The 72,089-nt window shown below is 37.5% G+C and overlaps 1 protein-coding gene and 1 pseudogene across 1 annotated transcript; both read left to right on the plus strand.

The window, feature by feature from the left end:
* Positions 1-12,089: 12,089 nt before the first annotated feature.
* LOC147915101 (olfactory receptor 5K1-like) lies at positions 12,090-13,060 on the plus strand (annotated as a pseudogene).
* An 11,207-nt stretch (positions 13,061-24,267) lies between these two features.
* Positions 24,268-59,881, plus strand: LOC101404133 (olfactory receptor 5K1). The gene is made up of 3 exons (XM_087439483.1): positions 24,268-24,639; positions 51,849-51,983; positions 56,676-59,881. The coding sequence occupies exons 2-3, from the start codon at positions 51,929-51,931 to the stop codon at positions 57,653-57,655; spliced, it is 1,035 nt and encodes a 344-aa protein (XP_087295609.1). The 5' UTR covers positions 24,268-24,639; positions 51,849-51,928; the 3' UTR covers positions 57,656-59,881.
* The last annotated feature ends 12,208 nt before the right edge of the window (positions 59,882-72,089 follow it).

The following is a 72,089-nucleotide window of genomic DNA, read 5'->3' on the forward strand; positions in this document are numbered from 1 at the left end:
GCTTGCCCAAGTTCATTCAGGTCATCCGGAATGAGCTAGGATTTGAATCAATATGGCCTTTTCCCCACATGCTTGGGAGGTCAGAAAATGGAGATCCTTGCAGCCTGTGCTATTTAGTTCTGAAGTAGCACCAGAAATAAACTGTGTCTTAAAAAATGGGGAAAAAATTGGTTTTTGGATAAAAACAGGAATGAGTATGACCAGAGTCAATTTTTATGAAATGCTTGTGGCATTGGGAATGGGGGATGAGGGAGGTGAACCATGGGACAGAGTCAGAAAGCTGACAAAACCGTTAGTGAGCTGTTGCTGAGTGTGGGAAACAAGGGAGAAAGTGGATCAGGTTACTGAGAATCTTAAATGCCACACTCAGGAATCTGAATTTATCTTAGAGGCATCAGACACTGAAATCTTCCTGGACCAGAGTAATATGATTGTAACTTTCACAACTCTGATCTTGAAATTGATTGCCAAAAGGCTTGAAGCAAGGAGACTAAGTTCAACAATTCACATATTAGATGAAGAGAACTAAAACTGGAAAATAGCCTAAAAAGAGAGCAATGTACAGATACAAGCAACATTTTAAAGAAAATAATAGTAAATTGTAACTCTTGGATAATAAAATGAAGGCCTATCTTCTTCCTTTGAGTATCATCCATGTCATAACTGATTTCCTATCACCAATAGTGAATAAGGCGCCTGACACATTTGGTTGTTTAATAAACATTTCCTTCAATATGTTTTTAATATCATTATGTAAGTTAATATGTAATATGTTTATTATTTTTGAATGTATTAGTAAATAATTTTTAATTTCTCATTTTTTTATAATTTCTAATATCATAAATACTGATAGATATAACCCAAATCAACAAAGCTCTTTAGGGTCCTAAACAGTTTTTATTTTTATTTATTTTTAACCTGTGTTGGGACTGATTTTAAAGGAAATCTATATCAACTACTCATTTGATCTTTGTGCTATTATTTCTCTTCTAAAAAATTCCTACCAAAGTTTATGTTTGAACATCTATAATAATAAGGATGCTGTATTTCCCAAGAAAGGCTATTTTATAGCTGAAAGGCTATTATAAATAATTTCATAAATGTATTGATATGAAATCTTTTATTTTTTTATTGAGATAACATTGGTTTATAACATTATATAAATTTCAAGTGTACATTATTATATTTGTACTTCTGTATAGACTATAACGTGCTCACCGCCAAAAGTCTAGTTGCCAAGAATAAAAGTCTAAGCACTTTTTAGGAGAGGAAAGGAATCCAGATACCAAATATGTTGAGAAGCTCTGAATTAGATGGATGCTGTGTCTCCTGGATCCACCCTCTATTTGAGTGGATATTTTTAGCTGTCAGACTTGCAGGCATTCATTCCCTTTCCCTTTTCTAAGGGGACCACAATTCTTGATATGTATTTCTGCACCACCCACCCCCAACACTTAGCAACACTGAATCCCAGATGTCTGTTAAGGCAAGAGTATGTGACTTATTTGGGGCCAATGAAACAGAAGAGGTGATTTTCTGGAAGTTTCTGGGAAATATTTTTCCATTATTTCAAAAGAGATCCACCAAAAGGGTAGTGCTTCTCTCTCTGAATGTCATGGGGTGTGGCTGTGAAATCTGCCACAGTCTACGGCCATTCTGCCATCCAGAGAGAAACCAGCCTGGAGATGAAATCAGCCCACAGGGGTGAGCACAGCTGAGGCAATCACAGAGGAACAGACCCAAAGTCTCTGGAATAAACCACCCTTTCTTGTTGTGTAATCCAACAGATCTCACTCTTTACGCTTGTTTGGAAAAGATGCTTTATTTGCAACTGAATAAATATTAACTGGTACATTCATGTCTCTTGCCTATGTCTCATTTTATACTCTATTTTAAATTAATCCTCAGATGTTCTTTTAGCTTACAAATACTCTTTAGCAGTATCCATCTAACTATTCAGCACATCTATCGTCTTCTAATTTCTTTACTATATTTTAATTTCCTATAACCTCCCTGAAAAAAAATGAGGGACAGAGAGGCTGCATAATTTGTCCACAGAAATACTAAGGTGGAGCTCAGGGAGCAAACCAGACTATCTGGCTGCAGAACCACGTTCATAACCACCAAGTCACACTATACACAGCACAAGGAATTAAAGGTAGCATGAGAGGGACACCTTCAAGAAGCCCAGCTGTCAAGTGGGCAGAGAAATAGGGCCGAGATTCAAGGAAGATGTGGATCAGTGACATGTTCCTCTAAATTTATTTTGAAAAATGTCAAACCTACAGAAAAGTTGAGAGAATGCCCATGGATTTTTTTAAACCAAGTTTAAACAATTGTTAACATTTTACCACATTTGCCTGGTAATCTATCTCCACATGTGTATATGCATACATTTAATTCACGTATATACCTACATATGCATATGATGACATTATGCCAGCTTACCCAGAAATACTTCAACATACATCTCAAAAGAACAGACATTTCCTACATCATCATGATACAATTATTGTTGCCAAGAAACTTAACATCACCTAATGTGAAGTTTACATTCAAATTTTTCCCAAAATTGTCCTCTATAGCAATTTATTTTTTCAGCAGGATTCAATTAAAGGTCAATATATGCATGCATTCTTATCCCTCTTTCTCTCATTCTTTATTCTCCTTTAATCTAGATGAATTCTTGCCTTTTTTTGTCCTGTCATGACTTTTAGATTTTCAAATATTTTGGTCAGATGTCATGCCAAATATCCCACAATCTCTATTTTTGTGATGTTTTCTCATGCTTAGATTCAAATTAGACCTTTCACAAATAGTAGGCATGATAAGTTTTCTTTAGGCGGAAAGGAAATCTCCTTAGGACCCATAACTTCATAAGACCCATAATGTCAGTTTGTCTTGTTACTGGTGATACAGACTTGTATAATTTGGTTACGGCAGTATGCATCAGATCCTTCTATGGTAAAGATAACTTGTTTCCTCGCTAATTAAAATCTCATCTGTAGGGTGATACATTGACAACTTGTGAATTTCCTGTTCCCTAATAATTTTTCATCAATGGTTTTACCATCCAATGACAATCTTTGCTTGAATCAATTATTAAATTTGGAGGTATAAAAATGGTGATGGTTTTCCCCAAGTCTTATCTGGCTTCATTCTAAAAAAAAAAGAGCTTTACTTCAAAGCCTTCTGCTTTAAATAAATTTTTTAAATTTTAGAACAGTTTTAAATTCATACAAAATAACAAAGACAGTATAGGAGTTCCTATATATCACATACTCATTTCCCATATTATTAACATCTTACATTAGTATGGTACCTTCACTATAGTTAACGAGCCAATATTGATATATTATGATGAAATGAAGTCCATACGATATGCAGATTTCCATAGTTTAACCTAATGTCCTTCTTCTACTCCAGAATCTCATCCAGATATCACATTACATGTAGTCACCATGTCTCCTTAGGCCTCTCCCAGCTGTGACAGTTTCTCAGACATTCCTTGTTATTGATATCCTTGCAAGTTTTGAGGAGTACTAAGCACACATTTTGTAGAATGTCCCTCAACTGAGATTTCTCTTGTGTTTTTCTCATGATTAGATGGGGTGACAGGTTTTTGGAAAGAAGACCACAGAGATAATTGTCATTTTTCATCACATCATATCATTGGTAAATATGATCATCTTGACTTATAAGCCTTGATATTGACCTGACCACAAGGCTGAGGTTGTGCCGGCTGGGTTTCTCCTCTGTAAAGTCAATCTTTCTCCCCTCCTTTACTGAGTTTTTTGTAAGGAAGTTACTATATACAGCCCACACTTAGTGGGGAGTTTTTTACCACCTCCTTAGGGCAAAGTAAATTATTCGGAATTTTTCTGCACAGGAGATTTGTCTATTCACCTCATTTATTTATATATTCAATCATTTGTTTACATCAGTATGGACTCATGGATATTTACTTTAGACTCTGAGATATAATCAAATATTACTTACTAATTTTGTTGTAAATCATTTCAGCTGTAAATCAGCTGAAATCATTCCAGCTTCAGCCACTGAGAGCTGTTTCCTTTAGCTCCTGTGTTCCTTCGTCATACACCCCTCATTGTGTATGTGCAGTGGTTTTATGTTTGTTTAGCATTTTTTTTATTTTCTGGCATTACAAGATCCTCCAAGCCCATCTTTTATATTTCCTGCCCTTGTCTCAGAATCAGCCTTTTCTCCAAGAAGCTCTAGTTCCTTTTATTGGATGATGGTATTAGAAACCAGGATCTGGGCAATAGGTATGCTGACTGCTTCTGCCAGCCTCAGAGCTGGCACAGAGAGGATATGCATATGTGCTCCTGTGGTTCTAAATTCTTGCCAGAAATTGGTATTTAATTTTTTTTATTTTAGCCACTCTTGTAGAATCTCATTATTGTTTGAATTTGCAATTCCCTGACTGCAAATAATGTTGAGCAGCTTTTCAAATGCTTCTTTTCCATCTGTATTTCTTCTTTGCTAAGATGCGTATTCAGATCTTCGGCCCATTTTTTAATTTGGTTGTTTGCTTATTGTTGATTTTCAAGCCTTCTTCGTATATTTTTACACAAGTCCGTTATCAGAAATGTGTTTGTAAATATTTTCTCACAGTTTGTGGCTTCTCTTTTGATACTCTTAAAGTGGCTTTCTCAGAGCTGAAGTCTTAAATTTTAATTAACTTAAACAATTTTTTCTTTGATAGACTGTGCTTCTGTATTGTATCTAAAAGTCATCACCATACTGAAGATGACCTAAATTTTCTATGTTTTCTTCTAGAAGTTTCATGGTTTTGAGTTTTAGATTTAGATCTATGATCCATTTGGGGTTAATTTTTGTGAAATGTGTAGGGTTGGTGTCCAGGTATTTGCTTATGGATGTCCAGTTGTTCCAGCAACATTTGTGTAAAGATTATTCCTTATTCATTGAATTGCCTTTACCCCTCTGTAAAGATCAAATATATTTGTGTGATATACTTCAGAAAATCTCACATAATTTTCTTAGGAAACAGAAAATAGTAGATGAGTCAATTCAGACAAAAGAATGACACAAATTTTTTTAACAATGAATTTTGAATGATTTTCTTTGTAGACTCTTCTTCAAAATTAACTGTCTCAATTTGTAGAAACCCAAGAGGTCACTAAGGACCATTGACAGGAGACTAAAAACAACTTCGCCCATCCCAGGATTTTGGGGCAGAGCTCGGACTGGAACCAACACTGTTTTTTCTCTATAGCATTGTACAAGTCTTGTAAGAAGTGTAAGTCTCTTTGTCAGTCAAGATTTGGAGTCCAGACACTCGTTGCAAATGATCTTTGTTCGTTCCTTGCACATGATTAATAGGTTGGTTTTTATTGAATTCTAGACTGGAAATAATTTTCCTTATGAACATTGAAGGCATTCTTCCTTTATATTCTAGCAGGCTGTGTTACAACAGAGAAATGCGTGTCATTCTGATTCCTATTCATTTGTTGTTTCTCTGGAAACTTTTAGAAGCTTTCTTTATCACTGGTTTTATAAAATCTCAGAATGAATATCTTTGGCATTATTTTAATTAATTTTTCTACATAATGATGATTCTTTGTTTCTTTTCTCCTTGCCTGCTTGGCTATCTTTTCTTTCTTTTTCTTTTCTTTTCGTATTTCTTCCTTTATCCAACTCTTTCTTTGTCTAACCTTTCCTTTCCTTTTTCCATCCTTCCATCCCTTCCCCTCTTTCCCTTTCTTTCACTTTAAAGATTAAAGTTTTATTTCCTCTATGAAAACAAAGCTGAGAGTACATAATAGATAAAATTCACATAGAAAAAGCAGAATAAATAAACCTAAATACCAATTTTCAGAATAAGTTCTTTTCCTAATATCCTATGAAGATCATTAACATTTTTTAAATTATCATTATGAACTGATAGATTTGAATACGTTTTATCAGCTTAAATCCATTATAATTATTATTCATTTTGAGGCCAAACTGTCTCATCCCTGGCGAGTAGGAATTCAACTCAAAAACTTCAGGATGGTTCCCAAGTCCTTCTGATCGGACTGCAGTCATCTGATTGTACAGGATGTCTAGGTTACACCTGCGCATTTCCTGCCTCAGAATGGGAATTAGACACCTTTCCTAAGAGTCCCTATAAGCAATACCATTCACTAGTTTCTGGACTATGTTTCAAAAAATAAGAAAACAAGCACTCAAACGTGCATGCATATCTACACAATCTTATTTCCCCTTCTTTCTTGCTCAAATGTTAGCATGCATACACACACATGTACTTGCATACACACACTCACATACACATGCACACACTTTGTGCCTCAATTTTTTGTTTCTTATACTTTACAACATGACGTGGACATCTGGTCTCCTATGAATGGGTGTTTAGATTGTTTCCTACACTTTCTCTGACGCATCTCTACTCTGACCTTCACTTGTAGTCTTTTTATCCACTTTGATTTAGTTATCTCTTATACAAAGTCTAGAACTGAGCTTTCCTTCTTGAGAAAATCTGAAAATCTTTTGATTGCAATAGGTGAATTAAATCCACTTACATTAATTTCTATGATTAATGTGTTTGATCCAAACTCTCTCATATTATTTCATTTAATATTTACTAACTGCATTATGTTACTGTTTATTTATTTATATGCCTTGTTTTACTTACTTTTTGTAGTTCTTTTTATAATTTGGATGGTTTGTGTTTTTGTCTTAGTTGTTACCTTTACGTTAATACCTTTATTACATACTTACTCCTGTTGTTCTGTGTTTATGATGCAATTGTTTCATCAGCTTTGAATAATATTATTGGACTACGACTTGTATTTAGGTGGCAATGACCTTATTCTACTTTAGCTCTCTCCATTCTCCTCTGCTTCTTTCTTTTTACTTTTTATTAACTTCTTATTTTGTAATGATTTTAGATTTCTAGAGGAGTTACAAAGAGAGTAGAGAGTTCCTGTGTATACTTCACCCAAGTTACCCAATGTTAGCATCTTAAATAATCATGGTTCACTTATCAAAACTAAGATGTTAACTACAGGCTTCATTTTTTATTTTTAACAGTTTTCCCACTAATGCCACTTTTCTGTTCCAGGATCCAGTCTGGGATATCAGTTTGCACTAGTTCTCAGGTTTTCTTAGTTTCCTCCAATCTGTGACAGTCTCTCAGTGTTTCCTTGTCTTTCATGACCTTGACAATATTGAAGGTTACTGATCAAATATTTTATAGAATGTCTTTAAATTTTGGATGGTCTGATATTTGCTCATGATTAGACCTGTGTTATGGATATTGAGGAGGCTATCACAGAAGTGAAGAGTCCTTCTCACTGTATCATATCGGGGTACATGACCTCAACATGACTTATTACTGGTGACGTTAACCTTGACCACTTGGTTAAGGTGGGTCTGCTAGTTTCTCCACTGCAGAGTTAACTATTTCCCCTTTTCATACTCCACTCACTAGAAACAAGTCACTAAGTCCAGCTACACTCAGGGGAGGGGACTGTGCTGTATCTCCTGGAGGGAGGAGTATCACAGATGCTGTGGAAATATGTTGAGACCACCCCAGTGATTAATAAATATTTGGGAGGGATATTTTGAGACTACGAAAATGTCCTTTTTCTCCTGAAAGTTTTGCCCTCCAGAGTTTCTTGCCGACAGCAACTTTACTGTGGTGTTCCAATAGCATTATTCTATTTTGCTGCTTCCTTCTACATGTATTAATTGGAAAGTATAGCTTATCTGGGTATGACATCCTCGACTCACACTTTTTTCCTTGAATTTATTGATTATATTGATCCAGAGTTATCTTGCTTTGTTTGCTGCCATTGGGATGCCAATCTGATTTCCTTTCTTTGGAAGTTAGGTTGTCCTTCTACGTGGAGGTGCAGATAATTAGATGATTTTGGAGTTAGCATTTAGACTTGGTTGTGACCTTACTGAAACAGAGGGTCCAGTGAAATGAAAGGGGCAGAAAATAATGTAAAGGAATCAGATAGAAAATTTTCCAATCTATTTTCTCAATCCATTTATGTTGCCTGTGAGTGTCTCCCATAGCATGTACAAGTAAGTTTCAGCCACCCGAGTTTACTATCCAGTTTTTATTAGGTCTTGCTTGTTCAAGCGTCCAGGCTTTCATCATGCAGGTCCATCGGGCTGCTTCTTTTCTTAATTCGCTTATTATAATCCTACTTATCCTGCAGGGTTCATCTGATGTGACACTTCCATTGAGAAATCTTCACTATATTTTTATATAACATTTTACACTTTTTAAAATCATAGCCCAAATCGCATGCAAGTTTAGCAATCTAAGTGTCTTTCTCCCCACTAGATTATGCGCTTCTTGTCAGGAGCCATATGTAAAATCTAAGAACTTCTTATGTCCACCATGCTCACATCCTGTGCCCACTCTACCAACACCCTGTATATTGTAAGTATTTGATAAAGGTTAAACAGAATGGAAATCTTTGCAATCGATGCAGCATGTATTAAGGATCTGCCTCAGTTTGTTGTCAGTAGCCCAAGAGATGTATGACATCATCAGTGACGTAGGACTATTTAGTCAAGACTTTTACAATCAAGAGACATACAAGTCACACTTGATAAGGTGGCAAATGCGTTATAAAAGCAGATAAGTGTCATGTAGATCAGGGAGAGGAAAAATCAACTCAATAGAAAGGACCCAGGAAAGTCCTCCTGGAGGAGATCTGATCTGAGCTTAAGGATGAGTAGGATTTGGGTGGAGAGAGAGGGAGAAGAAGGTGTTTTAGGTGAGGGAAAATTTATGAGCAAAAACTGAAGCAGGTGCACAGAGCAACAGTGAACGATGCACATGGCCAAGTGCCCTGAGATGAGTGGAAGAAAGCAAGGCGACAGAGAAGATACAGACAGATTGTGGAGCATCTGGAATACCAAAATAAGGCAAATGGATTCGGTTTGAAAACTGATGAGGGACCATTACAAATTCTTGAGTAGGGGGTATCATTTTTTTCATTCATTCAGCAAATATTTGTTGAGCATGAGAAAGTGCCAGACACTGTTCAAGGTGTTGGAAATAAAGGAATGAACATAACAAAGAAATCTCTTCTCTCTTAAGCCTATATGCTAATAGGGGGTGGGGGGGATGGCTGATTATAGATGTACTAACAAATAAATATATAGTGTGTTGAAGAGTGATTAGTGGAATGAAGGGGAAAAATAGGCTGAGAAAGACAGAGGCAGCTGGACTGAAGTGGAAAGAAAGGAGAACAATCTCAGCAATCCATATGTGGGACTAAACAATAATATCTAAGTTTCCCATGAGTGTTTTTGCAAGCCATGGGGAAATTCAACTCACAGAGTGAAGAAGTTGATGGCTGAACCTACCACACTTGTTAGTCTCCTCTCCAAATGCTAATCATCTTTCATAAACCATATCAATTCCTCCAGTAAGAGGTCAAAGCAATCTAAGACTCTTTTCTGCTCACTTTACATTTATGCTGAATAATGGACAGAATTGTAAACTGAGGTCACTTACATATGAATCAGCAAGATGATCATCAAATGACCTTAGAGACTTTAGCAAAGGTCATTTGCCTTAACCTCATTGTCTCACAAGGCATCTTTAATGTCACGGAGTTTACATGTTTTGGGGACTGAATCTCCCCACAGAAATACACCAACATCAGTGCAGGGAAATCCCTTTAGGATTCGATCGAAAATTTTTAACTTTGCATTGTAAGGGACATAATTATTGACACTGACCTATTAGTAGTCTCCCAGATTTTCATTCTTTTAATCCCAAATGTTTTAGAGACAAAATTTATAATCTGACACTTTATGAGACCTAACACCATGAAGCAAACAATGAAGCATTACCAAACTCTTCTGAGTGCATCTAGGTAAGGGAATTATTCTAATTTATTGTTACTTTTAATATTAGCATCAATAAATATTTATTTATCAGAATGATTTAGCATTTTTTCATTGTTCTTAGATTTCAACTTCTTACCTATCTTTCTAGCTATTCTCAAAACTGAAGGCTATGAGAAATCAGGATGAGAAAATTCACTGCAATTCATGCTGACCTTCTCTGATTATAAGGTAGAATTTCAAAATATACAGGTATGAACAAAGAGTAATTCTGTTAAATAATTCAGGCACATGGATTGAAAGTTTTTTCTAACATAGTCGAATAACTAAGCAGCTGATATTAAATATTTTAAAACAAACAAATAAATAAAATTTTCAGCCTGTGCCTTTATTTTGATGTTTTCAATATGGAAAATGAACCTAGTGTGACCATAGAATTTATATGATGAGACACATCAGTCAATATGTCCTAACAGATCACTAAATAACGATAGAAGATAGCCTTTTAAAGGAAAACAAACTTGGTTCTCAAAAATCATACTAAGATTTAAAGGGTTTTCTCTTCTTCTAAGTGTTAGAAAACTAAAGTATAAAGGAAAGCTTATTTTTATTAGCTTTTAACCTACTCTGGTGTACTTCAGAAAATCTTACATAATTTTCTTAGGAAACAGAAAAATAGTAAATGAGTCAATTCAGATAAAAGAATGATACACTTAAATTTTTTGTTTGTTTTTTGAGAGGATACCAGCCCTGTGCTAACATCTGCCAATCCTCCTCTTTTTTTGCTGAGGAAGACTGGCCCTGGGCTAACATCAGTGCCCATCTTCCTCCACTTTATATGGGACACTGCCACAGTATGGCTTGCCAAGCAGCGCGTCCGTGTGCCCCCAGGATCCCAACCAGCGAACCCCGGGCCGCCCCAGCGGAGCGCGCGCACTTAACCGCTTGCACCACTGGGCTGGCCCCACACTTAAATTTTTTTAATGATGAATTTTGAATAATTTTCTTTAAGGACCATTGGTAGGATACTGAAAACAAGTTCATGCACATATGAAAAAAAAAGCCATGTGGAGGGGCCAGCCCGTGGCTTAGCGGTTAAGTGCGTGCGCTCCCCTACTGGCAGCCAGGAGTCCGATCCGGGGCATGCACCAAGGTATTGCTTTGCCGGCCATGCTGAGGCGGCATCCCACATACAGCAACTAGAAGGATGTGCAGCTATGACATACAACTATCTACTGGGGCTTTGGGGAAAAAAAGGAGGAGGATTGGCAATAGATGTTAGCTCAGAGCAGGTCTTCCTCAGCAAAAAGAGGAAGATTGGCATGGATGTTAGCTCAGGGCTGATCTTCCTCAAAAAAAAAAAAAAATTAAAAAGCCATGTAGAGTATATACAAGCAATTCTGGATTGTATTGGGTATATAAAATATGCTCAGGGATTCAGAAAATGGAGATCAATGTTTTCTGGGGCATTTAGTTAAAACTTTATTAAGTAATATTATATGAAAACTATGCTTCACATAAAGAAGAAAAGAATTTAGATATCTGGGCAAAAATCAATAGGAATAATGGCACGGACAAAGTCAGTGCTTATGGAAATGGGCTTGACACTGGGAAAACGGATGAGAGAAGTGATTACGTATGTATATTTATTTCCTCAATTTTCCAAAGTAATTTTCTTTAAAGATGACACTCCTCTCCTTAATTCTTAGTGATCTTCATGGAATTCCTGAGATATAAATTTAACGTATCTGTTGTATGCTTTTTCCAAACATTCACTCCACTGGGAGAGTATTGAAAACATTTTGTTGAGTTAAAATATGTGTGTGTGTGTATGAAAATTGATTTTAAGTTTATTTTAAGGATCTTTAATACATAAACTAACACTGAAATTATTAAGCAATACTGAAGAAAATATGGGTACACTAGATTTGTACACTATTCTTGCATAAATTCATAAAGACCAACCTTTTCCACTGTAAGCATCCTTCCTGGAATTATCAAAATATTCTTGGGACTCCTCAGTTTCAGAGTTGAGGTCATAAAGATGACATTTTAGGGGAATGAATGTTACTTTATGTGTCCCAGTATCTCAGAGACAATAAGGTAAGCTTGAAGAAGCAGTTCATCTCTTGTTGTAAAAAAGAAAAATTTGAAGGGAATATTATACACACTCTAATTTAGAATCTTTTATCTCCATAATTCCTATCTCAACAGACAAGGTAGAGATGACTGAGGATAACCACTCCTTGACAACTGAGTTTATCCTCACAGGATTCACAGATCACCCAGAGCTGAAGACCCTCCTGTTTGTGGTGTTCTTTGCCATCTATCTGATCACCATGGTGGGGAATCTTGGCTTGGTGGCACTGATTTTTATGGAGCGCCGACTACACAGGCCAATGTACATCTTTCTGGGCAACCTGGCTCTGATGGATTCCTGCTGTGCCTGTGCCATTACCCCCAAGATGTTAGAGAACTTCTTTTCTCAGGACACAATGATTTCCCTCTATGAATGCATGGCACAATTTTATTTTCTCTGCCTTGCTGAGACTGCGGACTGCTTTCTCCTGGCGGCAATGGCCTATGACCGCTACGTGGCCATCTGCAGGCCACTGCAGTACCACACCATGATGTCGAAGAAACTCTGCATTCGGATGACCACAGGGGCCTACATCGCTGGACACCTGCATTCCATGATCCATGTAGGGCTTCTGTTTAGGTTAACTTTCTGTGGGTCTCATCAAATCAACCACTTTTTTTGTGATGTTCTTCCATTATACAGACTCTCCTGTGCTGACCCTTATATCAATGAATTGATGATATTTATCTTTTCAGGGTCAGTTCAAATCTTTTCTATTACCATAGTCCTGATCTCTTATCTCTACATCCTTTTCACCATTTTCAAAATGAAATCCTGAGAGGGAAGAGGCAAAGCCTTATCTACGTGTGCATCCCACTTTCTCTCTGTCTCGGTATTCTATGGTTCTCTTCTCTTCGTGTACATTCGACCAAGTTTATTTAAAGAAGGGCATAAAGATATACCCGTTGTTGTTTTTTATACAATGGTAATTCCTTTATTAAATCCTTTTATTTATAGTCTAAGAAATAAGGAAGTAATAAATGTTATGAGAAAAACTATGAAGAAAATTTCAAAATTCTGAAACAAATAACATTCCCTGTGGAAAATTTATTTTAATTTGATAAAACTTTTTTTTTAAACAAAGACACATTTCTTTTTTTTTTTTAATTTATTTATTTTTCCCCCCAAAGCCCCAGTAGATAGTTGTATGTCATAGTTGCACAGCCTTCTAGCTGCTGTATGTGGGACGCGGCCTCGGCATGGCCAGATAAGCAGTGTGTTGGTGCGCGCCCGGGATCCGAACCCGGGCCACCAGCAGCCGAGCGCGCGCACTTAACTGCTAAGCCACGGGGCCGGCCCCTGATAAAACTTTTTTTAAAATCAAGGAATACTGAGAATGTAGAAAATGGCTATTTTACACATAAAATAATAAATTACTAAATCACTATAGTATATGAATCATATAAATAAATTCAGAAAGGAGAGATTCTGCTACCATGTATTTCAAAATCTAAGCTAGGTTCCATCAGGAGGGATCTAAATAATTACTTTCCAGGTCACAAATTGTTTCACGGTGAAATTAGTTACACTAGTAACTAATTATTTCAAAGTGTAATGAGTTACAATTTTCAACAAATACTAGGAATAGAAGTAAATATATATAAAGGTCACCTCCATTTAATATTGTTGGCAAATTTCTAGATTCCCAAAGCATAATCTTACAAACTCAGGTACATCCCAAATTCTCAAGAATTAATCCCTTCTTAAACAACACCATGTGTCAGAAGTAAACTGGATTTGAATATTTTTTTTTAGTTTCATTATTTTTCCTTCAAATATGACAGAGCAATTCCTGAAGAGATTAACTAAATAGTTTTTTTTTTTTTTTTTTTTTTGCTCTGATACTTTTACTTGTTTGTTATTAGGAATACCACCAACCTGGACTGATTCCAGAATAAATTCTTGATATTTTCATAGCATTAGCAAAAAGCTGGAGATGCTGTTCAAGCATAAATGAGGCAGAAAATAGTGAAAATTCTAAATATCTAAGCAAAAATATTTATTGATCACTTACATGTGCAAATATGAAAGAAAAAATAATTTACTGAGAACCTACTATCTGCTAGGCACTAAGCTAGACCTTTCATACATATTACCTACCAGTTGTTAAACAGGATTTTTCATGCTTTTCCTCAGTAAAAATCTCATACTTTGAAATATTGAGTGGCTTGTCCAAGTTCATCCAGGTCATCTGGATTGGGCTAGAATTTGAATCAATACCGCCTTTTCCTCACATGCTTGGGAGGTCAGAAAATGGAGATCCTTGTAGCCTGGGGTATTTAGTTCTCAAGTAGCATCAGACGTAAACTGTGCCTTAAAAAATGGTAAAGAAAAAAGATGCTTGGAGAAAACTAGGAATGAGTATGACCAAAGTCAATATTCATGAAATGAGTATGGCAGGGAACAGGGGATGAGGGAGGTGAACCATGGGACAGAGTCAGAAAGCTGACAAACCATTCAGGAGCTGTTGGTGAGTGTGGGAAACAAGGGAGGAAGTGGATCAGGTTACTGAGAATCTTAAATACCACCCTCAGGAATCTGAATTTATCTTAGAGGCATCAAACACTGAAGTCTTCCTGGAGCAGAGTAATATGATTGTAACTTTCAGAAACCTGATCAGATTGATTGGAAAGAGGCTGGAAGCAAGGAGACTAACTTCAACAATTCACATACCAGATGATGGGAGCTGAAATTGGAGAATACTTTAAAAAGAAAGAAGACTGCACAGACATAAACAACACTTTAAAGAAAAACAATAGTAAACTGTAACTGATGGGTAATAAAATGAAGGCCTATCTCCTCCTGTGAGTATCATCCATGTCATAACTGATCTCATATCACCAACACTGAATAAGGTGCCTGACACATTTGGCCATTTAATAAACATTTCCTTCAATATGTTTTTAATTTAATTATGTAAATTAATATGTAATAGGCTTATTATTTTTATTTTTGAATGAACTAATAAATAATTTTTTATTTCCTGGTTTATTTTCTATTATTAAATACTGATAGATATAACCCACATAAACAAAGCTCTTTAGGGTCCTAACACATTTAATTTTTATTTAATTTTTATTTATTTACATTTGTGTGTATGTGTGTGTGAGAAAGATTAGCTATGAGCTAACATCTATTGCCAATCCTCCTCTTTTTGCTGAGGAAGATTGGCCCTGGGCTAACATTCGTGCTCATCTTCCTCTACTTTATATGGGACACCGCCACAGCATGGCTTGACAAGCAGTGCGTTGATCTGAACACGGCCCAGGATCTGAACCTGTGAACTCCGGGCCGCTGAAGCGGAGCGTGCAAACCTAACTGTTATGCCGCCCGGCTGGCCCCTATTTATTTACTTTTAATCTAAGTTTAATCTAACTGTTTTTAAAGGAAATCTAGTCTAAAATATCTGATCTCTGTACTATTATTTCTCTTCTAAAAAAATTCTACCACAATTTATGTTTGAACATTTATAATAGTACAAGCTCAGTACTTCCCAAGAAAGCCTATTTTATAACTGAAAGGCTATTATAAATAATTTCATAAATACATTGGTAACATTGGTTTATAACATTACATAAATTTCAGATGTACATCATTATAATTCGAATTTTGTATAGACCATAATGTGCTCACCAACAAACGTCCAGTTGCCTAGACTAAAAGTCTAAGCACTTCTTAAGAGTGGAAAGGAATCCAGATCCCAATAAGTTTGAGAAGCTCTGGATTAGATGGCTGCTGTGTCTCCTGGATCCACCCTCTATTTGAGTGGATATTTTTAGCTGTCAGACTTGCAGGCATTCATTCCCTTTCCTTTTTCTAAGGGGACCACAATTCTTGATATGTATTTCTGCACCACCCACCCCCAACCCTTAGCAACACTGAATCCAAGAGGTCTGTTAAGGGAAGGGTATGTGACTTATTTGGGGCCAGTGAGACAAAAGAGGTGATTTTCTGGAAGTTTCTGGGAAATATGTTTCCATTATTTCAAAAGAGATCCACCAAAAGGGTAGTGCTTCTCTCTCTGAATGTCATGGGGTGTGGCTGTGAAATCTGCCACAGACTACGGCCATTCTGCCATCCAGAGAGAAACCAGCCTGGAGATGAAATCAGCCCACAGGGGTGAGCACAGCTGAGGGAATCACAGAGGAACAAACCTAAAGTCTCTGGAATAAACCACCCCTTTTGGTTGTGTAATCCAACAGATCTTCTCACTGTTTAACATGATTTATTTGCAACTGAATAAATCTTCATTGATACATTCATGGCTCTTGCCTTCTCTCTCATTTAAATTTTATTTATTTATTTATTTTTCCCCCAAAGCCCCAGTAGATAGTTGTATGTCATAGCTGCACATCCTTCTAGCTGCTGTATGTGGGACGCGGCCTCAGCACTGCCGGACAAGCGGTGCATCGGTTCGCGCCGGGGATCCAAACCTGGGCTGCCAGCAACGGAGCGCGCACACCCAACCGCTAAGCCACGGGGCCAGCCTTTCTCTCTCATTTAATACTCCATTTTAAATTAATCCAAAGACATTCTTTTAGTTTACAAATAACTTTTCAGCAGTATCCACTTAACGATTCAGTATATCTATTGTCTTTTAATTTCATTACGATATTTTAATTTCCTATAAACTCACTGAAAAAAATGAGGGACAGAGAGGCTGCATAATTTGTCCACAGAAATACTAAGGTGGAGCTCAGGGAGCAAACCAGACTATCTGGCTGCAGAACCACATTCATAATCACCAAGTCACACTATACACAGCACAGGGAATTAAAGGTAGCATGAGAGGGACACCTTCAAGAAGCCAGGCTGTCAAGTGGGCAGAGAAATAGGGCCGAGATTCAAGGAAGATGTGGATCAGTGACATGTTCCTCTAAATTTATTTTGAAAAATGTCAAACCTACAGAAAAGTTGAGAGAATGCCCATGGATTTTTTTAAACCAAGTTTAAATGACTGTTAACATTTTACCACATTTGCCTGGTAATCTGTCTCCACATGTGTATATGCATACATTTAATTCACGTATATACCTACATATGCATATGATGACATTATGCCAGTTTACCCAGAAATACTTCAACATACATCTCAAAAGAACAAAGCCATTTCCCACATCATCGTAATATCACTATTATCTCCAAGAAACTTAACACCACCTAACAGGAAGTTCACATTCAAATTTTTCCCCCCAAATTTTCCTCTATAGAAATTTATTTTTTTCATCAAGAATTCAATTAAAGGTCACTATTTACATTCAGTTATCGTTCTTTAGTCTCCTTTAATCTAGATGAATCTTCTTGCCTTTCTTTTTCTTTTCATGACATTTAAATTTTCAGATGTTCTGGTCAGATGTCAAGTAATATATCCCACAATCTCTATTTTTGTGATGTTCCCTCATGCTTAGATTCAAATTAGACATTTCAGTAACAGTAGGTATGATAACTTTTCTTTCTTGCATCAGGAGACCCATAACATCAGTTTGTCTTATTACTGGTGATGCTGACTTTGATAACTTGGTTAAGGCAGTGTCCATCAGATCCTTCTATGATAAAGATTACTTGTTTCTTTGAGAATGAAAATCTCCCCTGTAGGGTGATACACTGACACCATGTGAATTTCCTGTTCCCTAACAATTTTTCCTCAGTGGTTTTAGCATCCAATGACAATCCTTGCTTGAATAAATTATTATATTTGGAGGTAGAAAAATGGTGATGGTTTTCCCCAGGTATTATCTGGCTTCATTCTGAAAAGAAGAGCTTTACCTCAAAGTCGTCTTCTTTAAATAAATTTTTAAAATTCTAGAATAGTTTTAGATTATAAAAAATAACAAAGAGAGTTCACATACAATCACATACCCATTTTCCCATATTATTAACATCTTATATTAGTATGGTACCAATGCTATAATTAATGAGCCAATATTGATGTATTATGATGAAATGAAGTCCATACTATATGCAGATTTCCGTAGTTTAACCTAATGTCCTTCTGCTCCAGAATCTCATCCAGATATCACATTATATGTAGTCGTCGTGTCTCCTTAGGCCTCTCCCAGCTGTGACAGTTTCTCAGACATTCCTTGTTATTGATATCCTTGCAAGTTTTGAGGAGTACTAAGCACACATTTTGTAGAATGTCCCTCAACTGGGATTTCTCCTGTGCTTTTGTCATGGTGAGACTAGGGTGATAGGTTTTTGGAATGAAGACCACAGAGGTAGTTGTCATTTTCATCACATCACGTCAGTGGTAAATATGATCATCATGACTTACAACCCTCGATGTTGTCCTGACCACATGGCTGAGGCCGGGTCTGCCAGGTTCCTCCACTGTAAAGTCAGTCTTTACCCCCTCTCCTTACTGAGGTCTTGGTAAGGAAGTCACTATACACAGCTCACACTTAGAGGGGAGTTTTGCACCACCTCCTTCGAGCAAAGTTATCTACATAAATTATTTGGAATTTTTCTGCACAGGAGATTTGTCTATTCACGTCATTTATTTATATATTCAATCACTTACACCAGTATGGACTCATGGATATTTACTTTAGACTCTGAGATATAATCAAATACTACTTTACTAATTTTGTTGCTCAAATCATTCCAGCTTCAGCCACTGAGAGCTGTTTCCTTTGGCTCCTGTGTCCCTTCGTCATACGCCCATCATTGCGTATACGCAGTGGTTTTTTGTTTGTTTAGCATTTTTTTTACTTTCTGGCATTACAAGATCCTCCAGGCTCATCTTGTATATTTCCTTCCCTTGCTCCAGAATCAGCCTTTTCTCCAAAGAGCTCTGGTTCCTTTGACTGGATGATGGTATTAGAAACCAGGATCTGGGCAATCGGTAGGCTCACTGCTTCTGCCAGCCTCAGAGCTGGCACAGTGAGGATATTCATGTGTGCTCCTGTGGTTCTAAATTCTTGCCAGCAATTGATATTTAACTTTTTTTTATTTTAGCCATTCTTGTAGTATCCCCTTATTGTTTTAATTTGCAATTCCCTAATGACAAATCATGTTGAGCAGCTTTTCACATGCTTATTTTCCATATGTATTTCTTCTTTGCTAAGATGCCTGTTCAGATCTTTGACCCATTTTTTAATTTGGCTCTTTGCTTATTGTTAATTTTCAAGCCTTCTTTGCATATTTTTACACAAGTCCTTTATCATAAATGCATTTGTAAATATTTTCTCACAGTCTGTGGCTTCTCTTTTGATACTCTTAAAAGTGTCTTTCTCAGAGCTGAAGTTTTTAATTTAATTTTATTTTATTTTATTTTTTTTTTTTTAATTTTTTGTTTATTGCAGTAACATTGGTTTATAACATTGTAAAAATTTCAGGTGTACATCATTGTACTTCTATTTCTGCATGGACTACATCATGTTCACCACCAAAATACTAATTACAACCCATCACCACACACATGTACCGAATTATCCCTTTCACCCTCCTCCCTCCCCCCTTCCCCTCTGGTAACCACCAATCCAATCTCTGTCCCTATGTGTTTGTTTATTGTTGTTATTATCTACTACTTAATGAAGGAAATCATACGGTATTTGACCTTCTCCCTCTGACTTATTTCACTTTGCATTATACCCTCAATGTCCATCCATGTTGTCACAAATGGCTGGATTTCGTCGTTTCTTATGGCTGAGTAGTATTCCATTGTGTATATATACCACAGCTTCTTTATCCATTCGTCCCTTGATGGGCACTTAGGTTGCTTCCAAGTCTTGGCTATTGTGAATAAGGCTGCAATGAACACAGGGGTGCATGTACCTTTGCAAATTGGTGTTTTCAAGTTCTTTGGATAAATACCCAACAGTGGAATAGCTGGATCATATGGTAGTTCTATCGTTGATTTTTGAGGAATCTCCATACTGTTTTCCATAGTGGCTGCACCAGTTTGCACTCCCACCAGCAGTGTATGAGAGTTCCCTTCTCTCCACAACCTCTCCAACACATGTTGTTTCCTGTCTTGTTAATTATAGCCATTCTGACAGGCGTGAGGTGATATCTCATTGTAGTTTTGATTTGCATTTCCCTGATAGTTAGTGATTTTGAACATCTTTTCATGTGTCTGTTGGCCATCTGTATATCTTCTTTGGAGAAATGTCTGTTCAGGTCTTTTGCCCATTTTTTAATTGGGTTGGTAGTTTTTTTGTTGTTGAGATGCATGAGTTCTTTATATATTTTGGAGATTAAGCCCTTATCAGATGTATGGTTTGCAAATATCTTCTCCCAATTGTTAGGTTGTCTTTTCGTTTTGTTGATGGTTTCCTTTGCTGTGCAGAAGCTTTTTAGTTTGATGTAGTCCCATTTGTTTATTTTTTCTATTGTTTCTCTTGCCTGGTCAGATGTGGTGTTTGAAAAGATGTTGCTAAGACTGATGTGGAAGAGCGTACTGCCTATGTTTTCTTCTAGAACTTTCACAGTTTCAGGTCTTACATTCAAGTCTTTAATCCATTTGGAGTTAATTTTTGTGTATGGTGTAAGGTAAGGGTCTACTTTCATTTTTTTGCATGTGGCTATCCAGTTTTCCCAACACCATTTGTTGAAGAGACTTTCTTTTCCCCATTGTATGTTCTTGGCTCCTTTGTCGAAGATTAGCTGTCCATAGATGTGTGGGTTTATTTCTGGGCTTTCGATTCTATTCCATTGATCTGTGTGTCTGTTTTTGTGCCAGTACCATGCTGTTTTGGTTACTATAGCTTTGTAGTATATTTTGAAATCAGGGAGTGTGATACCTCCAGCTTTGTTCTTTTTTCTCAGGATTCCTTTAGCTATTCGGGGTCTTTTGTTGTTCCATATAAATTTTAGGATTCTTTGTTCTATTTCTGTGAAAAATGTTGTTGGAACTTTGATAGGGATTGCATTGAATCTATAGATGGCTTTAATTGGCCTGTAATTTTCTTTTTTTGTGTTGTCCTTGTCTGGTTTTGGTATCAGGGTAATGTCAGCTTCGTAGAATGAGTTAGGGAGCTTCCCCCCCTCCTCAATTGTTTGGAAGAGTTTGAGAAGGATAGGTATTAACTCTTCTTTGAATGTTTGGTAGAATTCACCAGGGAAGCCATCTGGTCCTGGACTTTTATTTTTGGGGAGGTTTTTGATTACTGTTTCGATCTCCTTACTGGTGATTGGTCTATTCAAATTCTCTACTTCTTCTTGATCCAGTTTTGGAAGGTTGTATGATTCTAAGAATTTATCCATTTCTTCCAGATTGTCGAATTGGTTGGCATATAGTTTTTCATAGTATTCTCTTATAATCTTTTGTATTTCTGAGGTGTCTGTTGTAACCTCTCCTCTTTCATTTCTGATTTTACTTATTTGTGCCTTCTCTCTTTTTTTTCTTGGTGAGTCTAGCTAAAGGTTTGTCAATTTTGTTTATCTTTTCAAAGAACCAGCTCTTGGTTTTATTAATTTTTCTATTGTTTTTGGTCTCTATTTCATTTATTTCTGCTCTGATTTTTATTATTTCCCTTCTTCTACTGATTTTGGGCTTTGTTTGTTCTTCTTTTTCCAGTTCCTTTAGGTGCATTGTTAGATTGTTTATTTGAGATTTTTCTTGTTTGTTGAGATAGGCCTGTATTGCTATAAACTTCCCTCTTAGAACTGCTTTTGCTGTATCCCATAAATTCTGGCATGTCGTATTTTCATTTTCATTTGTCTCCAGGTATTTTTGATTTCTTCTTTGATTTCTTCGTTAACCCAATCGTTGTTCAGTAGCATTTTGTTTAATCTCCATGTATTTGTGGCTTTTCTGATTTTCTTCCTATAGTTGATTTCTAGTTTCATACCGTTGTGGTCAGAAAAGATGGTTGGTATTATTTCAATCTTCTTAAATTTATGGAGACTTGTTTTGTGGCCTAATATGTGATCAATCCTGGAGAATGTTCCATGTGCATTTGAAAAGAACGTGTATTCTTCGGTTTTGGATGGAATGCTCTGTATATATCTACTAGGTCCATCTGTTCTAGTGTGTCGTTTAAGGCCAATGTTTCCTTATTGATCTTCTGTTTGGATGATCTATCCGTTGGTGTAAGTGGAGTGTTAAAGTCCCCTACTATTATTGTGTTACTGTCTATTTCTGTTTTTATGTCTGTTAATAATTGCTTTATATATTTAGGTGCACCTACATTGGGTGCGTAGATATTTACAAGTGTTATATCCTCTTGTTGGATTGTTCCCTTGATCATTATGTAATGCCCTTCTTTGTCTCGTTTTACAGTTTTTGTTTTAAAGTCTATTTTGTCTGATATGAGTACTGCTACCCCTGCTTTCTTTTCATTGCCATTTGCGTGGAGTATCTTTTTCCATCCCTTCACTTTCAGTTTGTGAGTGTCTTTAGGTCTGAAGTGTGTCTCTTGTATGCAGCATATATATGGGTCTTGTTTTTTTATCCAGTCAGCCACCCTATGCCTTTTAATTGGAGCATTTAGTCCATTGATGTTTAAAGTAGCTATTGATAAGTATGTACTTACTGCCATTTTTTAACTTTTTTTTTTTTTCCCTCAGTGTTTTAGTAGTCCTTCTCTGTTCCTTACTTCTTCTATACAGAATTGATGGTCACTTTAGTTTGACCTCTGTCTGAAAGCTGTACTCTTTAACTACCCTCCTCCCTCCTTTTGTTTTTGATATCATATCCAACTTCTTTTTTGTGCATTTGTATCCATTACGTTCTAATCGTGGAAATTGATAATTTTTCCTATTTGTGGTCTTCTCTTTTCCCCTTAAATCAGTCCCTTTAACATTTCTTGTAACACTGGTTTCTTGGTGACAAACTCCTTTAATTTTTGCTTGTCTGGGAAATTTTTGATCTCTCCTTCCATTTTGAACGATAACCTTGCTGGGTAGAGTATTCTTGGCTGTAAGTTTTTTCCTTTTAGCACTTTAAATATATCGTGCCATTCTCTTCTAGCCTGCTGAGAAGTCAGCTGATAGCCTTATGGCGTTTCCTTTGTATGTAACTTGACATTCTCTTGTGGCTTTTAGGATTCTCTCTTTATCTTTAATTCTGGACATTTTGATTATGATGTGTCTTGGTGTGGGCCTCTTTGGGTTTATCTTGTTTGGGGCTCTCTGTGCCTCCTGTACCTGGATGTCTGTTTCCTTCCTTAGGTTAGGGAAGTTTTCATCTATTATTTCTTGAAATAGATTCTCTGCCCCCTTGTCTCGCTCTTCTCCTTCCGGGACACCTATAACACGGATGTTAGTGCGCTTGATGTTGTCCCAGAGGTCCCTTAGACTGTCCTCACTCTTTTTAATTCTTTTCTCTTTTACCTGTTCACCTTGGGTAATTTCTTCTAGTCTTTCTTCCAGCTCACAGATCCGTTCTTCTGTATCCTCTACTCTGCTTTTGAGTCCCTCTAATGAATTTTTCATTTCCAGTATTGTATTCTTCATTTCTGATTGGTTCTTTTTCTATCTTCCATTTCTTTGTTGACATTCTCACTGAGTTCATCTATTCTTCTCCCCAGATCAGTTAGCATCCTTAACACTCTTAGTTTGAACTCTCTGTCGGGTAGGTTGCTCATTTCTGTTTCACTTAGTTCCTTTTCTGGGGTTTTGTCCTGTTCCCTTACTTGGAATGTATTCTTTTGCCTCCTCATTTTGCCTCTTTCCCTGTGCTTGTGTCTATGTATTAGGTAGGTCAGCTACGTCTCCTGCTCTTGGATAGGTGACCTTATGTAAGTGATGGCTTAGGAGGCTTCCAGTGTGCTTCCCTCAGTTCTCAATGTTCCAGGGGTGACCCCTATGTGGGCTACGTGTGTGCTTCTATTGTGGCCTGTTAGCTCTCCCTATAGGCGCCCAGCGAGGCTGAGTTATGCTCCTGGCCAGCTGTTGTAATGCTCAGCTGCTTGTAGTTGTTGTGGGCCCTTCAGTCTCTTTATCAGGTGTGAGGAGCCCCAGCACAGTTGGCTGCAAGTTCTAATACCACATCTGTGTTGCAGTATTTCTTTTAAGTGAGTAGGCCCCCAGCGTGGCAGGTTGTTAGGCTCAGGGCCTTAGAATTGCTGTAAACCTCTAGCCTATTAGGTCTCTTGTCAGCTCTCTGAGGATTGCAGCTGGGTGGGGCTGGCCTCAGGCACAGGAGCACCCAATTGTTTCAGGCTTTGGAAGGTGGGGCAAACCTCCTATGTGGGTCTTTGAGAAGCACAAGTCTTCTGCAGCTGACAAGCCCTGCCGCCCACAGGTCCACACACACAGTCAACACAGTCCTGCCCCGTGTGGCGCCCGACCTCCCCAAGCGGACCCAGTCTCTCCACGGCGGGAGCCCCACACACTCCGCCACCACCCCACACTCTCCACCCGCTCCTTGTGCACACCCTGCCCCGCTCAAGTCAGCTCAGTTGCCAGGCTGCAGAAAATCCAGTCACCAATCTATGCAGGCCCACACGTTGCCTGAGGGTTTGTTGTTAGGTGGGGCCAGTCTCTAGGGTGGGCTGCCTGCCCTGGCTGAGCTGGATTAAATCGGTGCTCTAGCGGGTGGAGCAGACCCTGGGCTAGCAGGTCTCAGGGAAAACTCCAATGGCGTCTGTGTCAGCACGCCCACACCGAGCCACAACCATGTCCACCGCCAATGTCCCAGTCCCTGGAGAGGTCTCACCCCTCACCGAGATGCACTCAGGGCCTATTAGGTGAGTCTCTTGTCACCAAAGCAGTGTGCACCTTTCTTTCTGGTGATTTTAGGATGCTTTCTGGAACGGGTGAGTTTGTGCGCGGGCCCTTTAAGAGCCAGTTTTAGTTTCTTTGTGAACCGGGTTTTCTGGGGGTGCTACCCAATGCTTTAGTAGCAGCAAAGTCAGATATTATGCCGCTGGTCTCGATTGTGCTGGGTCCACACAATGCCCACAGCGGGGGCGCTCCCGGCTCAGGGCCCCGCGCCTCCAGGGAGGTTGCGTACCTGTGAGCTGCTCCCGGCGGCCATGAAGCTGGCGGCTTGTGAAGGCGGCGTTTTTCCTCTCCGGAAGGGAGTCTCTGCCTCTTCCACCCCAGTTAGGATTGTCCGTTGTTGCAGGAGTTCCTCTTATCCAGTTTTCAGCTCTGTCTCAGGGGTAATTTTTCCACGAGTAGTTGTAAATTGGCTGTGTCCACGGGAGGAGGTGAGTTCAGAGTCTGCCTACGCCGCCATCTTGACTCCCTCCCCTTAATTTTAATATAACAATGTTTTCTTTGATAGACTGTGCTTTTGGTGTTGTAGCTAAAAGTCATCACCACACTGAAGAACAGCTACATTTTCTATGTTTTCTTTTAGAAGTTTCATGGTTTGGAGTTTTACATTTATATCTATGATCTGTTTGGGGTAATATTTGTGAAATGTGTAGGGTTGGTGTCTAGGTTTTTGCATATGGATGTCCAGTTGTTCCAGCAACATTTATGTAAAGACTATTCCTTATTCATTGAATTGCCTTTACTCCTCTGTCAAAGATCAAATATATTTGTGTGGGTCTATTCCGGGCTCTCTGTTCTGTTTCCTTGACCTATGTGTCTATTCTTTCCAAAGCACCATGCTGTATAATTACTGTAGTCTTATAGTAAGTCTTGACATCAGGTAGTGTGAGTCCTCCAACTTTATTCTTCTTCAGTAGCGTTGGGTATTCCTGTCTTGCCTTTCCATTTAAACTCTAGAATCAGTTTGTCAATATGAATAATGCTGCTCTGAACATTCATGTAAGTTTGTGTTTGGACATATGTCTCATTTCTCTCGGGTACATACCTTGGAATGGAAGTCCTGGGTCATATGGTAACTCAACGGTTGGACTTTTGAGGAGCTGCTGGACTGTCTTCCCAAGCGGCTGCACCATTCTACTTTCCTAACAGCAGTGCATGAGGGTCCAATTTGGCCACATCCTCATCAACACTTGTTGTCGTCTGTCTTTTTTTATTATGGCCATTATAGTTCATGCAAACTGTTATCTCACTGTAGTTTTGACTGATTTCCTTCATGGCTAATAATATAGAGAGTCTTGTCATATAGATTGGTCTATATTGTCTTTGGAGAAATGACTATTCAGAATCCTTTGCCATTTTTATAATGGGGTAATTTGTGATTTTATTATTGAGTTGTAAGAATTCTTTATATTTTCTAGATACAAGTCCCTTATCATACATATGATTTCCATATATTTTATCCAATCATACTGATTGTCTTTCACTTTCTTGGTGGTGTCCCCTGAAACAAAAAAGGTTCAATTTTGATTAAGTCTAATTTATCTGTTTTTAATATGTTGCCTGTGCTTTAGGTGTCATATTTAAGTAACTATTGCATAATACAATGTCACAAGTATTTACACCTATGTTTCTTCTAAGAGTTTTAAAATTTCAGCTCTTACATTTAGGTATTTAATCTAGTTTGAGTTAATTTTTGTGTATGTTCAGAAATAGGGGTCCAACTTCATTCTTTAACATGTGGACATCCAGTTGCCCTAGCACCATTTGTTGAAGAGACTATTCCTTCCTCATTTAAATTATTTGGCTTTCTTGTCAAAAAATCAACTGACCATAATTGGAGGGTTCATTTCAGGACTCTCATCTATTTTATGTATATATTTTATCTACAGGTTGATCCTTACACCAGTACCAAACTGTTTTGATTCCTGCAGTTTTTCAGTAGGTTTTGAAATCAGGGAGTGTGAGTTTCCTTGCTTTATTCTTCTTATTCACGATTGTTTTGGTTGTTCTGAGCCCCTGTGAATTTTAGGATCAGCCTGTCATTTTCTGCAAAGAAGCAAGCTGGGATTTTAATAGGAATTACCTTGAATCTGTAGATCAGTTTGGAGTATACTGTCATTTTAACAATATTACATCTTCTGATTGATGAACACAAGATGTCTTTCCATTTATTTATATCTTCTTTTATTTCTTTCAACAGTGTTTGATAGTTTTCAGTATAAGTTTTGCATTTTGATTAAATTTGTTGCTATGTGTTTTCTTCTTTTTGATGAATTTGAAAATGTAATTGTCTTCATAATTTCATTTTTGGGTCGCTCATTGCAAAGGTATAAAACAAAATTGATTTATGTATGTTGATCTTGTTTCCTGCAACCTTGCCAACTTGCTTACTAGTTCTAATAGTTTTTTAGTTGCTTCCTTAGGATTTTCTATATACAAGATTATGTCATCTGCAAAAAGAGGTTTATTGTTTCCTTTCCAATCTGGATGCCCTTTACCCTATGTCTCGCCTAGTTGCCCTGGCTACAACCTTCAGCACAATGCTGAGCAGACGTGGGAAGAACAGACATCCTTGTCTTGTTCCTGATCTTAGGAGGAAAGCTTTTATTCTTTCACCATTGAGTATGAAGTTAGCTATGGGTTTTTCATAATTTCCTTTTATCATGTTGAGGAATTTCCCTTCTATTCCTGGTTTCTTTGGTGTTTTTATCATGAAAGGGTGTTGAATTTTGTCAAATACTTTTTCTGTCTCTTTTGAGATGGTGGCATGGCTTCTGTCCTTTACTCTATTGATATGGTGCACTGACACCTTTTTGAAAGTTAAAACAACCTTGTATTCACAGATTAAATTCCACTTGGTTATGATGTAGAGTCCCTTTTATGTGTTGCTGGATTTGGTTTACCAGTATTTTTTCAAGGATTTTGCGTGTATATTCAAAACACGTATTGGTCTACAGTTTTCCTGTGATATATTTGTCTGGTTTTGGTATCAGAATAATTTTGGCTTCATCAAACGAATTGGGAAGTGTTTCTTCCGCTTCAGTTTTTGAAAATTTGCAAAGAATTGGTGTTAGTTCATTTTAAATCTTGGTAAAATTCACCAGGGAAGCCCTCTTGGCCTGGGCATTTCTATTTGGGTAGTTTTTTTTAAATTACTAATTCCATCTCTTTACTTGTTATGAATATATTAAGATTTTCTATTTCTTCTTGAATCGGTTTTGGTAGCTTGTGTCTTTTTAGGAATGTGTTCATTTTATCACGGTTATCTAATTTGTTGGTATACAATTTTCACAGTATTTCTTATAATCCATTTTATTTCCGTAATGGTGACGATAATGTCCTCTCTTTCATTCCTGAATCCAGTAATTTAAGTCTTTTCTCCCTCTTTTTTTTTGGTAGTTTAACTAAGGCTTGTCAATTTTATTGATCTTTTCAAAGAACAATCTTTGGGCTCATTAATTTTCCCTGTTGCTTTTCTATTCTCTGTTTCATTAATTTCTTCTGTAATGTTTATTATTTCTTTCTACTTCTTGCTTTGGTTTTAGTTTTCTCTTATATTCCTGTAGGTGGAAGCTTAGGCTATTTATTTCAGATCTTTATCTCTCTTTATAACACAGATGTTTACAACTATAAATTTTCCTCTCAGCACTGCCTTAGCTGCATCCCATAAATTTAGGTACATTGTGTCTTTACTTCCATTCATCTGAAAATATGTTCTACTTTCCCTTGCAATTTCTTCTTTGAAGTATTGATCATTTAGGAGTATGTTGTTTTACTTCCACATATTTTTGTGTTTCCCAATTTTTTTTCTGCTATTGAGTTCTAATTTCATTCCCTTATAGTCAGAAAACATACTTTGTATTATTTGTATACTTTGAGGTTTATTGAGAGTTGCTTTACTGTCTAACATATGGTGTATACTGAAGAATATTCCATGTGAACTTGAGAAGAATGCATATTCTGTTGTTGGTGAAGTGTTCTATAAATGTATACTTAGTCTAGTTCGCGTATTGTGTATTTCCAATCTTAAATTTCCTTGTTCTACTGTCTACTTATTCTATCCATTACTGAAAGTAGAGTGTTGAAGTTTCCAATTGCGATTGTTGAATTGTGTATTTCTGCCTTCTTTTCTCACACTTTGGCTTCATATATTTTGGTACTCTGTTACGTGTATCTATGCTTATACTTGTTATATCTTCCTGATAGACTGATCTTTTTGTCATTATATAATGTTCCTCTTTATCTCTAGTAACACTTTTTGTTTCAAAGTCTAATTTGTCTGATATTAGTACAGCTACTCCACCTTTCTTGTTGTTGCTGTATGCATGATCTGTCTTTCCACTCTTTTGCCTTCAATCTATTTGTATCTTTGATTCTGAAGTATGTCTCCTGTAGACAGCATATGGCTGGATCATGTTTTTTTAATTTAATCTGACAATATTTGCTTTTTGATTAGATTATTCAATCTATTCACACAATGTTATTAATACAGTTACAGTTATGTCTGCCATTTTACTTTTTTTTTCTTTTTATGGGGGGGTGAGATTCCAGTGTGTTGCATTATATAATTTGAAGTACCATAAAGGCCTTTGACCTTGAAGACTTCCCTTTATTGATTTTCATATCCTTGCCTGTACTTAGCATCTATAATTAGACTACAGGCCATCATGACAAGACTGAAATTTCCTAAAGCATGTTTTCCTTCTTTATTTTTGGACATTTTATAATTTCTTTTATCTTAATAATATTTTGTAAATGGTAACTAAAACCCATTTGTAACAAGCACCTATAAACATCCTGATTTTAAAAATGAGGAAGCAAAAAATTATTGCCCAAACTCTGAGGCCACTGACATTGTTTTTGAAGAGGAGTCTAACAATCTCTGAACACTTGCCACCTCCAAGCCCCTTTTAGATAAAAATGTTGGGGGTTCCGATGCATTGGGGGCCATGTTTTCTTTTTCTAATTTTTATTCAATTTATTTAAACTAAAAAAAAAAGAAAAAACAGTTCACTCATTTCTCCCACCCCATTCCCCTACCTCTTGCACCCTCAATCTGTTCTTTGTATCTATAAGCTTGGTTTTTTGTTTTTGTTTTTGTTTTAGATTCCATATGTGAGAGAGATCACATGGGATTTGTCTTTCTCTGCCTGACTTGTTTCCCTTAGAATAATGCCCTTGAGGTCCATCATGTTGTCGCAAATGGCAAAATGTCACTCTTTTTTATGGTTGAATAATATTCCACTGTGTGTGTATATATATATATACACACACCACAATTTCTTTATCCATTCATCTAACAATGGACACTTAGGTTGTTTCCATCTCTTGGCTTTGTAAATAATGCTGCAATAAACACAGGGGTGTGGATATCTCTTCTAATTAGTGTTTTTGTTCTCTTTGGATAAATACCCAGAATTGGAATTGCTGGATCATATGGTAGTTCTATTTTTAATTTTTTGAAGAACCTCCATACTGTTTTCACAGTGGTTGCACCAATTTACATTCCTACCAACAGTGCACAAGGGTTCCCTTTTCTCCACATCCTTGCCAATGCTTGTTATTTCTTGGCTTTTTGAGAATAGCCATTCTAACAGGTGTGAGGTGACATCTCATTGTGGTTTTGATTTGTATTCCCTGATGTTTAATGATGCTGAGCATCTTTTCATGTACCTGTTGGCAATCTGTGTGTCTTTTCTGAAAAAAAAATGTCTATTCAGATCTTCTTAATTGGATTTTTTTTTTGCTATTGATTTGTATGAGTTCTTTGTATATGTTGGATATTAGCCCCTTACCAGATACATAATTTGTAATTATTTTCTCCCATTCAGTGGGTTGCCTTTTCATTTTGTTGATGGTTTCCTTCTCTGTGTAGAAGTTTTTAGTTTGATGTAGTCCCATTTGTTTATTTTTCTTTTGTTGCTTTTGCTTTGGTGTCAGATTTAAAAAATCATTGCCAAGACCTATGTCAATGAGGTTGTCAATGTTTTCTTCTAGTTTTATGGTTTTAGGTCTTATGTTCAATTCTTTTACCCACTTTCAATTAATTTTTGTGTACAGCGTAAGATAGTGATCCAGTTTCATTCTTTTGGGTGTGTCTGTCCACTTTTTCCAACACCCTTCACTGAAGAGACTGTTCTTTCTCCATTGTATATTCTTGGCTATTCTGCCATAAATTAATTGACCCCACATGTGTGGATTTATTCCTGGGTTTTCTAATCTGTTCCATTGATCTATGTGTCTGCTTTTTATGCCAATATCATACTGTTTTAACTATTATAGCTTTGTAATATAGTTTGAAATCAGGGCGTGTGATGCCTCCAGTTTTGCTCTTCTGTCTCAAGATTGCTTTAAGATATATGTTGCCATTTTGCTTTTCATTTTCTATATGTCTCATGTATTTTTGTTCCTCTATTCCTCCTTTACTGCTTCATTTGCATTAAGTAAATATTTTCTAATGTAACATTTTAATTTCTTTAATGATTTATTCTTTCTAAATACATATTTAATATAATTATATAAATAAAATTTATATAATTTTATATAAATGTTAAATATTATATATATACAGTTTTTTTGTGATTGCTCTAGTGTTTACTATATACATCTTACCAGAATCAGTATTAGATTTATACTAGCTTAATTCTAGTCATATATAGAAATGTTACTCCTATATAGCTCTTTTTACTTTCTCCTGTTTTGTGGTATTATTGTTACACATATTACAGGTATTAATATTATAAACACATATATACTGTTATAGTTTTTACTTTACAATCTGCTGTCATTTCCTTAGCTCAATACCCTGCTCCCACCCACTTTCTCTGTGCTGTATTGGCAAATATACTACACATATATTATATTCTGTATGTTATATATCCAAGATTACATTATATACAAATTATTTTACACAAATTGTTTTTTAAATCAATTATGAGCAAAAAGGAGAAAAATATGCATTTAAAGTGTTTTTTTAATTGCATAATTATCTTTACTGGTGCTCTTTGTTTTTTATGTGGAGTTGAGTTACCTTCTGGGCTACTTGCTTTCAGCTTGAAGAACTTCCTTTAGTATTTCTTGTAAGGTAGATCTTCCAGCAATAGAGTCTCTCAGTTTTTGTTTATCTGGGAAAATCCTTATTTTGCACTTATTTTTGAGATATAACTTTACTGGATATGAGATTCTTGGTTGACTGAGTTATTTCTCTCTGAGCACTTTGAGTATATTATCCAACTGCTTTTGGCCTCCATTGTTTCTGCTAAGAAGTCAGTGTTAGACTTATTGGGCTTCCTTTGTAAGTGATAGGTGGTTTTTCACTTGATGCTTTCAAGATTTTCTCATTGTCTTTGAGTTTCAGAATTTTTACTATGATGTGTCTGATTATGGATGTCTTTGCATTTTTCAAATTTTGAATTCCTTGAGCATCCTCAATATGTAAGTTAGTGTTTTTCAATCAATTTGAGCAGTTTTCTCCCATTATTTCTTAGATATTTTTTTCTGCTTCTATCTTCTTCTCCTCTCTTCCTGGTTCTTCCATTCTGCATATGCTGATGCACTTAGTGGTGTCCCTCATTTCTGTGATGCTCTGTTCCTTCTTCCTCATTCTTTGTTCTCTATGTCCTTTGGATTCCATACCTTCTATTGATATAACTTCAAGTTCATTGATTCTTCCTTCTGTCAGCTCAAATCTACAGCTGATCTTCTGTAGTGAATTTTTTATTTCAGTTATTGTACTTTTCAATTCCAGAATTTCCATTTGGTTGTTTTTTATACTTTCTATCTCTTTATCGATGGTCTGTACTTGATGCGAAATTGTTGTCATGCTTTCTTTTACTTATTTAATCCTGATTTCCTTTAGTTCTGTGAACATATTTATCATGGCTATTTTTAAATCTTTTTCTGCTAAATCCAACATCTGATTGCTCTCACAGGCAGTTTGTGTTGCCTGCTAATTTTCTGGTGTATTGGTCACATTTTTTGCCTGTCTCATAATTTTGTATTTGTTGGTAACTGGGCAGTTAAGATGATGCATCTTATACTGCAGTAAGTATGCATGCTTATACTGCAGTATAGCAACTCTGGATACTCACTCATCCTTGAGTCTCGTTGCGTCATTGTTTATTTGTTTAGTACTGGACAGATGTTTTTGTGAAGTCTATTTCCCCTTCAGTGTCAAGCCTCTGGTGTTGCTCTCCTGAAGGTGCAGCATGCACACAGTCACAGGGGAGGACCATGGTTTAGCAGAGCTCTTTTATCTCTTTCTTTGATCATACACAGCTGTTATGCTCCACTAACTGCCAGGGATCACTCCATTATTTTTGACAATGCCCTGGAGAAAAAGTTGTTCCACATTCATAACCAATTAAATTTAGGCCCCTTTGAAGGATGGTTTTTGAGGACAATGTCTGAGGTTTCTTCTAACCCCCAGGCAGGCTCCTCCCTGCATCTCACACGCAAACCAGTTGGCCTAAAGTTTAATGAATGATTCCACCAATCTCCTCCCAATCTCCTTTCACCAAAACCTTCATTGTTTTTGAGAGTATCCTTATGTTTGAATTTCTCCACATTATGTTTCAAATAAAGTCACTTCCTCTGAGGAGACCTTTGGAGGTCTTGGTTATTAAGGCCTTTCTTTCCTCCTGGGCAAAATCTCTAAGACTCAGCTCCCAGACATGGGAGTAGTAATAGTGTCCCATTTCTCTCTATGTAACACCCCTGCTTTAGGAGCATGTCACTGGATGGGTACAGTAGCCTCTAATCTTCTCAGCTTGCCCCTCCCAGTCAGGAACAACTGCTTTACAAATGAGCTGGGAGCAAGGGTGATCAGGGCCTCATATTCTTGCTGTGCCACGCCTAAGATGGACTGTCTACCCTATGAGTGGGGACTGGGTGGAAGAAGGGATTCCCAAACTCTGACCACACTCACCTAGAATTTAGCTTCTGCAACACATAGCTGGGGGAAGTGAGAAAAGCTGTAGGCCTGACCCTCCTGGGAAGGTAACAAAGCCCTCTACTAAGGGGTGGGAGGGGGCCAGTGGGGTGGGAGTTCTGTGTTCTTGGTTGCACCTATGTAGAGTGGACCTTTAGTCACACCAAACTGGGAAGGCACAGCGACAGAGTACGGTATGATTCGAATGCTGTAGATTCTCACTGCTCTTACCAAGTTTTAGTATATTTTCTTGAATAAATGTTTCTTCATTTGCTGCATGCCCTTAGCACAATTTCCAGAGATATTAAAATGGCATGTTCTTTTAATATACAATTTTCACCATTTATGATTCTTTTGTTGGGGAACTGGTCCATGGAACTTCTCATGCTACCATCCCAGAAGTGGACCATAGCCATAGGTTTTTTGTAAATATTCTTTATCATTTGAAGAAGTTTCCCTCTGATAAATGGTTTTTATCATGAATGAGTATTGGATTTTGTCAAATTTCCTGATTTGACATGATCAATTGATATGATTATATGATTCTTCTTCTTTAGTTTGTTGAGTGAAGGGTTACATTTGCATATTAAACCAGCCTTACACACCTGGAATAAATCCCATTAGTCATGGTACATAGAAATCTCTTCCCTTTTTACGAGAGACAATATAGCATGTTTAAGGGCTGATGGGATGACACAGTAGAAGGAATACATCGATCATATAAAGACAGAGGAATAAGGCAGCCTAAACTTTGCTGACTGGGTAGCCGGGTGCTGACCTCATCAAGACTCCAATACTATCAGAACTTGGTCCACATCTCTCCCTCCCAAGTTACACGGCCATTTAATCTCACCAAACCTCTGATCCCCACCATCCCAGAGCCAAAATGCAAGCACCTTTCAGCTGCTTTCATTCTCCACCATGACTTTTCCTTCTCTTCTAGTTTTCCTCTAAACCTTTCCTCGGTGTTTGAATCCGAGTCTGTCACTTACTAACTGTGGCATACTGGGCAAGCTCATCCTTGCTCTTTTTTTTTATTTGAGGGGAAAAAAAGACCCTCTTTATTTGTGATTCTAAATTCAATTTTGTTTTGAGGAATAATTGACATACAACTAATACTTGCTCTTAATTCTCTTTTCTAAGTATATATTCAGTAAGTATTTCATATACTTATTCAAGATCGCTTTGTTTGCCTAAAACCTCAAAGTTTATAGTAAATAAATATTGATCCCCACAACCACTTTCAACTCTTTTTATCTGTTCCTTTTGTTATACATGTCCATATTTTTAAATCACATGCATATGTTGCTATTTTTTGATTTTTCAACTTTAAAAATTATTGAATGCATACCTTGAAATATGAGAATTTCCACACTTAATTCTTCACATCCCTCACCCTTTTAATACAGCTGTATTACAATTATAATTTTATCAATGTTCAGTGTTAACATTATTATGACTGCATAAATATTGTTCATAGCAAAAACACATAGAGTACTATGATGATATTTCCTTTCTTCCACAAAATGTTCCTTCCCTGGGGTTAATAATGACTTTCAGACACAAACTTTTCTACAAGTGAAGTAGCTTACAACTTCCAGGTTTTTCTTGTGAATGTTTCAGCTGGAGCCCTGCCCTTCTTCTCCAGTCTGGACTGGTTGTTTTCTAGGACTTCCTCCAAAACTAGGGCACCTAACCATATTAAGCAAATACTAACAGATATGAAAGAAGAAATAGACAACAGTACAATAATAGTAGGGGTTTTGAATACCCTATTTTCAACAGTGGATAGATCAAAGAGGCAGAAAATCAATAAGGAAACATTGGACTTGAACTACACATTAAAGCAGAAGGACCTAACAGACATACAGAACACTCCACTCAACAGCAACAAGACACAAATTCTTATCAAGAGCACATGGAACATTCTCCAGAATAGATCATATGTTAGGTCATAAAGGAAGCCTTAACAAATTTAAGAAGATCGAAATCATACCAAGTATATTTTCTGACAATGGTATGAAACTAGAAACCAGTAACAGGAGGAAAACTGGAAAATTCACAAATATGTGGAAATTAAACAACATGCTCCTGAATAACTAATGAGTCAAAGAAGGAATCAAAATGAAAATCAGAAAGTTTCTTGAGGCAAAGAAAATGAAAACACAACATACCAAAACCTATGAGAGACAGCAAAAGCAGTTTGAAGATGGAATTTTATAGTGATAAATACCTACATCAAGAAAAAAGAAAGATCTCAAATAAACAACCTAACTTTATCTCTCAAAAAACTAGAAAAAGAAGAACAAAATAAGCCAAAAGTTAGCAGAAGGTTGGAAAAAACAAAGATCAGAGAAGAAACAAGCGAAATAGAGAACAGAAAAACAATTTGAGAAAAAATGGACAAAACTAAGAGCTGGCTTTCTGAAAAGATAAACAAACCTTTAGCTACACTAAGGAAAAAAAGAGAAGAAAAAGAGAGAAGACTCAAGTAAATAAAATCAGAAATGAAAGTGGAGACATTATAACTGATAGCACAGAAATACAAAATATCATAAAAGACTACTATGGACAATTTTACACCAACAAATTGTATAACATAGAAGAAATAGATAAATTCCTAGAAACATGCAACCCACCAATGCTGAATCATGAAGAAACAGAAAATCTGAAGAAACAAATAACAAGTAAGGAGATTAAATCAGTAATCAAAAACCTACCAACAAAGAAAAGCCCAGGACCAGATGCTTTCACTGATCAAGTCTACCGAACATTTAAAGAACTAACATAGGGTCGGCCCCATGGCTTAGCAGTTAAGTGCGCGTGCTCTGCTACTGATGGCCCGGGTTTGGATCCCAGGCATGCACCAACACACCGCTTCTCCGGCCATGCTGAGGCCGCGTCCCACATACAGCAACTAAAAGGATGTGCAACTATGACATACAACTATCTACTGGGGCTTTGGGGAAAAAAAAGGAGGAGGATTGGCAATAGATGTTAGCTCAGAGCCGGTCTTCCTCAGCAAAAAGAGGAGGATTAACATGGATGTTAGCTCAGGGCTGATCTTCCTCACAAAAAAAAAAAAAAAAGAAGAACTAACATAAATCCTTCTCAAACTCTTTGAAATAATTGAAGAGGAAAGAACACTCCCAAATTCATTTCACAAAGCCAGCATTACCCTGATACTAAAACCAGATAAGGACACTACAAGAAAAGAAAACTTGCAGGCCATTATCTCTGATGAATATAGATGCAAAAATTCTCAAAAAAATACTAGCAAACCAAATTCAACAGCACATTAAAAGTATAATACACCGTGATCAAGTGGGATTTATTCTGGTTGCAAGGATGGTTCAACAACGCAAATCAACACATGTAACACACCACATTAATAGAATGAAAGATGAAAATCAATATGATCGTTCAATAAACGCAGAAAAAGCATTTGACAAAATTCAACATCCTTTCATGATAAAACCTCTCAAAAAATTGAGTATACAGGGAACACACCTCAATATAATCAAGGCTGTTGATAATAAACCTACCGCCAACATCACGCTCAACAGTAAAAGGTGGAAAGCTTTTCCTCTAATACCAGGAATAAGAGAAGGGAACACATTCCCATCACTCTTAATCAACATAGTACTGGAAGTCCCAGCCAGAGCAATTAGGCAAGAGAAAGAAATAAAAAGCATCCAAATAGGAAAGGAGGAAGTAAAATTCTCTATTTGCAGATGACTTGATCTTATATAGAGAAAACTTTAAACACTTCACCAAAAAACTGTTAGAACTAATCAATAAATTCAGTAATGTTGCAGGATACAAAATCAACATACAAAAATCAGCTGCATTTCTATACACTAACAACAAAATATCTGAAAGAGAAATAAAGAAAACAATACTATTTATAATAATAGCAAAACAAAAAAATACTTACGAATAAATTTAACCAAGGAGGTAAAAGATCTGTACACTGAAAACTATAAGACATTGATGAAATAAATTGAAGACACAAATAAATGGAAAGATGTCCTGTGTTCACAGATTGGAAGAATTAATATTGTTAAAATATCCATACTACCCAAAGCCATCTATAGATTCAATGCAACCCTTATAAAAATTCCAATGGCATTTTTCACAGAAATATATTCATATGGAACCACAAAAGACCCCAAATAGACAAAGCAACCCTGAGAAAGAATAAAACTGGAAGAATCACCCTTTCTGATTTCAAACTTTATCACAAAATTAATCTAATCAAAACACTATGGGACTGGTATAAAAAACAGACACATAGACCAATGGAACAGAATCAAGAGCCCAGAAATAAACCCACACATATAAGGTCAGGTAATATTCGACAAGGGCATCAAGAACACACAATGGGAAAAGGATAGTCTCTCAATAAGTGTTGTTGGGAAAACTGAATACTCATATGCCAAAGAATAAAATTCTTACCACTTACACCATTCACAAAAATTAACTCAACATGAATGAAAGACTTAAATGTAAGACCTGAAACTATAAAACTCCTGGAAGAAAACATAGTGAAAAAGCTCCTTGACATTGGTCTTGGCAATGATTTTTTGGATTTGATACCAAAAGCAAAGGCAAGAAATACAAAGATAAACAAGTGGGACTATATCAAGTAAAAGCTTCTGCACAGCAAAGGAAACCATCAACACAATGAAAAGGGAACCTAGGAAATGGGAAATATTGCCAAACCATGTATCTGATAAAGGGTTACTATCCAAAATATGGGGATACATCCAAAACCACAAGTGGATGCCTGAAACTGTGGAGAGTACTGAACCCTATATACACTGTTTTTTCCTATACCTGCAGACCTACGATAAAGCTTAATTCATAAATTAGGCACAGTAAGAGAATATCTGAATTGCCAGCATCACTACTCTTGGGCTTGGGGGCCAGTATTAAGTAAATAAGGGTGATGTGAACACAAGCACTGCGATACCGAGACAGTCGATACCGTGACAGTCGATCTGATAAGAGAGAGGCTACTAAGGGACTACTGGACAGGCAGCGTCTACAGCCTGGATCCGCAAGACAAAGGGACGAGTCATGTCCCGGGCAGGACGGAGAGGGATGGCGCTAGATTTCATCACGTGCTACTCAGAACAGTGTGCAATTTAAAACTTATTAATGTTTATTTCTGGAATTTTCCATTTAATATTTTCAGACTATGATTGACCACAGGTAATTGAAACCAAAGAAAGCAAAATAGCAGATAAAGGGACACTACTGTATAAGGAACTCATACAACTCAGATACAAAATAGTAATAATAATAATCCTATTAAAAAAATGGGCAGAGGACCTTAATAGACATTTTTCCAAAGAAGACATACAAAGGGCCAACAGGTATATGAAAAGATGCTGAACATCACTAATTGTCTGGGAAATGCAAATCAAGACTATAATGAGTTATTACTTCACACCTGTTAAAATGGCTGTCATCAAGGACACAAGAGACGACAAATGTTGGCAAGGACGTGGAGAAAAGGGAACTCTTGTGCACTGTTGGTGGGAATACAAATTGGTACAGCCGCTACGGAAAACAGTATGGAGCTTTCTCCAAAAAATTAAAAATAGAACTACGGTATGATCCAGCAATTCCACTTCTGGTTATATGTCCAAAGAAAATGAAATTACTATCTCAAAGAGGTATCTATGCCCCATGTTCACTGCAGCCTCATTCACAGTAGCCAAGACATGGAAACAACCTGTGCCCATTTCGGGATGAATGGATAAAGGAAATGTCACACACACATACACACACACACACAGGAATATTATTCAGCCGTAAAAAAGAAAGGAAATTCTGCCATTTGAAACCATATGGATGGACTTTGAAGGCATTATGCTGAGATAAGTCAGAGAGAGAAAGATGAACACTGTATGACCTTACTTGCAGAACCTAAAAAAGCCAAACACATAGAAACAGAGTAGAATGGTGGTTGTCAGGGGCTGTGGAGGGGGAGAAATGGGCAATGTTGGTCTACGGGTAGAAACTTCTAGTTATAAGATGAATATGTTCTGGGGATGTAATGTACAGCATGGTGACTATAGTTAACAATACTGTTTTAAATACTTGAAAGTTGCTAAGAGAGTAAATATTCAAAGTTCTCACCACACACACAAAAGGGCAATTATGTGAGGTAATGGAGGTGTTAACTAACCTTATTGTCACAATCATTTCACAATATATACGTGTATCAAATTATCACATTGTACAGCTTAAACTTAGACAATGTTATCTGGCAATTATATCTCAATAAAGCTGGAAAAAAAATAACGGTAATCCCCCTGAGTATGCACCTGAGGCTGGCATTCAGGGGAAAGGCTCGAGGAACAGGCAGGAGGGTCTCCTGAGAGAATTCTAGACATGCGCTGCTGCCAGGAGGAACTGGTCCCGAGGACATGAAGCAGGATAGTGTGCTGGGGTTGCTGTGGCCTTGGACCCTGGAGGACCTGGGCGGCGGCCCTGAGCAGAGCCAGAAGCCGCAGAGCAGACCGGGCCTGGCCTCCAGGACGGAGGTGGACTGGGGACTGCGAGCACGCGCAGTTCACCCCCGTGCGCGGTTCGGGCAGTGTGGCCCCTGCGGCCTGTGGGCCGGAGCCTGCTCCCTCAACCTGGCACTGCGCTTTCACTCTGACTGGGCGTCGGGGGAGGCTTCACTGAGAATTGGGGTTTGCTTGACAGGCAGCGTGAGCCAGGCTGCTTACAGGGGAGGAGGGGCTTCCAGCACCTGGCACAAGGTGTTTCCCATCCCAGACATTTAATTATGATGTAAATTTTTGCTTATTGATATAGACAGATTTCTGCTTGATATTAAGTTAAAACTCTCCCTCCAGATATACAGATGGCCAATAGGCACATGAAAAGATGCTCAACATCACTAATCATCAGGCAAATGCAAATCAAAACAACACTAAGATATCACCTCACGCCTGTTAGAATGGCTATAATCACCAAGACAAAAAACAACAAATGTTGGAGAGGATGTGGAGAAACAGGAACCCTCATACACAGCTGGTGGGAATGCAAACTGGTGCAGCCTCTATGGAAAACGGTATGGAGATTCCTCAAAGAATTAAAAATAGAGATGCCCTATGATCCAGCCATCCCACTACTGGGAATCTATCAAACGAACCTGAAATCAACAATCCAAAGAGGCTTATGCACCCCTATGTTCATTGCAGTATTATTCTCTATAGCCAAGAAGTGGAAGCAACCTAAGTGTCCATCCACTGACGACTGGATCAAGAAAATGTGGTATATATATATATACAATGGAATACTACTCAGCCATAAAAAAAGACAAAATCGTCCCATTTCCAACAACATGGATGGGCCTGGAGGGTATTATGTTAAGTGAAATAAGCCAGAAAGAGAAAGATAAACACTGTATGATCTCACTCATATGTGGAATATAAACAAACACACGGACAGAGAAAACTGTATTGTGGTTACCAGGGGCAATGGGGGTGGGGGGTGGGCACAAGCGGTGAAGGGAGTCATATATATGGTGATGGACAAACAAAAATGTACAACCCAAAATTTCACAATGTTAAAAACTATTAAAACATGAATAAAAAAGAAAAAAAACGCTCCTTCCAATACGACTCCACTGGCCTAAAAGAATGTGAGAAATAATTCTGGAATATACATTAAAATGATAGTAGTTATTCTAGGTAGCCACCAACTGTATATATGTTTTCAAATTTTAATTTCCTTTTATATAATGTAATTTTCCTTTTGTTGCTGATTTTTATATCTTTTTTGTTTCAATTTTTTCTATGAGCATGTATAAAAGTAATCATTTTTGATAAAAACTTTTCATTTTGATAAATGTAAATTCATAAAGAACTGGTGGATATTGGCACTACTTTCTGTGCGTAAAGCTACCTTCACTTCAGCGTTTACGCCAGTGTCAGACTGACAAATCCAGATTCAGGCTGGCTTGATTCAGCTCCTGGTGCTCGGACTTGAACGCCAGCTTGGGTCAATGTGACGGGGTCGGTGTGTTGCTCATGCGGTAAAAGAGGAGCCAGCCTCTTTCTCCCAAACACTGAGGGCTTGAAGTGGCCCATCGTGGTCACCCCAGCGCACCCTCTCTGCCAGTGTTGGGTTCGGGGCCCATTCAGAGCTCCCGCGGGAACCTGGAGCAGCGAGTGCGGAGGCTGAGCAGCCAGCCCGAGGAGCGCGGGAGCTTGCACACACGCGCACAGAAGGGGAAGCGGGGCTAGGTAGGAGGACAGAGGGGAGAGTGGGGCCAGAGGGCTGCTCTAAGTAGCGGGAGATGTGGAGAAGATGGGGAAATGGGCAGCACTAGGGGTGGGCAGAGATGGAGCCGGGAGAATGGGAAGGGAGGTGAGAGAGAAGACACGGAGATACAAACTGAGCGGAGAGCTGCAGAGGGTGTTCCAGAGTCCACGCCACTCACCGGGAGAAATGAAACAGCGCGAAGGCTGCTCTCGGTGCTGATGACACACCCAGGTGTATAAACGGTATAAACAGTCCAATCGTCATTGGACTGTACAGTAAGGTCCGTAGACTGTGTTACATGTGTGTTAGGGCTGAACTTTCAAAGATAGCTCCAGCTCCCAGGCGCTGTGAGCTCGGATTCTGAGGGCTGGAAGGTCCCTAGCAATCAGGGAGGGGAGGCGGGGAGAATCCACTCACTAACAGAGAGCAAAGTGAAAACAAAAACAGAAGATAATATCTATGGTTTCCCCCCAAAAAAGCACCAAATGGCAATTCCTTTTCTTTCTTTTACCTCGGTTTGGCTGCTATCTGAATCAAGATTAAAAATATAAATAACTTGATATTTATATCAATATAAATAATGGATAAAATCAATATCAATAATAATACTTATATCAATTATATAAATATATCCAACTATTGATATTTATATCAATATCAATATAAATGAGATTCTGATATACAGCACCAAAATACTTCAAACAATGCAATTTAAAGGTGCTTCTATTTTTTTTTTTAAGCTCCAGACTAGAAAATACTGAAGATTGTCTTGAATAAAGAAATTAGATTCTCCGAGAATCATTAATGTCTCCTTGAAGGTGAAATTTTGTCTTTGAGGATTTGTTGGTATTAGGTTATATTTGTAAAAGGCTTCAATTATCAATAAAAGCAGCCATTATTATTGTTCCTAAGTGCTTTCGTAGTTGGAAGCCCTCGCAACATTTTACAAGAGGAGAGCAAGAAATATTTGTTGACTAAATTATCGCAGTTTGATGGTATGAGGAGGAATTTGGGCCCATAGCATGTCCAAGTTCTTCACTAGAGAAGCCTTCCCATTCTAGAGCTGAAGATTGTGGAGACCCTCTGTGAAATACACCTTTGATACAGACTATCTGGAGATGCAGCATGAGGGTGATGTGCCTGACATTGGATTCTTGTCATTTTTTCTAATAAAAGGATTGCTTATCTGCCTTCTGGAGAGATTTCTAGGGCTCTTTATTTCATATAATGAAAGTGTGATCCTTCAAGGATCAACTCAGCGCTTCTTGCTGAGGATGTCTCTGGCCCAAAGGGTTGCCTGGATACAAACTCTCTTCCCCTTCTGTCACACTAGTGTACCTTTACCAGAAATCCCTATTTCCTAATCTTGTCCATTGTGCACTGTTTGCAAATGAAACAGAACTCTTTTGCAGTTATGGAACTTATCCAATTCCTAGTCTCTAAGGGCCAAACTTTTACTAAATCTCCAATGAGGACATTCAGGTTTGCTAAAAATTTCACTGGATGGTATTAATTTATGCAAATCTCCCCAGCTAACCAGTTAAAGTTAAAATTAACCAAGTCATACACAGACATTAATGGTTTTAGCAGCATGCTCTAAAAAATGAAAAGACACAAAAGCATTCAACAAGACAGCAATAATTACAACAGAATGACTAGTATAATAAAGTTCCATAATATCTATAAATGAAATTTATTATTAATGAAAGCTTCTCTTGGTTGCTCTTCGTACCGTGTCTCTCTTTTGAAGGAACTGTTCCCTGGTTTGACCAAGCTCTCTTACATATTCAAGAGACAAAATCTCAGCATTTTCGGTGGCACTAGCTCGGTGTTACAGCACACCTCTGACCACTATTTGCTGCAAGCCACAGCCTCACTCACTCACCCGCACTCAATTAATGCTCCATTTGACAGAGAGTACCATCTCAGTATGTATGGTCAGTTTTAGAAAAAGTAAATTTTACATATTAATCCAAATACGTAAAATAGTTTGATCAAAATTGATCTCCAGTTTGTGGCCCCCTTGTGCAGCGTATGAAGCATTTGAGCCAAGAATCACAGGCTCCAGCCCTGAGCGAGAGTGGTTGAACAGAAGAATCCACGGAACTTGACAGCAGGTTGGATATGAGGAGGGAGGCTAACAGCAGCCTCAGCAATCCTGCAGGTTTGGACCTGGCCATGTTGAACGTCTCCCCGTTGCTCTTAGGATACACTTGGGATCTTGACCCTGAATTACAAGGCCTGGCGATATCTGACCACTGACTCTCATAGCCTCACTTACCACTGCTCTCCCCCTAATTCACTGTGCTACAGGGGCACTGACTTCTCAGTTCCCGGAACCATAGGCTACTTCCCAACTCAAAGCCTCCAAATGCTATCTATGGCATGAATGTATTTGTCTCGCTTCTTCCCCAATTATCAGGTTAATTCAGATTCTCTCAAGGCTTCAGCTCATGTGCTGTTTTCTCTGGGAAGTTTTCCCTGCCCTCATCCCCAGACTAGGAGAAGACCCCTTTATTATACACACCCATAGTTTCTGCACTTTTCTTCATAGCACTTAATACAGTTGTAATGATCTACTTACTGTGTCTCTCCACCACTAGACGAAAAGCTCCACGAGGGCCGGGACCATGTTTAACTTGCTCACTGCCTATCCTGAGAGACTAGCACCATGCATGGCACACAGGACACAGCTGACACTGTTGATAGAGGCATGAAAGGATGTTTGAGCGAACAAATCGTATCTACAACCTGGACTACTGTTCCCTTCCCTCCTTCCCCTGTTCCCTGGTTAACTCTTCGGTACCTCCACGCCTCAGCTTATATGTTTTTTCGAGGCTGCTTTTCCTGACCAGTCTCTGTCATGGGCTGTGACAGCCTATGTGAGTCAGGAGGAAAAAGTTCCTTCCTGGTACAACGTCATTTCCCTCTCACGTATGGCGAGTTTGAGGCGATGACGAGATATTATGGAAATATCCCACAGACATCAGTTATGTGGAGTGATGAGGGCTGTGAATGAAGATGGGGGAGCCAGCTGCATCCAGTTGTGAGTTACTAATTTCTTGGAGAGAAGAAATGTTCAGAGATGGAACTTCAAAAAATGCCTATGTTGAGATGGAAAGAAATAGTTTTAGGAATGAGAGAATGTTTAAACTTTCAAATATTTCAGAGAGGTCACAAAGAAGAAAGGTTCTGGAAAGACAATTGGACTTGCTGGACAGGTCACTGGGGAGTGCAGCTTTTACAAAATGATGGGAACGAAATCTAGGTTGCAGGCAATTGAAGAGAGTTAATGGAAACAGCAGGTGAAGAATGCTTTTTAAGAAGTTTGATGCTAAAAACAGAGAAATGAGACAGGAATTAGAGTTGACAGTGAGGTCAACTAAGGTTTTCCTAAATAGGACAGCACTATGCAGGTTTAGGAAAAAAGTACTCTTACAGTGGCAAAGTCTCAAGTCAGCTGAATCTTTTGACCACTAACTTTTGTTTAGAAAATCCCTGGCTTTTATTACATCACCCTCTCTCTCTTCCTCTCCCTCTTCCTCCCTCTCCTCTCTTCTTTCCTCCTTTCTCTCCTAACCCTAGACTCGTGCCGTCCAGCAGGTAGCCACTAAGTGGGTGGCTGTTGAGTACTTGAACAGTATATAGTCTGAATTATGGCATGCCGTAAGTATAAGAAAACACACCAGACTTTGAAGACTTGATATGAAAAAGTAATGCAAAGTATCTTATTGATAGTTTTTATATTGATTACATGTTAAAATGATAATATTTTAGATGCATTTAGTTAAATAAAATGTATATTATTAAAATTAATTTCATATGTTTCTTTTTACTGTCTTTTAAGGTGGTTACTAGAAAATTCTCTATCCATATGTGTCTCACACTATATTTCTACTGGACAGTATTGCTCTAGACTTTCTAACCTGTATCCTCTCGCTAGGCTTCAGAAACCACCTCTAGACAATTGACTCATAAATATACATCTTCACGTAAACGTATGTTCAGACCTCTCTTCTGAGTCCCAAATCCTTATGTTCAGTTGCCAACTAGACATCTTCTTTCAGGAGTCTCAAAGGCACCTCTTACTAATCATGTGTGAAATCAAGCTTACCTCCTGCCCTCCTCTTTCCCCAAACCAGAGCCTCTTCCAGCATTTCCAGTCTCAGTGAGTGCCATCATCACGCTGTTGCATAAGCCAGAACTTTAGATCCTTCTTCTTTGAACCCTACATCCAATCTATCATGAAGTCTGCTCATTCTACATCCTAAAGATTTCTCCAGTTTGTCCATTCCACTCATCTCCCTGACCTAGCCCATGCTACTATAATCTTCCTGGGCAATTTCAATAGTTTGTCCACATCCAATTTTGCCAACTTCCAATCTGTTCTTCATGCTTCAGCCAGAATTAAGCTATAAAATGTAAATCTGATCATGTCGGCCTTTTTAAATAAAATATTTCCATGGATTCTTATTGCTATTAGAATAAAGACCCAAATTCTTAATATTGTTTACAGTACCCCCAACACTATCTGTCCCCTGCTCACCTCTTCATCCTCTCATTCCCCTTAACTCTCTTTGCCTCACTGACCCTCTTTCAGTGCCATGAAAGTGTCATGTTGCCTCCAGAAATAGGGCTTTTGTATATGTTCTCCTACAACTCACCCTCTCTGTTCAGCCTCCAGATTTCAGCTCGGTCATCACTTCTTCAGTGAAATCTTTTGTCACCTCCCCCTCCCCACCCACCACAAGTAATAATGACAATGGTGGTGGTAGTGACGGTGGCATTTGTCGAGTACTTACTATGTACTAGGCTCTCTTCTGGTGTTTTACTCATAATTCATTAAGTCTTCAAAACTACCTTTTTAGTTTCCATTTTCAGAGTATAATTCATTACAATATCCATTTTCCTGCTGAGGAAATGGATGCACAGAAAGGTTAAGTAATTTTCCCACCATGAGCTAGAAAGTGGTAGAGCCAAGATTCAAAATCAGGCATCCTGGTTCCAGAGGCCACAGGGTTAACTACCACATTATACTGCCTTTTCAGACTAGGCTAAACCTCTCTATTATGTCTCATGTGTCCAATAACCTTGCCTTCATAATAGTGAAGTTGTAATTTTAAATTCATTTGAGTGATTATTTGGTTAATGTCTGTCTCCAGTAACTTCCTCCCAATTCTAGAAGGGGAGGAGAGGCAGATACCATATCTGCTTTTGTCTATTTCTTAGCCACAGTGCCTAGTATTGTGGCTGGCATAAAGCAGACACACAATATATTTGAATAAAATGGTACAAATAAATGTGTGTATATATGAAGGAAGGAAGGGAGGGAAGGAAGGGAGGGAGGGAGGGTGGGAGGGAGAGGGAGGAAGGAAGAGAAATCAAGTCCCATGTCTTCAGTTTTGGATTTCTCTATTGAGCACAGCTTAGTCTACCAGTTTCTATCTCTTAATTCCTACACCTGTCTTAGGAAGTCTGCTGAATTTTACCCTGACAACAAATTCAGAGATCCTGTCTGGTGTGTATTGAATGACTTTAGAACTTCTCCTGAGCAATTACTTGATTATGAATAGCTGATTCATTCCATATTTATTTCAGGCAGAGGATGTCAAAACTGGATCAACCACTGAGTAATTTACCTACAACATAATTATGAGTACCAAGTTCTCTAACACACCCTGCTTTCCAGCCACACTGGGGCTACTTTCCACTTCTCCAACATGTCTTGAGTGTCAGGCCTCTGATTCTTTGCTCATCATTCCCGTTCTAACCCTTCTTTGCTGAGAAAATGTCTACATATCTTTCAAGGCCAGGGTCAATGTCCTCTCCTGGGTAATCTATAATAAAACATCCCCTATTGTTTTTTGCTATGTGTGTGTGTGTGTTTCTTATAGAGATGTTGGGCTTAATTGTAGGATGGTTTAATATGATTGCTCTGTTGAGGATATGGCTACATCCGTGTGGTTAAGGCAGAAGCTCCCCTGGACTGGGCATTCCTAGTGTCAGTCTCATGGGGAAGAGCTCAGCCCTCAGGCAAAGAAGCCCAGAGCAGAACTCCGGCCTACTCTTCTGTCTCTCACATTCTTGGAAGCAGATCTCCTGGGGCTGAGCCATGCCTGAACTTCTGAGTGATTGGAAAAAGTCTCCCAGAGATAGACTTGGAGATAGGTAAGGAGGCCTCCCTACAGGAAGCCATAAGTACAAGATGAGCAACTCACTTATGTAAACCAGATTATCAAGATCAGTAGGCTTCTGACTATTTCAACCCCCTGATCTGTCACAATAAGTTATGAGATGCATCACAATTAATGTGTTTCTAATAATAAAGGACCCTAGTTTAATATGATTTACTTTTTTTTACATAACTAGAGTAGATTCCAGTTTACCTCACTAATACCTTCCTTACTCCTTTGCATTACTGTATACTATCTCAAATGGGAGAAAATGAAGAGGAATCAGAGTTAGCCAGTGTGCAGTGGCTCATTGCCTGAGGAAGTCCATAGGAGTGTGTCACACAGTCAACATCATCTGCCAGCTTGCTTTCTCAGTGGGGAGACAAGCTTTGTCTCCCAGTGGTTATCGCCAAGTCTAGTCAAGGCATGTACGAATGATCGCTCTTCATCTTCTCTGTGCAGCGGGGAATCACTTGGGCCACAGTGAACGGGAGAGCAATGCCTCCTGTGGTCACCATGGTTTTGGCAGCAGGGTGACTACTTCCCCAGGAGGAAAAGGGGAATCTGGGAAAAGGCTTGGGGGCTGTGGAGATTTGCTTCTCCCACATGGACACTTGCTATCTACTGCCAAACTAGAGCGTTATTTTATTATGGAAAAGACAGTTTTCTTCCAGAAAGTTTTTTTAACACCCGCAGACAAATTAAGTCACTCCCATCTGTTCTCTCATATTTCTGAATGTGTGATTATACTATAGATTCTATCACATTGCATTCTAATTATTTATTTACATGACTGCCTCCTCAGTTCATTGAGAAGTCAGAGCAGACAGGGATTGGGCCTCATACTGCTCTGAATTACTACTGCTTATTAGTACTGTGCCTGGCATTGTAACAAGCACTATCCACTCTGGATCAATGGGTCAAACATGACCAGAAAAGCAAACCAACATTCATCACATTAAATTTGGGGTCTTTTATGTTGTCTTTGGTTTTTTTTAATAACAATCTTAGTTTAAAGTCATCTTTATTCCACAATTTTAGTCTTACGTGGTACATAAGGGGTGCGCAAACATTTGTTGATTAATTTATCATCTATGCCACATCAGCATGCAAATGTAGCATAGAGAATAAACAATGAGTCACACATAGAATTTGTTTTTCTGAAACTCAGTCAATCCCTTGACAGATTTATTTGGGGCCTAATAAAATTCAAGTTCCTTGGTTTGGGATTCTGACCTCATCTTTTTTAAGACACTTATGTAATTTCTAACCACTGCATTCTACTTCCACCAGGCATCTTGTGTGTTAAATAATCTGTTCTAATCTAAACCAGAGAGTCCCAGAGAGCTCTCTCCCAGTCACCTTCTCCTTTCTACCTTCCCATTCTCCCTGGATGATCTCACTCATTTCCAAGGCTTTAAATATATATATGCTGATGACTCTTAATCTCCAGCTTATCTTTTATATTCAATTGCCTGTTTGACATCTCTGCATAGATAACTGAGAAGCATCTCAAACAAAACATGGATAACATAAAACATATTCCTAGCTACACACTCTTCCCCAAGAAAGTATTCCTCCTCCAGTCTTCCTCAACTCAATAAATACTACCACCTTCCCCGCAGACGCACAAGGCCAAAAATCTAGGCATTTCCCTTGCTAGCTCTTCTGACCCCCTCACACCTTCCTCTCAAATCCAAATCATCAGCAAATACTGTTGACTCATCCTCAAAAAACTAACCCAACTCCACCTAATATTCCTCCATGCCCACTTCTGAAGCCAGGTAGCTGAGGGTTACTGTAAATATTAAATAAGAACATGATTACCTTTCAACCTTGTTCCCAACACAGACACAGATGAAAAGAAGTTAATCTTGTCAATTTGCTGTTTTCTAGTTTAACCTGATGGGTGACTCAAGGGTCACAAGGATTTATGAGCTTGTTTTGCAGAAGAAAAAGAATGCCTTCAAGGAAGTTACGATCACCAGATAACCAGCCCCCACTGAGGCCCAGAAATCAGATTGCCCAAGGGCTTATCTGGAGTGAAAGAAACACGGATTTCCCCTTTGTTTCTTAGAAACTCCTCCTGCCAAGACTTTTAGCTCTATAAAACCCCCTGCTTTCTTCTCTTGTTAAGGTAGATTTGAGAGAACCTATCCTCCCACCTTCTTGGCCAATTCAGATAAAACTTTCTCCATCTCCAAGCACCCATGTCTCAGTAATTGGCTTATTGTGCATCAGGCACACAAACTTGAGATTAAGAAGTTCAGTATCACTACTACCGTTCTAATTCTGCACGCCTGGAATATCCTCCTCACAGGTCTCCCCACTTCCACCCTTACTCTGCAGGATCGGTTTTCTGAAAAATTGGTAGAGTCCTTTTTAAAATGTAAATAAGGTAATGCCATTTCCCTGCTTTAAAAAAACTCTGGTTTGGTGGGCAGAATAATGGCCCCCCAAAGATGTCCTCATCCTAATCACTGAATTCTTGTGAATATGTTATGTTATATGGCAAGGGGGAATTAAACAATCTTGGATTATCCAGATACACCCAATGCAATTTTTTAAATGTTGAAAACAGAAGCAGAAGAGTTAGAATCAGAGTGATACACTGGTGTGAAAGATTTAACTAGACTTTTCAGGCTTTGAAGATGGAAGGGGCCATGAGTCAAGGAATGTGGGCAGACTCTAGAAAATGGAAAAGGCAAGGAGTTGGATTCTCCCCTACAGCCTCCAGAAGGGATGCTGATACCTTAATTTTAGCCCAGTGAGACTCATTTCAGACTTCTAACCTCCAGAACCATGGGAGAATAAATCCGTGTTGTTTTAAGCTTGAGCTTGTGGCAATTTGTTACAGCAGCCATAGGAAACTAACACACACTCCCAAGGCTTCTCATTGCACTGAAAATAAAATGTAAACACCATATTCTGTGTTACAAACCCTACAAGTCAACTCTACAATCCATTACCAACCACTTTCCCTTGCCATTCATGGGTTCCTCAAACATTCAAATCTTCTTTCTACTTTGAGGACTTTTCACTACCTCCTCTGTACCTAACATGCTCCTCCCCAAACTGCCGTGGCTGCCTTCTTGCTACTCGCGTCTCAGCTTGACTGCTCACCTTTTCCTATAGACCTTTTCAAACCCTCTGATCTAAAGTAACTCCCAGTCATTCTTTGTCACATTGCTCTATTTCACCCTCAGCATAGCACTTACTATTCTTTGCTATTTTTCTTATTTATGTATGTATTTATTTATATCTGCTTCCCCGGTCTCCTCTATTTCAATGTGAGCCCCATGAGAACAGACTCTATAATGGTGATGGCACATAGTAGGCACTATAAAGTATTTATTGCATAAAAGTATGAATAAATGGGGCAATAAGTGGCAGTTGTTTTTTGGTACTGAACATAAGGACTTTTCAAAATTTTTAACTAAACATAAAAATTTGCATAAATTTGTAAGAAAATTAGAACAAGAAATGAGCTACATGTTTCTCACTGACTCCATGAATCTTTCTCTGATCTCACATTGTTTCATGGTAAGAGTGCAATAGTGAGCTAGCAGCAACATTCATCATTATTCCACACTTCCTCCTTTTCCCAACAAATTTTAACAAGCTCTCATTAAAGGAGGAAGTTTCCCCGTGATGTCACATCAGCACAGACTTGGTCCTGCGTCACCATAGAAACATGGTCCTCTCCTGAAATAATCACTTTGCTCTAGAATTTAAATTCCGAGAGGAGGAATTTTTTCTGCTTTGTTCTTTGTTATGTTCTTAGGATACATCTCAGAAATATGCACGATCCTGATATCAGTGAGGCTGTAATCAAGCTGAGAGGAACCAGAGTTAACCTTTGAAATGCCAGAGGACCACACAAGGCAAATATGGAGACTTGAGAGGTGTTGTTATACAGGTAACAAGAGCTTGGGAGGCTGGGAGGAAGACAGATGAGTTTATCCTAGGGAAGTTAGGTAGACCTTGGTCTGAGTATTAAGGGAGCGGTGGGACTTGAGTAGATGGAGGGAGATGGTGAAGGTAATACAGATAAAACAAAAGACACAAAATGAAGAATGAAAGTGACTTATTCAGAGAACCATGAAGAGAAGGGCTTGGCTGAAGGATGGTACATGGAGAGTATAGAATATAAGGAGATACAGTGAGCTCAAATGAGGAAAAGTTAAGACAATCAAGACAAGTAATTAACCAAACAAATTGAGATTTGAGATTGATGGACAATAGAGATTCATTACACTATAAGTGATGGGAGTCCCAAGAAGGGAGTATTTTGAAGAAAGGAGACTTTTGAGAAGCTGCTTCTGGATTTGTAAGAAAAAATTAAAGTTTATTCTAGTAACTAAGATATAGGATTAAACACATTACAAATATAATTTCAAAGGAAGATTCTAGAAATTGTATATTGATTTTAAAAAGAGGTGGGAAAGGTGTTACTTTACACCCTCTGCTCACACCACAACTTCTCTCTGAGACAACAAATCCTAGCTCAGTTCCCACTTCCTCTCTGAAGACTTTGCTGATCAGGCCGGTGGGAATTTTTTCTTCCCACATAGGATTTCATATTCAGATTGATAATAAGGATAAACAGCGTAAACTCAAGTGAATTAAAATCAAAACATGGCTCTTAAAATTTGTTTGGAAATGGGCTTTTGCCTTACTCTCGTGGTCTCAAAGGACACCTTTAATTCTTCCAATTTAGTGTGTTTGTAACGTTTAGATTAGGTCTCTCAGGCTACACTCTGATGTCAATGCCAAGCAAATCCCCTTAGAATTATTTAAAATATTTGAACCATTCTCTACCAATGACATAAATATTACCATTGACCTGTTGGTAGAACTATTCTCCTAAACAATCAAGAGGATAGCGTTTTATTTCTGGATCTTATTTCCAAACCAACATCAGGCAACCAAGTAGCCTTTATAAGACTTTTATCAGGAAAGCCCAGGTGAGAAAGTATTTAAAACCTTTTCTTTGCTAGAAATATTAACCTCTAGAAACATTTATTTCTTTAAATTCTTTAAGGTTTTTTTCTTTACAATTCTTATTTTTCAATTTTTTAAGTTCCTTAAATCTTTCCTTTAACATATAGTCTATTGTCTAAGAACTAGACAAATAACTATAATTCATTTGTATCACTTCTGAATTCAAGAGAAGCCTAAATTTACCAAAAATAAATAAGGCACACTTTTATAGTAATAACAGAAAACATCAGCAAAGTTTTTGAAACTGCTTTGAATAATGTGGTTCACGATATAACTTACAACTTAGATGAAATGAATTACTAGCCTCTACAATGAAATGGTGTTTAAAATTTCTATATTGGACATTTCCTATGTATTTAACAAATAATGTGAGGAAGAAATATAATTTCAAGCCATTCTTTTAAACCCCTGCTGTAATTTGAGAGAGCTTTCTAGTTTCTTTTTTGATTCTTAGAGAAATAAATTATCAGTGTAAAACATTTCTGTCTGATTAATTTTAACCAACTGGGAAAACTGAAAGAAATCTTAACTACATCATATGACCTCAAGCTAGCAATTGTAAGGCATTTAATGAAAAATATTATTCAAATTACTCTTATACAGATTTAAAATGTTCATTTTTTAGACTTCAGGTTGCCAAGAGTAAGGTATTTAAGGAAAAAATAATTCAAATTATATAGATTTCAAATGTTCATTTTTTAATATTGTTCCTAAAGGGATCAGTCCCAAATATCTGAGATTTAAAAGTTAGTAACATTTTCAGGAAGCCAAAAGGGAAGAGATCTTCCCACATCTCTCCACAATTCTTTTCCTCAGTTCCTGGAATACAGAGTGTGGTTATGGTTAACCAATATCCAAAAAGCTATCGATGTGGAAATGTCTAGGAAGGTCAACTGATCTTCTAAGAAAGTATGTAGCACAGAGCAGGCATTTAATAAATATCAGGTGAATGAATAAATGATGCTTGAATTAACTAAAATAAATGAAGGTAGATTGAAATAAAGCATTCCCCAATAGATTAGAACTGTTTTGTCCATAAGGAAAAATCTAAGGGATAGATAATTAAAGTTTTAAAAATATACTGAAAGTTTAATAAATGTGAGCATCATAGAATCTTAGAATATTGTGGAAACACTTGATGCTCAAGAGTAAAACTCGACACCAAAGAGGAATTGCTTTACATATAGGCAAGTGCCTTAAGACTGCATTACCACCAGATGCGAATACATTCCAGAATGGTTTGAGATACGTGCAGGATTGTCAGCAAACTGTTATTATTTGGAACTGTGAATGCCATTATCACGAGGATAAAGCAGATGTTTCCTCAACACATCCACCGCGATGTTATCCACCAGAGAATTGCAAAGTGCAGGCAACAGTAGTTGGATCCCCAATGATTATTGTGGGGTAATCGAGTTATAAAACATAGCAGACCTAAGAGCATATCATTTGATTTATTTAATAAAAATTTACTTTCTGATTATAAAAGAAATACTAATTGTGGAGAATTTTAAATAGAGGAAAATATAAAGAAAAAAATGACCTATAATTTCCATTGCACAGAGAAAACTAGCATTAACATTTTGATGTGTTTCTGTGCTGCCTTTCCTTTACATTCACATGTAAGTATTTATTTGGAAAATTAGGATTATTCTGTATACACAAATTTATATTTTATTTTTCACATAATGTTCTATTATGTCTATTTTATCATTACATTAAATATTCTAAGTAAACACCATTTTTAATGATTGTACACTATACCATCATATGGATGATTCACATTTATTTAATTATACTGACCAAATGTTTACCATTTTACTTGAATTTTTCACTATTATAAATAACATTACAATGGACATCATCATATGTAAATCTTTGTCTGAGATTCTACTATTTCTTTCTGCTAGATTTATGGTTACTGGTTACAGGTATGAACGTTTAAGAGTTTCCTTAATCTATTACCAAATTATTTTCCAATGATTACACCAATTTATACTTCTACCAGGAATGCAATTAAGTTCCCATTGCACTGCCTTTTGGACAACATTATAAATTATCATTTTTTTAAAAAAAATCCTGCTATTTTGATGGGCACAATAAATATACCCTCATAACAATTTCAAATGGTGTCTCTCTTATTAGTAATGAAGTCAAACATTTTCAATTTGTTAAAAATTGTATTTTCTATGAGATTTTTCCATTTCTGTTCTTTATTTCCTAGTGATATTCCTACTTATTTATATAAGCTCTTTATAGAATAAAACTGTAGAAACATCATCATATTTGTTGTAATAATTTCTTAGTTCAGGTTTGATATTTGATTTTACTAATGATGTTTTTATATTGTTATATAATTGAATTTATCAATTTTTAACCCCTGGGATTTCTCCAATTTCTTTCAATAGCATTTAAATTTCTTGATGCACATGCACACATGAATAACCTTACATTGCACATACAAATGCAATTATAAATGACATGGAAGGTTTTTAATACGGCTTTTTTTTTTTTCTTTCCCCTCCTTTCTCTCTCTCCTCCCTGCTTCCATCCACATCACTTTCCCTCCCCAATACCCATGGGTATAAATACCTTATAAATAGCCCTCTTTTCCCCAAAGCATTTTATTTTTAAATGTATATCCCACTAGCACTGGAGATAGTAAATTGCTAAGAACATGCAAATGAACATAGTCTTTTTTGAAAAAAATTTTATAGTGGTAAAATATACATAACATAAAATTTACCATTTTAACCATATTTAAGTATAAGTTTAGTGGCATTACTTAATTTATTTGTATTTATATTGTTATGCAACCATCATCACTATCTATCTCCAGAACTTTTTCATCTTCCCAAAGTGGAACTTGGTACCCATCAAATACTAACTCCCCATTCCCTCCCTCCCCCTGACAACCACCATTCTACTTTCTGTCTCTATGAATTTTACTACTTTAATTCATGTAAGTGGAATCATACAATATTGTCCTTTTGTGTCTAGTTTATTTCACTTAGCATAATGTCTTCAAGGTTCATCCATGTTTTAACATGTTTTAGCATTTCATTCCTTTTTAAGGCTGAATAATATTCTATTGTATGTATATACCACATTTTGTTCATCCATTTATCCAGCGATGGACATTTTGGTTGTTTCCACCTTTGGCTATTGTGAATAATGTTGCTACGAACATGGGTGTATGAAAATACTCTTTTTAACATCATTGTTAATCAGTACATATACAGTCATTGAAACTGTTTGGCAATGCTGATACCAAATGCTGACACTTAAATTATGAATCAGGTTTACCTAACCCATATAGAGAAGTTTTTTATGAACTTTCTTCTCAAGACTTCAAAAGCCATTTTTGTGCATCTTATCTAATGTTTTTCTTGAAAATACGCTGGAAAAATGTTAAATGAGTAGCTAAAAAGTTAACAGCTTCAAGAGAATGATACTTCCCCAGAATTGAGCATGCACTGAAATCCACGGAACGTGTGAAAGCATTGTGGAAGGTCCTCCTCATCCTTCTAGGCCAGAGAGAGCTCAATAGTTGAACTGGGCACATTATAATTAGTACCTCATTCCTCCACAATTTTTTTCTCAACAGAGAAGTCAGGAATGGCTGAAGAAAATCTTACCATGAAAAATGAGTTTATCCTCACGGGATTCACAGATCACCCAAAGCTGAAGACCCTCCTGTTTGTGGTGTTCTTGGCCATCTATCTGATCACCATGGTGGGGAATCTTGGCCTGGTGATATTGATTTCAAAGGAACAGCGTCTTCACACGCCAATGTACATCTTTCTGGGCAACCTGGCTCTTGTGGATTCTTGCTGTGCCTGTGCCATCACTCCTAAGATGTTAGGGAACTTCTTTTCTGAGAACAGAATGGTTTCCCTCTATGAATGCATGGCACAATTTTATTGTCTTTGCACTGTTGAAACTGCAGATTGCTTTCTCCTGGCAGCAATGGCCTATGATCGCTACATGGCCATATGCAGCCCCCTGCAGTACCACACCATGATGTCGAAGAAACTCTGCATTCAGATGACCACAGGGGCCTACATCGCTGGACACCTGCATTCCATGATCCATGTAGGGCTTCTGTTTAGGTTAACTTTCTGTGGGTCTCATCACATCAACCACTTTTATTGTGATATTCTTCCTTTATACAGACTCTCGTGTGTTGACCCTTATATCAATGAACTAGTACTATTTATCTTTTCAGGTTCAATTCAAGTCTTCACCATAGGCAGTGTCTTAATATCATATCTCTACATTCTCTTTACTATTTTCGAAATGAAATCCAAAGAGGGAAGGGTCAAAGCCTTTTCTACTTGTGCATCCCACTTTTTGTCTGTTTCATTATTCTATGGATCTCTCTTTTTCATGTACATTAGACCAAATTTGCTTGAAGAAGGGGATAAAGTTATACCAGCTGCTATTCTGTTCACGACAGTAGTTCCCTTACTAAATCCTTTTATTTATAGCCTGAGAAATAAGGAAGTAATAACTCTCTTGAGAAAAAATTTGAAGAAAAACAAATCTCAAGAAAGTTTGAAACAAATGACATCTAGTGTAGCTTAGAGATTTAAATGTAGAAAAACTTCCAAGTGAAATTACACTGAGAAAATACAAAATTATATGTAACATGTTAAAATATAATACAACCAATTTAAGCAGCAATATGTCAGGGAGAAAATATACAGGAAGGAGTAAACTGTGCTAAATCTTAACTCAAAGTAACAAAAATCAAAACCAAACTTGGAATTCATTCAAGAAACAACCTAGCATGTTGCCAAGTTCATGGACCGTGTCAGCGTCAGGGATTAGCAGCACCCAAAAGAAAAACAACAAGAGTAGCAGTTACAAATATAAAGGAGAATCCTATTAAACATTTCTAGCCAGCCCACTTGAATAGCTTGGAGCATGAGCACTCCAGTTAAGCTAACAGAGTTTAAGGGTGTGTGAACCTTCAAGCAATGAAATCACTCATAACCATGAGCAATGATGTTGAAGCAAGTGAATTTGGGGGAAGCAGTTTAATAGCATTTGGGTGACATTATTGCAGTTAGCATAGATGTGGTGAGGAAACGAAGGTGTCAAATAAAAGTGACTATTATGTTTCCAAGTTGAAGTTCCTATGGAGTGGAATAATTAAACACAGAATGTCAATTTTCAAAAGTAGTTATCTTCAGAGAGGTTTATTTACTCCCTTATGTATACGCATGGAGATGCCATAGCATAAAGATCCAGGCAAGCAGTTAAACTGCAGGTGGGATTTGAAGAGCCTTCGTTGTCAGTGAGCTGGTCTAAACTTCTTTATGTCCCCTTCTTGAGAGGACAAGAAGGGGCTCAACAAGGGGAACACTACTATATTCTATATGGACATGAACAAAAGTGTGATTGTTGAGCTACGGATAGGATTTATCTAAAATAATTTCTCACTTTTTTCTTTTCATCATTGCAAAACCTGAAGTTGTGGAATGTAGGTAGAATGTATATCACATTTATTGTGACATAATAAAAGAATTACTTTCCAATTATTCATTCAACGTAGATGTACCGAGAGCTTGCTATGTGGAGGCATTGCTCTAGGTGCTAGGATATATCAGTCACCAAAATACCAATTTTTCCATCTTCTTAGATAATAGAACACTGCCATGATTTTAATGACCAACTTCTGGATTAAGGAGAATCTATATCACATAAAAGAAAAATTGCCCCTACACCTCTGCTCTTGATGCTCTGAGGTCACATCTAAATTCCCAGAAGGCAATTGTCAGGTTGAGCTACGGTCCAGATTAGGGAGACACCTGAGGCTGACCTCACATGGAAAATCAACATGGTGGGTCTGTTTAGAAAAAGTGGTGGGAATGCAGATACGGTATTTCCAATTCCCTAACTCATGAATAAAAAATTATAACCCCTTAGTTTCTATTTGTAACCTCCAAAAAAATCTAATCTAGCTCATTCCATATAATCAGACGTTTCAAGATTTGAAACAGAGACATTTCAAGATTTCCTTGGTTGTTTCAAAGTCAAACCCCATCAATTCAGGATGTGCCCAACCCCACCTCCATCCTCTCTTGGTTGCATCTAAATGTGTAGGTACTTCCCTGATACCCTGGCATTGAAGGCAGGTGTCATGTTACAGATGAGCTCTGTCCATGCTGCGGTCCTCTGAGATGTTTGATCCTCTCTGACCCTCTAGTTGTCTCTCCATGCCACCAACAGTTTTGGTCTCTGCATTTGTGTCTAGAGCCCAGGCTAGACATGGAAGCATGATTTCAGCTAAAACATATGCTTGTCAAGTCCACAAGGCTTAAAGTCTGCTGGCTCAGTCTCTCTTGCTCTTTCTCTGCTAATTTCTGAGTAAATTCTCTTGACATCCTTCTCTAGGATATTTAAGGTGGAAAAATTGCTATTTTGGTTACTGATATATCCCAGCATCTAGTTGAAGGAAAAATCCAGGAAAAGTTGAAGGGCACCATTTTTGTACATCTGATGACACACGGTATCAGTACAATTTTGAAAGCTTTCCTGGGTCCTTTGGGAAGGTCCCATTTGCCCATAGATCTCCAAACTTCTCTAGGCATTTGATTGTCTCCCCATCTCATTCCCAGGACACCCCTGGGAATTTATGTCACATAGCCCCTTCTCAGTGAACACCAATTATTCCCCGCTAACTTTCCTTTTCCCTCAACTCACTGAAGGCTTATTTCTAGGATGATACTCAGCTCTTACATCATTGTAAATGATTCCCAAATCAACTTTTATGAAATAAATTTTTACTTTGGAACGGTCCTCAAAAGTGAGGCTTTCTCAATCTATTCTCTCTGTCTGGATCTTCAAAGGTATGTTTACAGAAAAAAGAATGTGAGGTTGACATTGTTGTTCTCTGGTCTCCCTCTCTTAAACCAATAAATCTGAAATGGCAGGAATGATCACTGGGCAAAACAGAATTACAGGCAGGCTTCATCTAAGTATTGCTGGTTATATGGAGGAAAATTGCATAAAATGAGTCCTTTTAACACCTTTTAACAAATATTTCATGGTAAATGGAGAAAAAGAGATTTGTTTAAGACTTTACTTTGAAAAATGAAACTGAAACTTATGGAAATAAATATTTTACTTCATATTTAACCAAAATTTAGTTACAATTACAAATGTGTACTAATTTTACAAAGAATGAATCAAGTGCCAAGTGTTTTCCTTGATATTATTTTCCAGAAGAATAAAGTATGATAACTAGATACAGCCTTTGCTTAACTTTTGAATTCAAGGAATAACAGTAATGAATAATAATAATAGAGCAACGTTGGAAAATATCCAAAGGCTCCACCAGTTTTCCCAAGAGTCCATCCTAATCCATGTTGTACAAATTTGTATCTATTGCATTTGTGTTATTTTTCTCCTTTATTATTCACTTTCTAATTGTTATAACTCCACCAGGCCATGTTTGTCAATGGGACCTTACGGTTCTTTCCTTCAGGCACTTCTCCAACCCCACTTTCCTCAACTTTATGAAGTCCACCACGTCTTTCTTAAGGTTATTTCACATTGAATCTGAATAATGTTTACTATACCAGATAATCGGCGAGTAGGTAAGATGTTGGCACAGGGTAAAGATAGTGGTGTTAAACAGGGAGGGATGTTTAAGGGGAGATTAATTCTGTAAGTGGTTATTTCATGTGTGTTATTACAATTCTTACTTCCCTAAGAAAGGGTTGAGATTAATTCTGTAAGTGGTTAGTTCGTGTGTGTTATTACAATTCTTACTTCCCTAAGAAAGGGTTGTCACTTCAGGGATTTACAAATTAATACCATGATAACAAGAACCTCCGTGTTGGTTCATCAGTTAATATGAAAATGTTACCTCATTATATACACAAAGATTAACATTTCAGCTAATTTGTAGATATTTTTAATGCTGGTTGTACTTTCTTTTTACATTTTAATTATTGGGGTTTTATTTGAATTCTAATATGCTATTTCCTGTTACCAGGCTGAATTGTCAACTATCTGAGTATCCAGAGTTAGGTGGAGTGAAGAATACTTATTCTATAATCTACCTCTATGCATGCCATTTACCTCCCCTCTACAGATCATTCTTCTTTAGGATTATATTAGTCCTTCTTTTCTACCCATTTCCAGCCAGAAAAATTGTTCTGAAGTTGGCATTCCTTGTTGGTGCAGGTGTACTTTATCAACGAGCCAATCTCACCACATGATTTTAAATATTGGTTCATAAGTGATGCTAATGAAGCATCAGAGAAGCAGAATGTAATATCTATAGCCCATTCAACTCTAGAAATCATACTAAATGCTAAAACTTTAATTCTTCAGTTTAATATCATAACTGTCAGGTTATATGTTTCATCTGTCAAGATGCAACTAAACTTGGACTGCGTACAGGGGAGAAAAAAATCCATGTGTTTTAGTAGATAATGGTTCCTACGTCAGAGCAAATAAAAGATCTCCTTGCATCCTTGGATGTGCCTGAGTCTTGTATGTCTCTCAGAAATTTAAAACTGATAACGAATTATTTCTATCAATTTGAAGTTTTCATTAATTTGATTATTGAAATAAAATTTTACCTAATTAAGACTTAATTTTTCCATTTATTTTTCAAAGAGGGTAAACTGCTAGTGGATTGGGTTCATTCATTTCTTGAAAAAATATTTATTAAGATGTCTGTAGCACCAGCGCTGGGTACATGAGGTAGGAAAAGAAGTATGCTGTGATACAAACAACATAAATATACAATATAACATAGCAACTATATTTATTCAAAAATATTTCATGTGTATATACTTAATAGATATAGTCATAACTTAGTTCCATCTTCTATAGCTCACAAGTCACAAGTAAAAGAAGTTGTATTTTGCTACAAACACTTACATTGTACTGGTATCATCAAAAATTTACTAATACTCTATGGATCTTGTGGTTAATGGATAAACAACTTTCAAAACTTCTAAAACCTGAATTTTAAAGGTATTTTTAAAAATATATGTAATAATTTTCTTTATGACTCTATAACGACAGAGATAATAAAGGAATATTATGGACAATTCTATGCCCATAAATTTGATAACCTAGATGAAATAGACCAATTCCTTGAAAGACACAGTCTGCCAAAACTCACACAAAAAGAAACAGACTATCTGCATAAGCTCATATCTATTAAAGAAATTGAATCAACAATTAATAATCTTCCAAAACAGAAAGTACCAGGCCCACATACGTTCAATTGATGAATTCTACCAAACATTTAAGGAAGAAATTATACCAATTCTCTACTATCTTTTTCAGAAGACAGAAGTAGAGGTAATACTTCCTAACTCAGTCTATGAGACCAGCATTACTCTAATTCCAAAACCAGACAAAGACATTATAAGAAAACTACAGGTCAATATCTCTTATGAACATAGATGCAAAAATTCTCAACAATATTAACAAACTGAATCTATACACCATGACCAAGTGGGATTTGTCACAGTGTGCAAGGTTGGCTCAATATTAAAAAATCAATTAACGAATCTATGACATCAATGGGCTAAAGGAGAAAAGTTGCATGATTACCTCAATAGATGCATAAAAAGCATTTGACAAAATCCAACACCTACTCATAAAGAAACTCTCAGTAAACTAGGAATAGAGAAAAACTTCCTCAATTGGATAAATAATATCTATAAAAAGCCTACAGCTAACATCATACTTAATGGTAACTTGAAGCTTTCCCACTAAGATCAAGAACAAAGCAAGGAAAAGCACCACAGCTTTTCAACATTGTACTAGAAGTGCTAGTTAATGCAATTAGACAAGAAAAGGAAATAAAGGGGGTACAGATTGAGATGAAAGAAATAAAACTATCTTTGTTTGCAGATGACATGATCGTCTATGTAGAAAATCCGAAAGAATCAACAAAAAACTGCTCTAACAAATAAACAATTATAGCAAAGTTGCAGGATACAGGTCAATACAAAATTATACAAAAGTATATTAAAAAGTATTGCTTTCCTATACATCCTCAATGAACAAGTGGAATTTGAAATTTAAAACACAATACCATTTACATTGGCACCCATAAAAATGAAATACTTAGGTATAAATATGACAAAATATATAAATATGATTTATATGAGAAAAACTATCAAACTCTGATGAAAGAAATCAAAGAACTAAATCAGTGGAGAGGTATTCCATGTTCAGGGTAGGAAGGCTCAATTTTGTCAAGACGTTCCAACTTGATCTACAGATTCAACGCAATGTCAATCAAAATCCAGCCAAATTATTTCGTGACTCTAAAGTTTATATGGAGAGGCAAAGACTAAAAATAGCCAACACAATATTGCAGGAGAACAAAGTTGGAGAACTGACACTACCCACTTCAAGACTTATGACAAAGCTACAGTAATCAAGGTGGTTTTGGCTAAAGAATAGACAAATAAATCAACAGAACAGAACAGAGAGCCCAGAAACAGACTCACATAAATATAATAATAAGATCTTTTACAAAAGTGCAGAGGCAATGCAATGGAACCAAGATAGTCTTTTCAACAAATGGTGCTGGAACAACTGGATATCCACATGCAAAAACATGAGTCTAACAGACCTTACACCCTTCACAAAAAATTAATTCAAAACGTATCACAGACCTAAAAGAAAAATGCAGTATAAAAAACTCCTAGAAGATAACATAGGAGAAAATCTAGATGACTGGGATTCTGATGACTTTTGAGATACAACTCTAGAGGCAGGATTCATAAAAGAAAGAATTAATAAGCTGGACTTCATTAAAATTAAAGATTTCTGCTTGCAAAACCCACTGTCAAGAGAATGAAAGACAAACCACAGACCAGGAAAATATTTGCAGAAGACACATCTGAGAAAGGATTGTTATCCAAAATATACAAAGAACTCTTAAAACAAAACAATAAGAAAACAAACAACCCAATTAAAAAATAGGCCAAAGACCTTAACAGACAGCTCACCAAAGAAGGTCTACAGACGGCAAATAAGCATATAAAAAGATGGTCAGCATCTATGTCTTCAAGGAAATGCAAATTAAAACAATAATGAGATACCATTACACACCTATTCAACTGGCCAAAATCTGGAATACTGACAACAGCAGATGCTGGCGAGGGTGTGGAGCAAAAGGAACTCTCGTTCATCGCTGGTGGGAATGCAAAATGGTACAGACACTATGGAAGACAGTTTGGGGGTTTCTTACAAAACTAAACGTACTCTGACCATACCACCCAGCAATTGCACTCCTTGGTATCTCCCCAAAAGAGCTGAAAACTTATGTCCACACAAAAACCTGAACATGGATGTTTATAGTAGCTTTATGCATAATTGCCAAACTTGGAAGCAACCAAGATGCCCTTCAGTAGGTGAATGGATAAATTGTGGTATATCTAGACAATAGAATATTATTAAGTGATAAAAAGAATGAGCTATCAAGCCATAAAAAGACATGGAGGAAACGTTAATGCATATTACTAAGTGAAAGAAGCCAATCTGAAAATGTTATGTACAATATGACATTCTGCAAAAGGAAAGAAACTATGGAGACAGTAAAAAAATCAGTTGTTTTTAGGGCTTAGGGGAAAGAGAAGGATAAACAGGAGGAACATAGAGGATTTTTAGGGAAGTGAAAATACCCTGTATGATACTATAATGGTAGATATATGTCATTATAAATTTTCCTGAACCCATAGAATGTATGACACCAAAAGTGAACCCTAATTGAACAATGTACTTTGGGTGATAAAGATGTGTCAACCAATGTAACAGATGTGCCACTCTGGTGGGGGGTGTTGATAATGTGGAGAATGTGCATATGTGAGGACAGAGGGTAAATGGGAAACCCCTGTGCCTTCTGCTCAACTTTGCTGTCAACCTAAAACCGCTCTAAAAAGTAAAGTCTATTAAACATGAAGAAAAGTCAAACACACAGTCTGTAGCTCACACATGAATCATTTCATCTTGGCTCTGCCTAACCAAGTACTCTGTGGTTTACCACTTACTAGCAAAGATCAATTTCTTTTTATTCCTTCAAGGTCTCCCTCTGGTTTCTGACTGTACCTACAAGTGACTGTAAAACATGGCCTCTTGCTTGTTTTTCCATCTGACTATTTGTCTGTTTTCTGTTTGTCCACCAGTTTAATAAAATCAGAAGGCTTTTTCTTTCATTTTTATTTTTTCCAGATGTACAAGACCTGTTCTTTCATTTGGCCAAACTATTTTTTTTTCTGAGGAAGATTTGCCCTGAGCTAACATCTGTGCCAATATTCCTCTATATTTTAGTATGTGGGCTGCCAGCACAGTATGGCCACTAACAGAGCAGTGTAGGTCCGCACCAGGGAACCGAACCCGGGCCGCTGATGTGGAGCATGCTGAACTTAACCAGTAGGCCACCAGGGCTGGCCCTGGCCAAACTATTTTTGAGGTTTACGAAATGTGAAACACTCAAGTAGATCTTGGATGAAAATGACAATTAAATAAGACCCAGTATCAACTTGAAAGAGTAAAATTTGTTCTCAAGAAGCAAAGATATTTTAGTTAACCCATATGAAATCTTTTTGTAGCAAAAACTGGTAGAATATTGACAGTTTCATAGTTCATCCTGATATAGTTTCACAAACAATTCCAACAGTGGCACCACCAGCAAGCATCTTTTCCTATACTTGGAGTCTCATTAAAATCTCTTTGAGCCCTTCCATCAGCAGACTGGCCCTCAGCCCCTGCTCACTGTCTCAGCAGACACTTCATGCAATCTTTAATTTCTGCCTCTCACATCCCTCTTTCGAGGGGGCCAAATCCAGTACAATGGCCCAGACCAGGAATGAAAGACGTCATGTTCTCCCCATCACTCCAAACCCATCTCTCTCAGAACTAGTCGTCACAGGCAGGATTTCCCAAGAAGCAGGCTGTGAGGTGGAGTTCAGTGTGCAGGGTGTTTATCAGGGATGCACTTGGGGCCAACTCCTATAGGAGGAGGAGAAAGGATTTGGCAGGGGAAGAGATCCAGGACAGTACAGGGCAATCCCAGAAATGCTCTGGAGCTAGAAGGCTTCAGAATTCTCATGAGAAAACAAGTGAAGAGGAAAAAAAGAACTTTGGGGGAAAAAAAAGGAAAATCGGGTAACAAAAGAAAACTTCAAAAAAATTATAATTCATATCATCAAAGAAATGAAAAAGATATGGCATCCAAAATATAAGAACAGAAACTATATAAAAGGAACATTTGGAATACAAAAAGGTGTTGAAAAATTTAAATTAAGAGAGCAGAAATTAAAAAAAAACAATTTGAGTTAGAAGATAAGCTGACCTCATATTTTAGAAAGAACAAAAAGATTGAATATTGAAGAAAAAATAAGGTAGGTTATATTCAGGAACTCCAACATCAAATAACAGTTTGAGAGGAGAAAGAAAACTGTGATTATGGAGAGGAGAAAATAATCAAAGAAATAATACATAAATATTTCCTGCAATGACATATACTTTCCAGACTACGAGGGTCTACCCAGTGCACAATAAATGAAGAAAGGAAGGAAGAAAGAGAAGAGACCCACATCAAACTACAGTGAATATCAGAACATCAGCAGCAAAGAGAAGATCCTATGACCTTCCAGAGAGTGAAAAAAAACCTCATATAAAAAAGGATCAGGAGGGGCCGGCCCTGTGGCGTAGTGGTTAAGTGCTCATGCTCCACTGCTGGCGGCTCAGCTTCGGAGGCCAGACGCGCACCCACGCACCAATTGTCAGGCCATGCTGTGGCGGTGTCCCACATAAAAGTGGAGGAAGATGGGCATGGATGTTAGCCCAGGGCCAGTCTTCCTCAGCAAAAAGAGGAGTGGCATGGACATTAGCTCAGGGCTGATCTTCCTCCCAAAAAAAAAAAAAAAAAAGGATCAGGAAATCGAAAGGGCATCCGAATTATTGAGCCTTTGAAATTCTAAGAATATTTCCAACATAAAATCTATACACCATCAAACTATTAATAAACGTTAAGAATAGAAAAATACATTTAGACGAGAAAGGACTCAAACAATAACAAGAAGAAATAGGTCTAAGAAAGAGAGACTCCACCACAGGTAAGCTGCTCACAATGGTGAAGTCTCCAGACAAGAGAACAATGATCCAGAGGGGAGCAGAGTGACAGAGGGCCCCAGAGAGGTGTCTCAATTTGTATATTTAATCTGGAACATTGCTGTTTTGAGAAAAGGTTTACACTTTTGGGAAATAATTTTGGATCAAAATGGTGAAAAATAAGCAAACGGAAAAAAAGGCACTTATTAACCTAAGGGGAAATTTTTTGAATAAGAAAAAAAAGTGAAATCATAGTACACTACCTGGCTCAGCTATGAACAATAAATAAATATTCATATGGACAGAAATATTGAGGATTGATCTAATCAAAATTGTGATATAAATTGATTGAGAAGGTGAGGAGAATGAAGGAGTATGTTTTGAGCTGAGGTGTGGTATGGGGTATAGTATAGTGTTCCTCTTACATGGAAAACCTTTAATAGAAATATAGGTAACTAAAGAACTATGAAATATCAGTATTATCATATTTTTTAGAAATATGAAAGTAAATCCAGAAAAAAAAATTCAAAGATTTGAAAGTGGTTGAGGGTTGGGGAAGGCAGAAATTGTGGTGAGGGTATAGATGCTATTTTTCATTTCAAGCCATGTAAAATTATCTGATTTCCAAAATTCTGCATATAAATTACTTTGATAAAAATAAAAGATAAATCTTATATTTGCAAATAATATATTTAACAAGGAGTTAATTTCCAAAATATATAAAGAACTCATACATCTCAACAACACAAACATGAACAACCTGATCAAAAAATGGGCAGAGGATACGAACTGAAATTTTCCAAATATATACAGATGGCCAACAAGCACATGAAAAGATGTTCAACATCACTAATTACTAGGGAAATGCAAATCAAAACTACAACGAGATATCACCTCATGCCTGTCAGAATGGCTATAATTAACCAGACAGGAAACGACAAGTGTTGGAGAGGATGTGGAGAAAAGGGAACTCTCATACACTATTGGGAGGAATGTAAACTGGTGCAGTCTCTATGGAAAACAATATGGAGATTCGTCAAAAAATTAAAAATAGAAATACCATAAGATCCAGCTATTCTACTACTGGGTATTTATCCAAAGAACATGAAATCAATAATTCAAAAAGATACACGCACCCCTATGTTCATTGCAGCATTATTCACAATATCTAAGAGGCAGAAGCAACCCCAGTGCCCATGAATGAATGAATGGATAAAGAAGATGTGGTATACATATACAATGGAATACTACTCAGCCATAAAACAAGACAAAATTGTGCCATTTGCAACAACATGGATGGACCTTAAGGGTATTATGCTAGGTGAAATAAGTCAGACAGACAAAGACAAACACCATATGATTTCACTCACGTGTGAAAGATAAACAAAAAAACAAACACATGAATGAGGAGAATAGATTGGTGGTTATTAGAGGGGAAGGGGTGGGGGGAGGGTGAATGGGGTAAAGGGGTACACACTTATAGTGACAGATGGAAACTAGACTATTGGTGGTGAACACAATGCAGTCTACACAGAAACTGAAATATAATAATGTACAACTGAAATTTACACAATATTATAAGCCAATATGACTTCAATAAAATAATTTTTAAAAATAAGAGATAAATTTTTAAAAATTGGTAACAGTATATTACATTAAGCTTGAACATTTTGCTCCTTCCACTTCCAACGTTTATGGTAGAAAACTACGTTAGCATTTTTGAGGAAGGATATATTAGTTCAAACATTTGAAATTCCAAGATTCTTTCGGCCTCTGTGTCCACCAAAAATAACAGAAAGTCCTGCAGAAACGCATACTGTTATAAGTGGCAAGAGGATATGCAGCATAAATGCCAAGGCAGGCCCTAAAGAAAAGGTGCACATTAACTATTGCTTACAGGGAATGAGAGAATTGTTGGTAAAAGGTGAGAAATGAGGCTTCAGGCATCTAAAAGGGTAAGACTTTATGATGTTCCTCCTGAAAAATGCCAGAGCAGGCCTAGGCAGGAGGCAGACTGGGTGTGACCCAGCCCAGGTCCTGAGAATTACTTACAGCTGCAGGATATGTTGGGCCCCTGAGGGGAGAAAGCTTCTTTACCATCCCCCTGTGACTTATGCTCCAGTTATTTATTGCCACGTGGCCCCAAAACTCAGTGACTTGAAACAACAATCACTGTATCATTATCTCTCATGGTTTGGGGGTTGCCTGTGCTCACCTAGGCAAGTTCTCGCTCAGTATGTATCATGTAGTTGCACTCAGATGATGGCTGGGGCTGGAGTCATCTCAGAGGCATCTTCACTAGTATGACTGGCCATTGATGCTGGCTGTCAGAGGACATCTTAGATGTCCTTTCCTTGTGACCTGGTGCTATGGGTTGAATTGTGCCCCCTAAAAAGACATGTCGATGTCCTAACCCCCAATACCTCAGAATGTGACCTAGTTTGGAAATAGGATCTTTATAGAAGTAATCAAGTCAAAATGAGGTCATTAGAGTGGGCCCTAATCCAATATGACTGGTGTCCGTTATAAGAAGGGGAAATTTGGACACAGAGACAGACATGCAGAGGGAAGACAATGCAGAAACACAGGGAGAATGCCGTGTGAAGATAGAGGATTAGAGTGACACAGCCATGAGCCCAGGAACGTCAGTAGTGCCAGCAAACCACCAGAAGCTAGGAAGAGGCAAGGAAGGATTCTTCCCTACATGTTTCAGAGGGAGCATGGCCCTGCTAACACCTTGATTTCAGACTTCTAGACTCCAGATCCGTGAGATGATAAATTTCTGTTGTTTTAAGTCACTCACTTCATGATACTTTGTTATGGCAGTCCTAGGAAACAAATACACCTGGGTTTCCTTACAGCACAGCTACTGGGTCCCAAGAATGAGTGTTCCAAGAGAACAAGGCAGAAGTGCACGGCATTTTGAAGGCCCGCTTTTGGATGTCATGTAACGGCACTTCTGGGGTACTTCATTCATTGAGGCAGTCACAAGGTTTTACTCACATTCACGGAGATGGAACGTAGACTAGACCCTTTGATGGGAAGAGAGTCAACATCACGCTGTAAGATGAGCCTGGGGAAGAAGATACAGTGTTGGCCACCACAGCTTACCCACCTCACAAAGTTTAGGAAGAGTGAGAGAGATGGTAGGGCAGCAGTGAGGGTGCAGCAAGGCTGGGTTTGGAGGGACAATGTTAAGGATGCTTAACTCACTTGTTCTCTATAATATAAATTTGTTTTCCCCTAAATAAATGTAAGATGGCTATTTTGAAACAAAAAGTAAAGCAGTGAACTTTGAGTGAGTTTGGCTCTTCAGTTTCTAGGCTCCTCAGATGTTCCCTAACTCCCATCTCCCAAAAGGCCAAACTACTATGAGAGACAGTTCTTATCCCCATGAGGCAGGTAAGAAAATGAGGCCCAGTGTGGTTAGGCCACTTGACCACTGTCCCACAGAGGTACAGTATCCCCCCCTTATCCACAGTTTCAGTTACCTTAGGTCAACTGTAGTCTAAAAATCACACTAGGTCCCAATGCCTACGTCATTCCCCTCTCTTCATCTCATCATCTCAGCATTGTATCATCTCTCACCATCACAAGAAGAAGGGTGAGTACAGGACAATAAGATATTTTGAGAGAGAGAGAGAGACCACGTTCACATAACTGATTACAGTATATTGTTACAATTATTCTATTTTATTATTAGTATTGTTGTTAGTCTCTTACTGTGCCTAATTTATAAATTAAACATTATCATAGGTCTGTGTGTATAGGAAAAAACATATATATATGTATTATAGGGTTCAGTGCTATCCACAGTTTCAAGCATCCGCTGGGGGTCTTGGAACGTGTCCCCTGTGGATGGGGAGTGGGCTACTGTATTTGTGATCTGAACCTCAGGCTAACTACAAACCCACATTCTCAGTGGTCACACAAGAAGTCACAGAAGATCATCCAGCAGTCGCACAGACTTGTTTGGTGTAGCCCACGCAATGCAGAACAGCATAGCACTTTTTAAAAATTAATTTCCAAGATTTAAAAATCAGGAGAATATTTATAAAAGCAAATTTAACTTCTTTTGAAAAGCCGGGAGATCTGGGAACAATTAGTTGTTTTTATGCCACCTGCCTGGCTCCTCTGAACACTTGAATGTGTGACCTTGCGTTACAACATACTGCCTCTCATCGCCCTTCATTATTTCAGTACTTACTTGTAGCAAACATATTTACCAAGTTGCTATTATAAACTGCAAAATACGCTGGTTTGAACAACTTCTCACTGTCTCAGCTCGCCTCTTACAGTGAAAATGTTAAAAAGGAGAGACATGGGGGCCGGCCCCGTGGCTTGGTGGTTAAGTGCGTGCGCTCCGATGCTGGTGGCCCGGGTTCGGATCCCGGGCGCGCACCGAGGCACCACTTCTCCGTCCATCCTGAGGCCGAGTCCCACATACAGCAACTAGAAGGATGTGCAGCTATGACATACAACTATCTACTGGGGCTTTGAGGGGAAAAATAAATAAATAAAATCTTTAAAAAAAAAAAAAAAAAAGGAGAGACATGGCCCGAAAGGCCCAGAAGGGATAATTTATTAATTCAATGATTAATTAATATATAGTCAGATATATTGGGGGATATATTAAAAAAAAAGCAAAAATAACAGTAAATAAAAGAGTTAAGTATATTAATTAATTTTTAAAAAGAAAATCGTGTACAGTAGACAGTTGACTATTGAGCTGTATATTCTTTTTTAAAAAAATTATTTCAATTTTATTAGACAGGAGGTACAGGTAATGAACTTGATAGAAATATGGCACAACAATGGTCACTATAATTCATTTTGTACAAATACATGTTTTCCTTTTAGTAACTATGAACTTACCATTTCACTTGATTTAAATTACCTTCATCTATTATAATTT

This window comes from Ceratotherium simum, chromosome 15 (genome assembly GCF_057802395.1).
Source record: "Ceratotherium simum simum isolate JZ-2026a chromosome 15, ASM5780239v1, whole genome shotgun sequence".
NCBI lineage: Eukaryota > Metazoa > Chordata > Mammalia > Perissodactyla > Rhinocerotidae > Ceratotherium > Ceratotherium simum.

What these genes read in the sequence shown, in the direction of transcription:
- LOC101404133 (XM_087439483.1), top strand. Translation starts at nt 51,929, where the DNA reads ATGCCAGAGGACCACACAAGGCAAATATGGAGACTTGAGAGGTGTTGT. An exon ending in TGAGAGGTGTTGTTATACAG is followed by an intron (nt 51,984 to 56,675) that starts GTAACAAGAGCT and finishes TTTTCTCAACAG; the next exon opens with AGAAGTCAGGAATGGCTGAA.